The 72089-nt window shown below is 41.7% G+C and overlaps 2 protein-coding genes across 4 annotated transcripts in view; both read right to left on the reverse strand.

Moving 5' to 3' along the window:
* Window positions 1-5131: 5131 nt before the first annotated feature.
* Window positions 5132-36294, reverse strand: lman1 (lectin, mannose-binding, 1). 2 transcript variants are annotated; one of them, XM_014138846.2, is made up of 13 exons: window positions 36019-36294; window positions 34453-34607; window positions 32465-32572; window positions 32092-32153; window positions 31481-31580; window positions 30713-30836; window positions 30382-30440; window positions 30006-30138; window positions 27768-27961; window positions 27535-27605; window positions 6177-6336; window positions 5815-5942; window positions 5132-5683 (listed from the first exon to the last, which is right to left on the reverse strand). In XM_014138846.2, the coding sequence occupies exons 1-13, from the start codon at window positions 36251-36253 to the stop codon at window positions 5647-5649; spliced, it is 1566 nt and encodes a 521-aa protein (XP_013994321.1). In that variant the 5' UTR covers window positions 36254-36294; the 3' UTR covers window positions 5132-5646. The 2 variants fall into 2 exon arrangements, with proteins under 2 accessions (XP_013994321.1, XP_013994320.1); XM_014138845.2 differs by having other exon boundaries at window positions 30701-30836.
* A 35231-nt stretch (window positions 36295-71525) lies between these two features.
* The window catches only part of ccbe1 (collagen and calcium binding EGF domains 1), a 117627-nt gene continuing 117063 nt past the window's right edge, over window positions 71526-72089 (reverse strand). For both annotated transcript variants that reach the window (XM_014138844.2, XM_014138842.2), the window contains exon 11: window positions 71526-72089. This exon is cut by the window's right edge and continues 485 nt beyond it. The gene's annotated coding sequence lies outside the window, so the exon portion shown is untranslated.

Here is a 72089-nt window from a genome sequence, read left to right on the forward strand (position 1 = left end):
TATCCGTTTATATCCTGGATGAGTTGGGGGAGGGGGAGCTGGAGGAGCTGAGGGCTGGAGGAGCTGAGGGTGGGGGGGGGAGCTGAGGGCTGGAGGAGCAGAGGGTGGGGGGGGGGCTGAGGGCTGGAGGAGCAGAGGGTGGGGGTGCTGAGGGTTGGAGGAGCAGAGGGTGGGGGGGGGCTGAGGGCTGGAGGACCAGAGGGTGGGGGGGGCTGAGGGCTGGAGGAGCAGAGGGTGGGGGGGGTGGGGGGGTTAGGGCTGGAGGAGCAGAGGGTGGGGGGGGCTGAGGGCTGGAGGAGCAGAGGGTGGGGGGGCTGAGGGCTGGAGGAGCTGAGGGTGGAGGGAGGAGGGGGGAGCTGAGGGCTGGAGGAGCTGAGGGCTGGGGGGAGCTGAGGGTGGGGGGGAGCTGAGGCCTGAAGGAGCTGAGGGTGGAGGAAGGAGGGGGAACTGGGGGGGAGCTGATGGGGAGAGCTGAGGGCTGGAGGCGCTGAGGGTGGGGGGGAGCTGGAGGGGGGGCTGAGGGCTGGAGGAGCTGGAGGGGGAGCTGACGGCTGGAGGAGCTGGAGGGGGGGGCTGAGGGCTGGAGGAGCTGGAGGGGGAGCTGACGGCTGGAGGAGCTGGAGGGGGGGCTGAGGGCTGGAGGAGCTGGAGGGGGGCTGGAGGAGCTGGGGGGCTGAGGGCTGGAGGAGCTGGGGGGCTGAGGGCTGGAGGAACTGGAGGGGGGCTGAGGGCTGGAGGAGCTGGAGGGGGAGCTGGAGGAGCTGGGGGGCTGAGGGCTGGAGGAACTGGAGGGGGGCTGAGGGCTGGAGGAGCTGGAGGGACTGAGGGCTGGAGGAGCTGGGGGACTGAGGGCTGGAGGAGCTGGAGGGGGGGGCTGAGGGCTGGAGGAGCTGGAGGGGGGGCTGAGGGCTGGAGGAACTGAGGGCTGGAGGAACTGAGGGCTGGAGGAACTGGGGGAGGAACTGGGGGGGCTGAGGGCTGGAGGAACTGGGGGGAGGAACTGAGGGCTGGAGGAACTGGGGGGGAGCTGAGGGCTGGAGGAGCTGGAGGGGGGGCTGATGGCTGGAGGAACTGGGGGGGCTGAGGGCTGGAGGAGCTGGAGGGGGGGCTGAGGGCTGGAGGAACTGGAGGGGGGGGCTGAGGGCTGGAGGAACTGGAGGGGGGGCTGAGGGCTGGAGGAACTGGAGGGGGGGCTGAGGGCTGGAGGAACTGGGGGGAGGAACTGAGGGCTAAGAAACCTTTATATAACAGCATGAAGAATAACACAACGTACATTTGTGTACAGAGTGTGCAGAATGCAGGGTTGTATACTTTCATATTCTTATCATGAAACGCTGATGTTCTTTATAATTGGTATGAAATTACAGACAGACAAGCTGAATTGTATAACCATAGCATTTGCCTTTTTCTATAGCTACACTGTTGTTTGCAGTTAGCTGTACTGTGCTGTACTGTATTGTGCAGTACTGTACTGCGTTGTACTGTGCTATACTGTGCAATACTGTACTGTGCTATACTGTGCAATACTGTACTGTGCTGTACTGTGCAATACTGTACTGTGCTGTGGCTGGGAGGCGGGCGAAGGAGGCAGTTTCCTGTGATAGAAGTGTCATTATCTCTTATTTATGATGAGTGACACTGCAACAATGCAGTCTGACAATAACAGATTAAGGTGTGCATCTCAAATATACTCTATTCCCTTTGAGGGAGGAGAGAAAGAGAAAGAGAGCAAGAGAGAAAGAGAAAGAGAGCAAGAGAGAGAGAGGAAACTAATGGCAGAACGTAAAGTGCTTTCGGAAAGTTTTCAGACCTCTTGACTTTTTCCACATTTTGTTACGTTACAGCCTTATTCTAATAAATAGCTAACAAAATAGCTACATGAACCGCATTTATCTTTTATTTCAGTCTCTATGCACACTCACAGGGCCTTACACACTGTCACTCCATCATCTGATCACTCACACATAATATGCACAGACATTTATACTGACTCTACCCACCCACTCACATGCAAGCTGCTGCTACTCTGTTTATCTCATATCCTGTTGCCTCGTCACCTTAGCCCTATACATATCTACCTCCATCACTCAAGTATTCCTGCACATGTAAATATGGTATTGGAACTGACTTAAATATTTCCTGCATATAGTATGCTTACTTACGTATATTTCATATTTCTCGTGTGCTTTTTTCTAGTAATACATTGTTATTGATTATTGAATTGTTGGGTTTTGAGTTTGCAAGAAAGGCATTTCACTGTGACATTAAAACTTGAAACTTACTTCCACTCGGCCACAAGAGCATTAGTGAAGTCGGGCACTGACGTTGGGCGATTAGGCCTGGCTCGCAGTCTGCGTTCCAATTCATTCCTAAGGTGTTCGATGGGGTTCAGGTCAGGGCTCTGTGCAGGCCAGTCAAGTTCTTCCACACTGATCTCGACAAACCATTTCTGTATGGACCTCGCTTTGTGCACCGGGGCATTGTCATGTTGAAACAGGAAAGGGCCTAACCCAAACTGTGGCCACAAAGTTGGAAGCACAGAATCGTCTAGAAATTCATTGTATGTTGTAGCGTTCACTGGAATTAAGGGGCCTAGCCCGAACCATGAAAAACAGCCCCAGTCCATTATTCCTCCTCCACCAAACTTTACAGTTGGCACTATGGATTGGGGCAGGTAGCATTCTCCTGGCATCTGCAAACCAGATTTGTCTGTCGGACTGCCAGATGGTGAAGCGTGATTCCAGAGAACGCGTTTCCACTGCTCCAGAGTTCAATGGCAACGAGCTTTACACCACTCCAACTGACACTTGGCATTGTGCATGATCTTAGGCTTGTGTGCGGCTGCTCGGCTGTGGAAACCCATTCCATGAAGCTCCCGACGAACACTTCTTGTGCTGACCTTGGTTCCAGAGACAGTTTGGAACTTGGTAGTGAGTGTTGGAACCGAGGACAGACGATTTTTACGTACTACGCGATTCATCACTTGGCGGTCCTGTTCTGTGAGCTTGTGTGGCCTACCACTTAGCGGCTGAGCCGTTGTTGCTCCTAGATGTTTCCACGTCACAATAACAGCACTTACAATTGATTGGGGCAGCTCTAGCAGGGCAGATATTTGACAAACTGACTTGTTGGAAAGGTGGCATCCTGTGATGGTGCCACGTTGAAAGTCACTGAGCTCTTCAGTAAGGCCACTCTACTGACAATGTTTGTCTATGGAGATTGCATGGTGTTGTGCTCAATTTTATACACCGGTCAGCAAATGAGTGTGGCTGAATCCACTAATCTGAAGGGGTGTCCACATACTTTTGTATATATAGTGTATCTCTGAAAGACATGACATCATATACCAATGCTCCATAGTCAATACTCATTAACTGTATGGCATGCCTAGATTAATATATTCATTTGATCAAATATGAATGAACATTTTATTTAGGACACAGTGCCATTCATTTGTTGAAATATGCCTGCTGCTGAGGCACTCATGGGTTTCCATTTGTTGCTGTTGGTATGACTGGTATGCAAAAATTTGTTTGCCTACCTGTCAGTGTGGAGAGACCCATATGCAATCACTGACATAAAGCAACAGTTATTTCCAATATACACTGAACAAACAATATAACCGCAACATTCAACAATTTCAAGTATTTTACCGAGTTACAGTTCATATAATAGTAAATCAGTCAATTGAAATAATTTAATTCGGCCCTAATCTATGGATTTTACATGACTGGTAATACAGATATGCATTGATTGGTCAGATTTTTTAAATTTATTTTTTAAAGCTAAGGGGTAGGGTGGTGGATCAGAAAACCAGTCAGTATCTAGTGTGACCACCATTTGCCTCATGCAGCGTGACATCTCCTTCACAAAGTTGATCAGGCTGTTGATTGTGGAATGTTGTCCCACTCCTCTTCAATGGCTGTGTGAAGTCGCTGGATATTGACGAGAACTGGAACACGCTGTCATACATGTCGATCCAGAGCATCCCAAACATGCACAATGGGGGACATGTCTGGTGAGTATGCAGGCCATGGAAGAACTGGGAAATTTTCAGTTTCCAGGAATTGTGTACAAATCCTTGTGACATGTTGCTGTGCATTATCATGCTGAAACATGCGGTGATGGCGGTGGATGAATGGCACGACAACGGGCCTTAAGATCTCGTCACGGTATCTCTGTCCTTTCAAATTGCCATTGATAAATTGCAATTGTGTTTGTTGTCCGTAGCTTATGCCTGCCTATACCATGATCCCACCATAGGGCACTCTGTTCAAGTCAGCAAACCGCTCGCCCCCACGAAGCAATCTGTCCCGTACAGTTGAAACCGGGATTCATCCATAAACACATTTCTCCAGCGTGCCAGTGGCCATCAAAAGGTGAGCATTTGCCCACTGAAGTCAGTTACAACATACTGTATATGAAAACATTTTAAAAAGGTTATTCAAGTATTAATTACCAAAATTATGAAGATTCCCGGTAACTGTATTAAATTACCGGGAGCTTTGCAACCCTACCTATACCTCACCACTGACACACAGTTGTTCTCTCTCACATGAGGCCCAGCATAATGTCCTGTGGTCTGTCAGAGGCTATTATTGCTGGACACCAGTCTACCGTGCCGTAGACACACCAGCCTACCGTAGAGACACCAGCCTACCGTAGAGACACCAGCCTACCGTAGAGACACCAGCCTACCGTAGAGACACCAGCCTACCGTGCCAGAGACACCAGCCTACCGTGCCAGAGACACCAGCCTACCGTGCCAGAGACACCAGTCTACCGTGCCAGAGACACCAGTCTACCGTAGACACACCAGCCTACCGTAGACACACCAGCCTACCATGCCTCCCTTAGACCAAACCTTGACCAGACTAAGCACTAAGCCATGCATTAAGCTAACGTCTTTAAAATGGATCCTGATCAAAAGCGACAGGATGATAGTCTGGTCCCAGATCTGTTTGCGCTATCTTGCCAACTACTTTGATGAGTTACAAGGAGTTGGCAAGACAGCACAAACAGATCTGGGACCAGGCTAGAAGGTCAAATTTAACAACAATTAGGCTACTTTTTTAATACCTGAAAACCAAAATGTAAACAATAAGATGGCATACAGGAAAAGACAAAAATGTTGGTTTGTTTTTTGTTTATGTAAATTGCTTGAGAAGAAAAAAGAAAAATGCCAGATTGGCATGTTTCAACCATTCAAGAAGACACACATATTGGACATCCACTCTGGGTTTTCTTCAACACAGTTCAGAATTCATACAAAATTGCACATTTATTAAATCCACAGTTTTCAAAGCTATGTGAATGGGCATACGGTGTTTTTGTTTTCTGAGAGTGGGAACTTATCAAAAACCAGTCGAAAGATCAGAATATAACCCAACGACTTGTCAAAATACTGTATACAATATATTACATCATATTTGGAATCTTTTAACAAAATGTCCCACACGAGCATTCATTCACATACATAATATCAGATCAAATTAAAACTAAGAAATTAAAAAAGAAACTTCTCAAACAAAATCTAATTTTCAAGTACAATAATTTACAATTTTGAAAAACAAAACCAAACCAAAATAACCAGCAAAATGAACAGTCCCTCATTTACATATTGGCATGATATTGATGATTGTTTCATCAAAAGAATTTCTTTGCTGCTGCTTCTTGTTGACTTCTGTAGAGGGAGAAGAAAGAGATGAGAGAGAGGAGAGAGTTGAAATTGAGAGGAGAGAGAAAGAGATGAGTTATGACAAACAGATTTTTTAAAATGTATTAGTTATACTATTTATTTATTATTGGTCTTACTTGTACATAATGTAGCTGAAGAACAGGACTGATTGGATGACCACAAAGACCAGGAAGTGTGTGGTACCCAAACAGGAAGGCATTGGAGGAGGGTCAGGGCAGTTCATCACCTGCTTTTCACTGGGGTTCTACATGCAGCATAAGACACAAAAATATACTGTAAAAATCTAGATTCCTCATGTCCTCGTTCTTTCCAGACTTCTCAAAACACATTGGAGGAGAAGGTCTGAGGGAGAGGGACCATGGATCTTCTCTTCCAATGTGGTTGGCGAAGGAGGCGAAGCTCGAGGAATCAGGAAAAGACTTGAGAAAGACATGTGGAGAACCGCTGAGATTTACAGTCAAATAAGTTACTGACAAACCCCATTGCGCGTGATGAGGTGTTCGATGTTCCTCTTGACCACGTGTAGATGTTCCTTGATGTCGTTGAAGTGTTGGACCGTCTCATACGTCCCCATGCCTACTGCGTTGCCCTGATGCTGGCTGGCACCAATCTGTTTCAGAGACTCATAGAACGAGTTTCTGAGGAGAAAAGAAAACGAACAAAAGAGTCAGATCTCACTGTTGAACACGGCCCAAGCTGCAGTAGAAACATACATACGATAGGAAAAATTCTGACATTTTCTACATCAGCACACCAGAAAGGGTAGCGAAAAAAACCTCAGCCCATGGTAAACAACATCTGAAGTACGCGACAACATTAAACCAGGAATGAATTTCAGCTAATACAGAATGAAGATGATTAATTGAATGTCTTCCTATACCTAAATAAGGTATGTGAACTTGAAGTCTATGTATTTGGAAGATGATTGAATTAAGGTTGGTGGACATGTTTTCCCTATGACAGTGTGTCAAATCAAATCAAAAGTTTATTGGTTGTGTACACAGATGTTAATCACTGCTAGCTCCAACAGTGCAGTAATGCCTAGCAATAAAAACAGCACATATTATCTAGATACAAAACAATCTGTTATATAGGATGAGCCATGACTACAATACAGCATATACATCTAAAGTGGGTAAAACAGTAGGTAAACATTATTAAAGTGACCAGTGTTACATGACTATGTACATAGGGCAGCAGTCTCTAAGGTGCAGGGTAGAGTACCGGGTGGTAGCCGGCTAGTAACAGTGACTGAAGTTCAGGGCAGGGTACTGGGTAGTAGCTGGCTAGTAACAGTGACTGAAGTTCAGGGCAGGGTACTGGGTAGTAGCTGGCTAGTAACAGTGACTGAAGTTCAGGGCAGGGTACTGGGTGGTAGCTGGCTAGTAACAGTGACTGAAGTTCAGGGCAGGGTACTGGGTGGTAGCTGGCTAGTAACAGTGACTGAAGTTCAGGGCAGGGTACTGGGTAGTAGCTGGCTAGTAACAGTGATTGAAGTTCAGGGCAGGGTACTGGGTAGTAGCTGGCTAGTAACAGTGACTGAAGTTCAGGGCAGGGTACTGGGTAGCAGCTGGCTAGTAACTACTATTCAGCAGTACTGGGTAGCAGCTGGCTAGTAACAGTGACTGAAGTTCAGGGCAGGGTACAGGGTGGTAGCTGGCTAGTAACAGTGACTGAAGTTCAGGGCAGGGTACTGGGTGGTAGCTGGCTAGTAACAGTGACTGAAGTTCAGGGCAGGGTACTGGGTGGTAGCTGGCTAGTAACAGTGACTGAAGTTCAGGGCAGGGTACTGGGTGGTAGCTGGCTAGTAACAGTGACTGAAGTTCAGGGCAGGGTACTGGGTGGTAGCTGGCTAGTAACAGTGACTGAAGTTCAGGGCAGGGTACTGGGTAGTAGCTGGCTAGTAACAGTGACTGAAGTTCAGGGCAGGGTACTGGGTAGTAGCTGGCTAGTAACAGTGACTGAAGTTCAGGGCAGGGTACTGGGTAGTAGCTGGGTGAAAGGCCTGCTAATGGTGACAGTTTAACAGTCTGATGGCTTGGAGATAGAAGCTGTTTTTCAATCTCTCGGTCCCAGCTTTGACGCACCTGTACTGTCTACTCCCTCTAGACGAAGTGAGGGTGTGACTCAGACTGACAGACAGGTTTATCCATGTGGTAAAGCTATTGGACAGTTCTCTGGGAACAACACCCAGACCACTAATCCCGATTAAAAAGAAGGAGATGAGGCAGAGAAGGTGGGCCAGCACAGGTGACCCCACACACACACACACACACACACACACACACACACGTCCTTTAAATGGTGCACACCTTAGATTATATAATATATGTTATACAAACCGTATCCTTTTTTTTTTACCTGTTAGGGCTAGGGGGCAGTATTGACACGGCCGGATAAAAAAACGTACCCGATTTAATCTGGTTACTACTCCTGCCCAGTAACTAGAATATGCATATAATTATTTGCTTTGGATAGAAAACACCCTAAAGTTTCTAAAACTGTTTGAATGGTGTCTGTGAGTATAAGAGAACTCATATGGCAGGCCAAAACCTGAGAAGATTCCATGCAGGAAGTGGCCTGTCTGACAAGTTGTGTTTCATCTTGGCTCTATTTATTGAAGACTGAGGATCTTTGCTATAACGTGACACTTCCTACGGCTCCCATAGGCTCTCAGAGCCCGGGAAAAAGCTGAACGATATCGAGGCAGCCTCTGGCTGAAACACATTATCGCTTTTGGCAAGTGGCCGATCAGAGTACTATGGGCTTAGGCGCGTGCCCGAGTCGACCCCATGCTTTATTTTCTTTCGTCTGTTTACCTAAACGCAGATTCCCGGTCGGAATATTATCGCTTTTTTATGAGAAAAATGGCATAAAAATTGATTTTAAACAGCGGTTGACCTGCTTCGAAGTACGGTAATGGAATATTTAGAATTTCTTTGTCACGAATTGCGCCATGCTCGTCACCCTTATTAACCCTTTCGGATAGTGTCTTGAACGCACGAACAAAACGCCGCTATTTGGATATAACGATGGATTATTTGGGACCAAACCAACATTTGTTATTGAAGTAGAAGTCCTGGGAGTGCATTCTGACGAAGACAGCAAAGGTAATAACATTTTTCTTATAGTAAATCTGACTTTGGTGAGTGCTAAACTTGCTGGGTGTCTAAATAGCTAGCCCTGTGATGCCGGGCTATCTACTGAGAATATTGCAAAATGTGCTTTCACCGAAAAGCTATTTTAAAAATCGGACATATCGAGTGCATAGAGGAGTTCTGTATCTATAATTCTTAAAATAATTGTTATGCTTTTTGTGAACGTTTATCGTGAGTAATTTAGTAAATTCACCGGCAGTGTTCGGTGGGAATGCTAGTCACATGCCAATGCAAAAAGCTGGTTTTTTATATAAATATGAACTTGATTGAACAAAACATGCATGTATTGTATAACATAATGTCCTAGGGTTGTCATCTGATGAAGATCATCAAAGGTTAGTGCTACATTTAGCTGTGGTTTGGGTTTATGTGACATTATATGCTAGCTTGAAAAATGGGTGTCTGATTATTTCTGGCTGGGTACTCTGCTGACAATCTAATGTTTTACTTTCGTTGTAAAGCCTTTTTGAAATCGGACAGTGTGGTTAGATTAACGAGAGTCTTGTCTTTAAAATGGTGTAAAATAGTCATATGTTTGAGAAATTGAAGTAATAGCATTTCTAAGGTATTTGAATAACGCGCCACAGGATTCCTATAGTACGACCCTGCCTCACACAGGAAGCGGCGCAGGTCCTAATCCAGGCACTTGTCATCTCCCGTCTGGATTACTGCAACTCGCTGTTGGCTGGGCTCCCTGCCTGTGCCATTAAACCCCTACAACTCATCCAGAATGCCGCAGCCCGTCTGGTGTTCAACCTTCCCAAGTTCTCTCACGTCACCCCGCTCCTCCGCTCTCTCCACTGGCTTCCAGTTGAAGCTCGCATCCGCTACAAGACCATGGAGATTGCCTACGGAGCTGTGAAGGGAACGGCACCTCCATACCTTCAGGCTCTGATCAGGCCCTACACCCAAACAAGGGCACTGCGTTCATCCAACTCTGGCCTGCTGGCCCCCCTACCTGTGAGGAAGCACAGTTCCCGCTCAGCCCAGTCAAAACTGTTCGCTGCTCTGGCACCCCAATGGTGGAACAAGCTCCCTCACGACGCCAGGACAGCGGAGTCAATCACCACCTTCCGGAGACACCTGAAACCCCACCTCTAAGGAATACCTAGGATAGGATAAAGTAATCCTTCTAACCCCCCCCCTTAAAAGATTTAGATGCACTATTGTAAAGTGGTTGTTCCACTGGATATCATAAGGTGAATGCACCAATTTGTAAGTCGCTCTGGATAAGAGCGTCTGCTAAATGACTTAAATGTAATGTAAATGTAATTCCACTGGCTGTTACATAGGTGGGACGATGTGGTGCCACCTACCATAGAGAGGCTAATGATCCAAAATCATCCATTCCAAAATATATATACATACACATACATATTTTTGGTTCCCACCGTGAAGCATGGAGGAGGTGTGACTGTGCGTCGCTGGTGACACAGATTTATTTAGAATTCAAGGCACACTTAAACAGCATGATTACCACAGCATTCTTCAGTGATACGCCATCCCATTTGGTTTGAGCTTAGTGCGACTATCAATTGTTTTTCAACAGGACAATGACCCAACACACCTCCAGGCTGTGTAAGGGCTATTTGACCGAGAAGGAGAGTGATGGAGTGCTGCATCAGATGACCTGGCCTCCACAATCACCCGACCTCAACCCAATTGAGATGGTTGGGATGAGTTGGACTGCAGAGCAAAGGAAAAGCAGCCAACAAGTGCTCAGCATATGTGGGAACTCCGTCAAGAATGTTGGAAAAGCATTCCAGGTGAAGCTGGTTAAGAGAATGCCAAGAGTGTGCAAAGCTGTTATGGCAAAGGGTGGCTACTTTGAAGAAACTCAAATATATTTTGATGAAAACTTTTGGTTACTACATGAATCCATTTGTGGTATTTAATAATTTATGTATTTCCTATTATTCTACAATGTAGAAAAAAGTTTAAATAAAAATGAGTAGCTGTGTCCAAACGTTTGACTGGTACTGTGTATGTGAGATTATATATATATATATATATATACACACACACACACACACACACATATACCCATATATCTATCTACAGCTGAAGTCGGAAGTTTACATACACTTAGGTTGGAGTCATTAAAACTCATTTTTCAACCACTCCACAAATTTCTTGCTAACAAACTATAGTTTTGGCAAGTCGGTTAGGACATCTACTTTGTGCATGACACAAGTAATTCTTCCAACAATTGTTTACAGACACATTATTTCACAATTCCAGTGGGTCAGAAGTTTACATACACTAAGTTGACTGTGCCTTTAAACAGCTTGGAAAATTCCAGAAAAAGATGTCATGGCAAATTGACATAATTTGAGTCAATTGGAGGTGTACCTGTGGATGTATTTCAAATTGTAGACCTACACGTCTGGTTCATTCTTGGGAGCAATTTACAAACACCTGAAGGTACCACGTTCATCTGTACAAACAATAGTACACAAGTATAAACACCATGGGACCACGCAGCCGTCATACCGCTCAGGAAGGAGACACGTTCTGTTTCCTAGAGATGAACGTACTTTGGTGTGAAAAGTGCAAATCAATCTCAGAACAACAGCAAAGGACCTTGTGAAGATGCTGGAGGAAACAGGTACAAAAGTATCTATATCCACAGTAAAATAAGTCCTATGTCGACATAACTTGAAAGGCCGCACAGCAAGGAAGAAGCCACTGCTCCAAAACTGCCATAAAAAAGCCAGACTACGGTTTGCAACTGCACATGGGGACAAAGATCGTACTTTTTGGAGAAATGTCCTCTGGTCTGATGAAACAAAAATAAAAGTGTTTGGCTATAATGACCATCGTTATGTTTGGAGGGAAAAGGGGGATGCTCGCAAGCTGAAGAACACTATCCCAACCGTGAAGCACAGGGGTGGCAGCATCATGTTGTGGGGGTGCTTTGCTGCAGGAGGGACTGGTGCACTTCACAAAATAGATGGCATCATGAGGAGGAAAAGTATGTGGATATATTGAAGCAACATCAAGACATCAGTCAGGAAGTTAAGCTTGGTCGCAAATGGGTCTTCCAAATGGACAATGACCCCAAGCATTCTTCCAAAGTTGTGGCAAAATGGCTTAAGGACAACAAAGTCAAGGTATTGGAGAGGCCATCACAAAGCCCTGACCCCAATCCTATAGAACATTTGTGGGCAGAACTGAAAAAGCATGTGCGAGCAAGGAGGCCTACAAACCTGACTCAGTTACACCAGCTCCGTCAGGAGGAATGGACCAAAATTCACCCAACTTATTGTGGGAAGCTTGTGGAAGGCTACCAGAAACGTTTGACCCAAGTTAAACAATTTAAAGGCAACGCTACCAAATACTAATTGAGTGTATGTAAACTTCTGACCCACTGGGAATGTGATGAAAGAAATAAAAGCTGAAATTAATCACTCTCTCTACTATTATTCTGACATTTCACATTCTTAATAAAGTGGTGATCCTAACTGACCTAAGACAGGGATTTTTTACTAGGATTAAATGTCAGGAATTGTGAAAAACTGAGTTTAAATGTATTTGGCTAAGGTGCATGTAAACTTCCGACTTCAACTGTATGTATATCTCTATATCCAGTATCTATGTATGTATATATCAAGTATCCATCTATACACACACACAGTATCACAAAAGTGAGTACACCCCTCACGTTTTTGTAAATATGAGTATATCTTTTCACAGCCATTAATGTCTAAACCGCTGGCAACAAAAGTGAGTACTCACTTTTGTTGCCAGCGGTTTAGACATGAATGGCTTTGAGTTGTGTTATTTTGAGGGGACAGCAAATTTACACTGTTATACAAGCTGTACACTCACTACTTTACATTGTAGCAAAGTGTCATTTCTTCAGTGTTGTCACATGAAAAGATACACTCATATTTACAAAAATGTGAGGGGTGTACTCACTTTTGTGAGATACTGTACATACACACACACACACAGTATCTATTTCTACATCCAGTATCTATGAACATCCAGTATCTCAATCTCTATATCTTGTACCACCCATCCACCTCTAGACAATGTTGTGCAAAACAAAACAGTTTGTGAAAATGGCTGGATCACAGCGCCTCAACTCCAAAAGTTTGAAGAGAAATGACTGTAAACATACTCTAATTAACAATTTATCTTAATATTAATGAATCTTAATATTACAGTGAATAGACCAAATTCATCCTTAATTCTCATTTGCATTCAAAAGGCCATCCATCCTCCAACCCAAAAAGATCATGAATAAAGATTAATTTAGCAATCTCCTCTAAAAACACACTGTTAACCCAGATATACTGTATCATAATATAATGTATTCGCAATGTAGCAAAGTTACATTATAGACAACGTACTGACACTACTTATAACTAAGACCATAAGTATTAATTTTAGCCAAAGGCAAATTTAGGATATGTAATCTCTTACATTTACATCTAAGTCATTTAGCAGACGCTCTTATCCAGAGCGACTTACAAAATGGTGCATTCACCTTATGATATCCAGTGGAACAACCACTTTACAATAGTGCATCTAAATCTTTTAAGGGGGGGGGTTAGAAGGATTACTTTATCCTATCCTAGGTATTCCTTAAAGAGGTGGGGTTTCAGGTGTCTCCGGAAGGTGGTGATTGACTCCGCTGTCCTGGCGTCGTGAGGGAGCTTGTTCCACCATTGGGGTGCCAGAGCAGCGAACAGTTTTGACTGGGCTGAGCGGGAACTGTGCTTCCTCAGAGGTAGGGGGGCCAGCAGGCCAGTGGTGGATGAACGCAGTGCCCTTGTTTGGGTGTAGAGCCTGATCAGAGCCTGAAGGTATGGAGGTGCCGTTCCCTTCACAGCTCCGTAGGAAATCACCATGGTCTTGTAGCGGATGCGAGCTTCAACTGGAAGCCAGTGGAGAGAGCGGAGGAGCGGGGTGACGTGAGAGAACTTGGGAAGGTTGAACACCAGACGGGCTGCGGCATTCTGGATGAGTTGTAGGGGTTTAATGTTAAATGGATAGTGATGCATTTGTCAGTTTACTGAGTTTATAATATTCCTGGACAGGACCGGATTAAGAAATTATACGGGCTTTGTTAAAAAAAAGAAATTGTTAGCAGTAGTGTTGAGCGATTATCCGAAATTTCTGTTATTTGTCCGTTTTTAAACAACTAATTGACCAACATCGGTTAAATGATTTGAATTCCATTTCATTCCGTTTTCTTTCTTCTTCCTGTGAGCTCAATGAGCACATTACCACAGTTTCTCTAGAGATCAGATCCAGCCTGAACTGTGTAATGTAGTAGGGAGTTGTTTAAACACCACTTTAAATGTGTACATGACACTGCAACAAAATTTCCCCAAGGGGACAATAAAGTCAGTAAAGTAAAGTAGCCAATAATCTACATAGTGTAGCACATAAAACGTGGTAATTAACTATAATCCATTGCGCATCTACTTGTCCAGTCAGAGTTTTACGACTGCCACAGAAGAGGCAGAAGAATCCAATCGTGAGGGGATAGAGAGAGCAGCTGTTGCTTCGCAAGGTATCTCTACCTGAAAATACATGATCAGGTATTCCCAAACTGGAGGGGGTATGCGCAATGCCGCCGGGGGTATGCCAAATAATAATGTAATTCACTTTTTTTTTTTTAAATGTTAAATTTATATATATATATTTTTTTCCCATCTTCCCATAAAGTCCATTTAGAAAAGTCCCGCGTCCATAGAGACACATACTAGCTCTACTTTTAGTACTGCTACTACCAGCAGTACCTGCACCTGTCAACGACACAAGTTGTTCTGCTTCCACGAGCACATCCAATGCCAGCATTAGTACCGTAATTTCCGGACTATTAAGCGCACCTGAATATAAGCCGCACCCACTGAATTAAAAAATATATATATTATTTTGAACATAAATAAGCCGCACATGTCTATAAGCCGCAGGTGCCTACCGGTACATTGAAACATATTAACTTTAAACAGGCTTTAACGAAACACGGCTTGTAACAAAAAATAAAAAATTAGCAGTAAGCTTTAGTTGTCTTTTTGCACCGAGTCAATTCCTCACGCTGCTGTTTCCTACGTCTTATCATCGACTCATTAAGACCAAGCTCCCGTGCAGCAGCTCTATTTCCTTTTCCAACAGCCAGATCAATCGCCTTCAACTTGAAAGCTGCATCATATGCATTTCTCTGTGTCTTTGCCATGATGAGGGTGACAAAATGACTACCGTAATCAGAATGATGGGAAGTTTGAGAGCGCTCAATTTAATCTAAACAGTAAAAAAAGTTGTTTGACCTTAAACCGTTCGTCAATTTCATTGGTCTAATGAAAGCTTCATGCTGCCAAAAAACTGAGCACGTCACAGAATGTGTTTTTTGGAGAAAAAAAAAAGTAAAGCGGGAAAAATCCATATATTAGCCGTGTCATTGTTTAAGCCGCGAGGTTCAAAGCTGGGAAAAAAGTTGCGGCTTATAGTCCGGAATTTACGGTAATTCTACATTTGTTGTTAGCCAAGCTAGCATGGACACTGACAGTTGTGAATCTGATGCAGCCGAAGAGCTACTGCCCTCTTACCCGGGAAAGCACCGAACAACAGACAGGGACATAGAACCATCGAAGAGGTGCAAATATGATAACTAAATTGATTTGGGGTTCACTTATATTGGGAGTAGTGCCTTTCCTCAGCCACCGTGTGTTATATGTGCAAAAGGATATTTTTTAAGTACTGGACAGCTTTGTGACATCAAATGGACTTTGGTGGGCAAGATACATAGGTGTCTGTACTGATGGCGCAAAAGCCATGACAGGGTGACATTGTGGAGTGGTAACGAGCGTGAAAGCAGTTGCTCCCGACGCCACTTGGGTACACCGCAGCATCCACCGAGAGCCTCTTGCTGCCAAGGGAATGCCTGACAGCTTGAAAGACGTTTTGGACACGACAGTGAAAATGGTTACCTTTGTTAAAGCAAGGCCCCTGAACTCTCATGTATTTTCTGGACTATGCAAGGATAGGGACATCGACCATGTAATGCTTTTACAACATACAGAAGTGTGCTGGTTGTCAAGGGGCAAAGTATTGACAATTTATTTATTTTTTTAAATTGAGAGACGAGCTTAAAGTTCTTTACTGACCATAATTTTCACTTGTCTGACCGCTTGCATGATGACGAGTTTCTCACACGACTGGCCTATCTGGGTGATGTTTTTTCACACCTGAATGATCTGAATCTAGGATTACAGGGACTCTCCACAATTATATTCAATGTGCGGGACAAAATTGAGGCTATGATTAAGAAGTTGGAGCTCTTCTCTGTCTGCATTAACAAGGACAACACACAGGTCTTTCCATCATTGTATGATTTTTTATTTATGTGATAAAGCGAAGCACCGGAGTGAGTTGGGTGCACAATTACACAGATACTTTCCCGAAACGGACTACACAAACTGGATTCGTTATCCCTTTCATGCCCTGCCTCCAGTCCACTTACCAATATCTCAACAAAAGAGCCTCATCGAAATTGCAACAAGCTGTTCTGTGAAAATGTAATTTATATCAGAAGACACTGCCAGATTTCTGGATTGAGCTGCGCTCAGAGAATCCTGCCTTGGCAAAAGGCACGGATGTCCTTTGCAACCACGTACCTATGTGAGAGTGGATTCTCGGCCCTCACTAGCATGAAAACTAAATACAGGCACAGACTGTGTGTGGAAAATGATTTAAAACTGAGACTCTCTCTAATACAACCCAACATTGCAGAGTTATGTGCATCCTTTAAGCACACCCTTCTCATTAACCTGTGGTGAGTTATTCACAAATTTCAATGAACAAATAAGGTTTTATATGTAAGACGGTTAAATAAAGAGTAAATTATTGATTATTATTATATTATTTATGCCCTGGTACTATAAGAGCTCTCTGTCACTTCCCTCTAGCTGGGTTGTGACAAAAACTCACTCATTCTATTATTTAATACATTTATTGTATAAATGTGTGTGTGTGGCAGGCTTACAACGATGGCAAAAAAAACAACATTTGAGAGTGCGCTGACCCTGGTGCTAGAGGGGGTACGCAGCTGGAGGTTGAATGTTTGAAGGGGTACAGGACAATAAAAAATATTTGGGAACCACTGATCGTTAGATCTTTGGTATTCAGCCTTATTTACTTTGAAGAACTACTAAAATAGTGATTTTGTCAAGACAGCAGCTCTATAAAGATGAGATGATGACTTGGAATGAAATAATAGAGTCATCAAATAAAACCAATGCAATATACACATCTGAAATATTTTATTAAAGTAATGTGAATAAATGATGGTTAATAAGTGATGAGCAGTAATGGACAGTCACTGCCATCATGGGACTTGTATTAACTGTTTTAGTCTGTGTTGTTACAGCATTCAACCCAAATAATTGAAACAGAAATAAATAAGAAATATTTTTGAACAATCCAACCGAAATGCATTTTTCTGGCATGGTTTAGGTCCACTTGTAGAATCTAAGCCAGGGCGCATTGAAGCGGTTCTGGCAGCTCGTGGTGGGCCGAAACCCTGTGTTTTTTTATTAATCAGTAACCCAATCAAGGCAGGGCCCACCCGTTACCCACGTGGGCACCCTTACCACCTCCCCCCGATCTGACGATTAGCAGAGCGGCAGCAGGCTGTCTATACTCATTGAGAGCGGACTTCTGAATCCTCCTGTGGTTGGCGGAGATATATATATATATATATATCTTCAGAGCACCTATGTTTGGGTTTTATAAATAATACGCATTTTCTATTTATTTTTGCTGCTTCTTGGGCCCCCACGGACCTGGCGGCTTCAACCCCAGTAAGCCCCTGCATTAATCCAGCCCTGCTCCTGGACAGAGAGTGAGGGGGTGACAGGAAAGCTGGTACGAGAGAGAGAGAGAGTATGATGGAATGGTCTGGATTCTAACCCACGCGTAGGTGCTCTGAAGGCATTGGCACAAATCGGTAGAACACCCAAGGCAACCCAGAAACAATTTGAATGACAGTGCGGGTTTCCTACAGTTTGGGTTTTGTTTCCTACAGTTTGGGTTTTGTTTCCTACAGTTTGGGTTTTGTTAAATCCAGCCAAAAGTCCCCTCCAGAGCTAAGAAAAGACAGCAAACGTACTGTAATGAACAATATATAATCTTAATGTCACAGTGAACGGTCCAAAGTCAATCTCTAAATCCTCTTTAGGATCTTCCCAAAAGGCCATTTATCCTTAACATCAGAAACAAAATCTACCATTAACAAAAAAAGGGGCATGATTGCTGAATTAATCCCATGTTCTTAACCCAGATGTACAGTATCTTAATAAAAACAACTTAGCGAAATATTATAGATCATATTCAATTTTCCAAGGTTTAAAACAGAAAAAATGTATTCACACTATTTATAAATAATACCAAAAGTATTGACCTTAGCCAAGGGCAAATTTCAGATTGGGAATCTCTCAAATGTGTTGTGATGGTGGCCAAGCGGTGTAAGCCGCAGCCTCCAGCACACATCTATGGTGTCGGCATGGGTCTGAATCCTGCCTACTTCCCTTTGACACAAAGTTCTCTTTCCCCACTGTCATCATCTCTCTGTTCAATAAAAGTCAGAAAAAAAAATTGAATAAAAAAAAAACATCTACACAGTGCATTCGGAAAGTATCCATACCCCTCGAATTTTTCACGTTACAGCCCTATTCTAAAATTGATTCATTCACCTTCCAATAGGACAACGACACTAAGCACACAGCCAAGACAATGCAGGAGTGACTTCGGGACAAGTCTCTGAATGTCCTTGACTGGCCCAGCCAGAGCCTGGACTTGAACCCAATCTAACATCTCTGGAGTGACCTGAAAATAGCTGTGCAGAGACACTCCCCATCCAACCTGACAGAGCTTGAGAGGATCTGCAGAGAAGAATAGGAGAAACTCCCCAAATACAGGTGTGCCAAGTTTGTAGCATCATACCCAAGAAGACTCGAGGCTGTAATCATTACCAAAAGCTGCTTCAACAAATTACTGAGTAAAGGGTCTGAATACTTATGTAAATGTCATATTTCAGTTTTCCATTTGTAAGAAATTTGCAAAAAAAGAAAAAATGTTTCTAACTGTTTTTGCTTTGTGCTATGGGGTAATGTATTTGAATAACGCTGTAACGTAACAAAATCAGGAAAAAGTCAAGGAGTCTTGAAACTTTCCAAATGCACTGTACATGGGTTGTTATGGATTTGTCAGTTTACAATACTCCTTTCTCTGTGAAATTATTTGCTGGTTAGGGGTTAACCTTAACCAGTATAACACATGGTATTGTCTATTGAAATCATAATATATTTTTTTTAATTACATTGTGGCTTCTGTAAATGTGCAATCAAAGTGGCATGTATCAAAGGAGCAGAATAAAACTCAGTTGACATTTTAATAAAGAGAACAAGATACGTTTCTGATTAAATTACATTTTCTTATAATGTAATTTTACTAACAGGAGGGGTACGTCTTTTCCCATTAATATCGTCTTAAGATTTAAGATGATTACAAGCCAAAAACACTTGACAAATGAAAGCAATTGGAAGGCTGTAAGTATATAGGTCTAGGGGGGAACTGCGACATCAAGAAAGCAATCAGAAGGATCCCATGTTTTGTATCTGTGTATGAAGGATGTATTTAAAGACTGATGTCAAATCCTCCAAGGACAAATGGTGCCCGAGATGTATCCTTTTCTTGCAGCCAGCCCAGGGCCACATGGCACAAAGCACACAGCTGAGGGATGGTCAGACAGTAGAAGACATTTGTATAAACAAAATCCAATTTGTTTCTCAAAATTAAGAAGCAGGCAAATCTCCCTCGAGAAAGTAAGTGAACATTTATTAAAACTGTGAGTCTAATCTTTATCTTGTCCAAGTGACCCATTTATGAGAAAGCCCTTCTCAGATCAGAGAACATAATTTACCAGAGACTAACAGTAAGACGAGGTCAATCATATAATCATAATTCACATCTCTATAGACGGGGTCAAGACCTTAACGAGGGCATAATAATCTACTAGATTATAATCCCATACAGACCAATCACGTTACTGCATTAGAGTCAGATGTACAGTATGTCTGTACTGTTTGTATAGTCTTAATGTTGTGCCGGTGGCTCGGCTGTAGTACGCATTCTTTGAAGTTCAATGTTAAATTCAAAATCTCCCTACCATCATATCTGTCAACGAAAATGTGCAAATCAACTTGGGAGGTACACAACACACTCCCCGCCTCTCGTCATGATCCGTCCAGCCATTCCAGAGAATCAGTATATCTGATTTCTGATGGGTCGTTAGCACTAGGGTCGTCAGACAATTATTTTGCCCAAAACCTAGCTCAAATTCTAGACGTCGGATTAAAACAAATCTACAGCGTCCATAAGGTGAACATTAGACTTAGATCCATTTGGAATGATTAAGTTTGTAGGTGCAACAGTTTAAAAAAATATATCTAAATTTACCACTCTCACATGCACAAATCTGCCCAATGAAAACCAACGATGTGCTACCTTTTGGTAGCATTTCTGACAATACTAACATCTTTTCAGTCGAATCTCAGAGTTTTAAAACAGTCGAGCAACTCGGTTGCTGCCCAACAGTAGCAGCTTGCGAGTAGAAGGCTAGTTGGATGAGAAGCAAAAGGAAGGTAGCTAGCTAACTAGCTAGCTCTGTATATTTTGCTACGGAAGGTTTTTCCTATGGCTGAAGACAGTCATCTGTATAAACTGCTGACCTGGACACTTGGGTGTAAATCAGAGCACAAATAAGCTAGCAGACGTCCTTGGCTGCTATTATAGCTAGTTAGATGCACAATACTTTGGAAACTTTGGGAAAACTGCCACGCTGCTAATTCATTTATTGTAATGAAACAGCAGGGAGCAGGTATCGAACCCTCGACCTTCTAGCCCGAAGTCCAGCGCGCTATCGACTGTGCCGCAAAAGCATGCTCGAACGGCAGAGTCGATTTCTGCGATTATAAACCCAGGGTCGTCGATTTCCGCGTTTATAAACCCAGGGTCGTTACACTATAATACATGCACACACCAGACAGACACATTGCTGTTAGAAGATCCAGAGTATATTCTATCCCTTACCATATGTATTAATTCAGTACGCTCCCTCCTCTGTCAATTAAATTTTCTTCATGTTATTATAATCGAAATTTGCGCTGACTGATCAACACAGTTTAAAGTTACTTTTCAAAGTGTTCCTGAAAACCTGAAGTCGCCATCCACAAGTAAAAAGAGGCAGAGGTGCGGGTTGAACACAAAGCATCATAATGATCTTTTCTAGCGTGACCTGTGACTAGTCAAAAGAAAAACACCATGCTTGCTAACTTGGTTAGCTATGTGATAAAATGAAACTGTTTACAACTCTGACTTTTATAAAAAAAATTAAAAATAAAATACAGAGCAAGAATGAAATACATTTCTATCAGTACTGAGTGAATGCCGTTCTGCATATGACTGTTGTACTGCGCCGCTACTTGTCTGTTTGCGGTCCGCCCTTTTAGCTTGCACGATTCCTTCGACCTGTCTCTCATCAACAAGCAGTTTTTTCGCCCACAGAACTGTCGCTGACTGGATGTCGCACCATTCTCGGTAAACCCTAGACACTGTCGTGCGTGTAAAGCTCAGGAGGGTGGACATTTCTGATACACTGGATCTGGCGTGCCTGGTAACCGACGATCACACCACGCTCAAAGTCGCTGACGTCACTGGTTTTGCCCATTCTATCATTCAATAGAAAAGTAACTGAATGCCTCACTGTCTGTAGAAGCGATCCATTTTCATGAACGGGGGTGGTGTGCCTAATAAACATTAAACTCGACTGTTTTAAAGTGCCCATTGGCCTCACGGTAAAATCCCTGAGCGGTTTTCTTCCTCTCTGGCAACTGAATTAGAAAGGATGCCTGTATCTTTGTATTGACTGGGAGTATTGATACACCATCCAAAGTGTAATTAATAACTTCATGCTCAAAGTCTGAACAAAAATGGGAAACAGTGTTTAAACCCTTTACAGTGAAGATCTCTTTTTTCCAGTAGGTAAAAAAAAAAAAAAAAATGTATGAAATGTATGCATTCACTACTGTAAGTCGCTCTGGGTAAGAGCGTCTGCTAAATGACTAAAATGTAAAAATGTAAAAGTTATTTGGATTTTTACGAATTATCTTTGAAAGACAGGGTCCTGTATATATAAACTCAGCAAAAAAAAAGAAACGGCCCTTTTTCAGGACCCTGTCGACCCTGTCTTTCAAAGTTATTTGGATTTTTACGAATTAACTTCACAGATCACTGTAAAGGGTTTAAACACCGTTTCCCATGCTTGTTCAATGAACCATAAACAATGAATGAACATGCACGTGTGGAACGGTCATTAAGACACTAACAGCTTACAGACGGTAGGCAATTAAACTTAGGACACTAAAGAGGCCTTTCTACTGACTCTGAAAAATACCAAAAGAAAGATGCCCAGGGTCCCTGCTCATCTGCGTGAACGTGCCTTAGGCATGCTGCAAGGAGGCATGAGGACTGCAGATGTGGCCAGGGCAATAAATTGCAATGTCCGTACTGTGAGACGCCTAAGACAGCGCTACAGGGAGACAGGACGGACAGCTGATTTTCCTCGCAGTGGCAGACCACGTGTAACAACACCTGCACAGGATCGGTACATCCGAACATCACACCTGCGGGACAAGTACAGGATGGCAACAACAACTCCTGAACTTATGTGACGTGTTACTACTGAACTTATTTAGGTTTGCCATAACAAAGGGGTTGAAAACTTATGGCTTTTAATTTTTTTTATTAATTTGTTAAAATGTCTAAAAACTTAATTCCACTTTGACATTATGGGGTAATGTGTGTAGTAGGCCAGTGACAAAATTCAGGCTGTAACTTTGGTTGTTACGTGATCATATTACTGCCACACCGGTGGTCACAAGTCATGACGGCAGTCAAATTCCACGTGACCGTTTAGTCACGGTAATTAGGCTTCTCCAAGCTCTGATGCTGCTGATGGTCATTAGTAACCTACTAAACTTTCTAACTGCCTGGTACTCAGCACTCTACTGTCCCTCTAATCACACTGACATCAACGCAAATGTAATCAGAAATCTAATCAAACACTTCATGAGATCCCATGAGCTCATGTTGCTCAACGTTTCTACAGGCTATGCAATTTGAAAAGACTAAATAGTTTATCAACATTTTAAGCTAAACGTTCTGATCTGTTGCGTCAGCCTCATTGCTTTTAAAAGGTTTTTCGATGCTAGTGGTTGTATTCATTTGGGATCGGTCACATCCCACAACTGTCCCAGACTATGTTTGGAATATTTATTTCCCCCTCGCACAGAATAGGTCAACTTTTGTACTATGGGGGAAAGTAGATTGACATAGGCTAGTGCTTTTGCTCATGCAGCCTGAGCGTAAAACAAAGCAGAGCTCATAACTTATCCGACTCCTTTCAAATCATCATGTCGCATCACGCAGCCTTAGAATGTATTAAAAAAAATCAAAACATATAGCACAACATTTGTATCACAACTAAAGTTACATAAATAAATTAAACAAATAGGAGGATCTGTTTCTTTGTTAATCGCTAACACAATAGCTGCATGTGTGCACTCTCTCAATTTGGAGAAAACATCCTTTCTATTTTATTCAGCTATGTTCATTTGTATTCTTCATACTATTAAATATAAATAATGCCACGGATTTCTAAGCAAATATTGTCTGCTAAATGAACTAGCGTAGCCCACAGCCATGTGGCACAGCCAGATCAGGGCCTAACATGAGGACAACTCAGCGTATGCTATTCTGTTCTTCTGAAATATATGAAGAAAATGTCATCTGTTTCTTTAGACCCGTCTAAAAAAAATATATGTAGATGTTCCAAAGGTCTGCATCAGTGGCTTGTAGGCTGTGTGTGGAAGCCAGGAGATGTTAAATGTGTTTGTTAATTAACGGTTAATTACTGTGAGACCGGCAGTTATTTTCTTGACAATCACCAGCTGACAAAATGTTATATATGACTGCCAAAGCCCTAGCTGTAACGCAATAAAAATGTGGAAAAAGTAAAGGCGTGTGAATACTTTAACCGCATAATTCTACAGTTATGAAAAACTAGTCAAATAATAATAATAAATGAACACTAGTTAGCCTTAGTGATATATTCATCAATATTGATCATGTCAAATGATAATTTTGGTAAGACTATTTGGATAGTCTGTAGAGCATCTACAGACCATCAGTAACCTTAGCAAGCAGTTTCTTATCAACAAACTATCTGTAGAGCATCTACAGACCATCAGTAACCTTAGCAAGCAGTTTCTTATCAGACGGTCATACTATCAACAAACTATCTGTAGAGCATCTACAGACCATCAGTAACCTTAGCAAGCAGTTTCTTATCAACAAACTATCTGTAGAGCATCTACAGACCATCAGTAACCTTAGCAAGCAGTTTCTTATCAGACGGTCATACTATCAACAAACTATCTGTAGAGCATCTACAGACCATCAGTAACCTTAGCAAGCAGTTTCTTATCAGACGGTCATACTATCAACAAACTATCTGTAGAGCATCTACAGACCATCAGTAACCTTAGCAAGCAGTTTCTTATCAACAAACTATCTGTAGAGCATCTACAGACCATCAGTAACCTTAGCAAGCAGTTTCTTATCAGACGGTCATACTATCAACAAACTATCTGTAGAGCATCTACAGACCATCAGTAACCTTAGCAAGCAGTTTCTTATCAACAAACTATCTGTAGAGCATCTACAGACCATCAGTAACCTTAGCAAGCAGTTTCTTATCAGACGGTCATACTATCAACAAACTATCTGTAGAGCATCTACAGACGGAAAATCTGTACTATCCAAAATAAAGCGTCATCATTATTTTCTAATACCAAGAGACTTTCCTTGGAATATGGCTCTCTCCCCATAATGGTTGAATATTTTGTCTGTCTGTCTGTCTGTACCTTCGATATCATAATACCTAAGAACAAAATATGTTATTGTTATTCGTCAATGGAAAAGACAAACAATTGATGTAACTGATGTTGTTGACAAAAGAACGGAGATTGTCATCTTTCATCAGGATTAAGTTACACCATCAAACCTTTATTTGTATCGCTAGCCTCTAACAAAAAGACTAACACAGAGTCTTAATCTGCATGATCCTAAGATCATATGAAAAGCCTGAGAGGCTGACAGAAGTATCTAAAGAATATATGTACGGTGCATTTTGAAAGTATTCAGACCCCTTTGACTTTTTCCACATTTTGTTACGTTACACCCTTATTCTAAAATGGATGAATTTGCTTTCTTCCCTGCTCATAATTCTACACAAAATACCCAATAATGACAAAGTGATAACAGGTTTAGAACATTTTGCTAATTTATAAAAAATATCACATTTTACGTAACTATTCAGATCCTTTGCTATGAAACAAAAAAATTGAGCTCAAGCGCATCCTGCTTCCATTGATCATCCTTGAGATGTTTCTACAACTTGATTGGAGTCCATCTGTGGTAAATTCAATTGATTGGACATGATTTGGAAAGGCACACACGTGTCTATATAAAAGGTCCCACAGTTGACAGTGCATGTCAGAGCAAACACCAAGCCATGATGTCAAAGGAATTGTCCGTAGAGTGCCGAACCAGGTTTGTGTTGAGGCACAGATCTGAGGAAGGGTGCCAAAACATTTCTGCAGCATTGAAGGTCCTCAATAACATAATTCTTAAATGGAAGAAGTTTGGAACAACCAAGACTCTTCCTAGAGCTGGCTGCCTGTCCAAACTGTGCAATCGGGAGAGAAGGGCCTTGGTCAGGGAGGTGACCAAGAACCCGATGGTCACTCTGACAGAGCTCCAGATTTCCTCTGTGGAGATGTGAGAACATTCCAGAAGGACAACAATCTCTGCAGCACTCCACCAATCAGGCCTTTATGGTAGCGACCAGACGGAAAGGCACATGACAGCCCGCTTGGAGTTTTCCAAAAACACCTAAAGGACTCTCAGACCATGAGAAACAAGATTCTCTGGTCTGATGAAACCAAGATTGAACACTTTGGCCTGAATGTCAAGCGTCACATCTGGAGGAAACCTGGTACCATCCCTACGGTGAAGCACGGTGGTGGCAGCATCATGCTGTGGAGATGTTTTTCAGAGGCAGGGACTGGGAGACTAGTCAGGATCGAGGGAAAGATGAACAGAGCCAAGTACAGAGAAATCCTTGATGAAATCCTGAACGTTCTGGAGCAGGTTCTCAGACTGGGGTGAAGGTTCACCTTCCAACAGGACAACAACCCTAAGCACACAGCCCAGACAACGCAGGAGCGGCTTCAGGACAAGTCTCTGAATGTCCTTGAGCGGCCCAGCCAGAGCCCTGACTTGAACCCGATCAAACATCTCTGGAGAGAAGAATGGGAGAAACTCCCCAAATACAGGTGTGCCAAGCTTGTAGCGTCATACCCAAGAAGACTCAAGGCTGGAACCGCTGCCAAAAATGCTTCAACAAAGTACTGAGTAAAGGGTCTGAATACTTATGCAAAATGTGATATTTACGTTCTTTTTTTAATTTATACATTTGCAAAACAATTTTTTTGCTTTGTCATTTTGGGGCATTGCGTGTAGATTGACGAGGGGGAAAAAAACAATTGAATCAATTTTAGAATAAGGCTTTAATGTGACAAAATAAATGTGAAAAAGTCAAGGTGTTTGAATACTTTCCGAACACACTCATTTCTAGACTATGGACTAGGAATGACAGCAATATATGATTTGGTTTGTTTACCTGGCCACTGTTTCCACATGCTAACATTTTAGCATTTGTGGCACAAATGCAATTTATTGTAATTTTTCAAGTAAAAAGTAAGCATTTGGAATAGCCAGGTAATGAAACCAAAGAATGGAATGCTGTCAAACCTTGTCAATAGACTGCTTAAAAGGGTAAGGAAACCAATATGCAATTGTTAATTTGGGTGAACTATTGCTTTAATCTACTAGAACCTGAAAATATCGACATATTTAGGAAACAATGGTTACGTCAAGTAACGGAAATAAATAACGGTTAGGCTATACGTTATATCTTCTCAAAGCACTGACAAGGTCCATGTTAGAAAACAGTCATGATGTCATAAGAATTTTTTAAAATGTATTCGTCCTCTAGTCTAGAATGCAGCTCGGATGCTCTATAAAGGAAAGAACCGCCCACCAGACCCCCGAGCTCATATGCTCATGCACAAAACACAGCGAAAGTCAGCAAACATGGATTAGAGATGAGCTCCTGGGGAGATAAGGTGTCTATCCTACTAGGGGGGGGGTGTAGTGGAGGAGGTTTAAGGTATCATAGTCTTGGGGACTTGTAGTTAAGGTATCATAGTAAATCCTACAGACTTGCCAGGAGGGGGATTTCAGACTGGGAAGCAAGAGACAAAAAACAATTTTGCAGATTATTGAGTCTAGGCTGAGACACCTGCAGCAGTGGGGTATTGTGAGATTAAATATGAGATTTAATAAGGATTTCATTATGGCCTGGATTGAAAAACAATAGCTTGTTTGTCTGGAATATCAGATCTTACGTACCGTACTGTGTGTGTGATAAATACAGTTAAAGAATAATAACAAAACAACAATCGCTGTTACAGTACCCACCTCAACTCGTTCAGGTTCCTCAGTACTTCCTGTTGTGTTGCAACCACTGCACCCATCTCTTGACTCGGCGCCTGAAGAATTCAATAAACATAAAAATTACTGAAACATGTCATGATTCTTTTTAGTAAAATTATAAAAAACTTCAGTATGTGGTTCTATTGATATGAACAATATACTGTATGTGTGTGTGTGTTTGTATGCATGTGCGCTCGTGGTCTTCCTAGACTTCCTACCTGTCCCACCTGTCCTCCAGACTCCCCTTGGCGCTTGGAGATCTCGTCGGTAGCCACGGATACATAGCGCCGCTGTTCGTCCAGGATCACGGCCAGCTGATGGTGAAGCTGCTTGATCTCCAGATGGATCCGGTTCTGGCCCTCAAACACTTGGCGGATCTCTCTGTCGTTCACACTCTCATACATGTCCTCAACTACACAGATCAGACAGAAGGACGTCTTATTAGCATCTGGGCAGTCTAGCATCTATCGCTAGCATCTAGTATTAGCATCTGGGCAGTCTAGCATCTATCGTTAGCATCTAGTATTAGCATCTGGGCAGTCTGGCATCTATCATTAGCATCTAGTATTAGCATCTGGGCAGTCTGGCATTTAGTATTAGCATCTAGTATTAGAAGATGGACATATCCATTCGGGAAGTATTCAGACCTGTTTACTTTTTTCACATTTGGTTATGCCTTATTCGAAAATTGATTAAATTGTTCGCCCCTCATTAATTTACACACAATATCCCTTAAATGTAAAGCAAAAACAGGTTGACATTTTTGCAAATGTATAAAAAAAATAAAAATAGAAATATCATATTTACATAGGAAAATCTAGATGGCCAGGCTCTGAGATATATCTATCTATCTATCTACAAGGGCTTTTATCGTTACTATTTTCTACCTTGTAGAATTATAGTGAAGATAAGATACAACTATGAAATAACACATGGAATCATGAAGTAACCAAAAACGGTGTTAAACAAATCAAAATATATTTCATTTTTCAGATTCTTCAACCAGCTTCACCTGGAATGCTTTTCCAACTGTCTTGACGGAGTTCCCACATATGCTGAGCACTTGTTGGCTGCTTTTCCTTCACTCTGCGGTCCAACTCATCCCAACCATCTCAATTGGGTTGAGGTCGGGTGATTGTGGAGGTCATCTGACGCGGCACTCCATCACTCTCCTTCTTGGTCAAATAGCCCTTACACAGCCTGGAGGTGTGTTGGGTCATTGTCCTGTTGAAAAACAATTGATAGTCGCACTAAGCGCAAACCAGATGGGATGGAGTATCGCTGCACAATGCTGTGGTAGCCATGCTGGTTAACTGTGCCTTGAATTCGAAATAAAATCACTGACAGTGTCACCAGCACTGTCCTCCTCCATGCTTCACGGTGGAAACCACACATGCAGAGATCATCCATTCACCTATTCTGCGTCTCACAAAGACAACGGTTGGAACCAAAAATCTCAAATTTGGACTCATCAGACCAAAGGACCGATTTCCACTGGTCTAATGTCTGCGGCTCCTGTTTCTTAGCCCAAGCAAAGCTCTTCTTGTTATTGGTGTCCTTTAGTAGTGGTTTCTTTGCAGCAATTCGACCATGAAGGACTGATTCACAGTCTCCTCTGAACAGATGAGGTTGAAATGGGTCTGGTCTGTTACTTGAACTCTGAAGCATTTATTTTGGCTGCAATTTATAAGGCTGGTAACTCTAATGAACTTATCCTCTGCAGCAGAGGTAACTCTGGGTCTTCCTTTCCTGTGGCGGTCCTCATGAGAGCCAGTTTCATAACAGAGCTTGATGGTTTTGCGACTGCACTTGAAGAAACGTTCAAAGTCCTTGAAATTTTCTACATTGACTGACCTTCATGTCTTAATGATGGACTGTCGTTTCTCTCTGCTTATTTGAGCTGTTCTTCCCAAAATATGGACTTAATATTTTACCAAATAGGGGTGGTATACAGAATATAGCCCTACCTTGTCAAAACACAACTGATTGGCTCAAACGCATTAAGGAAATAAATTCCACAAATTAACAAGGCACACCTGCTAATTGAAACGCATTCCAGGGGACTTCCTCAAAGCTGGTTGAGAGAATGCCAAGATTGTGCAAAGCTGTCATCAAGGCAAAGGGTGGCTACTTTGAAGAATCTCAAATAGAAAATATATTTTGATTTGTTTAACCCTTTTTTTGCTTACCTCATGATTCCATGTGTTATTTCATAGTTTTGATGTCTTCACTATTATTCTACAATGTATAAAAATAGTTTAAAAAAAAATAAAAAATAGAAAAACCTTAAATGAGTAGGTGTCAACTTTTGACTGGTACAGTATGTAATTTTTTTAATGGGTCCGCAGCCTAATTAAAAAAATTGCCCATCCCTGATCTAGAATGTAAAAAGTAGCATATAACATGTATAGCAAAGACAGGATGAAGTGTGAGGAATATTATTGAGTGAAACTAACTGGGTTGTCCCTGAATGTCCGGATGCTCCTTCTGATAGTCCTCTTTCTTTTTGTCCAGATCCTGCTGAAAGTTCTCAAATTCCTCCTGGTACTTGTCCTTGTCCTGCTTGGGCATCTCTGCTTCAGGTGGGGGCTTCAAATGGGACAAAACAAGCCCTGTGAACCAGCACTGAAGAGACTGATGCACTGTACTCCTCTTACTTACATAATGCTTTCTCATACCTCTATCGAAGAAATAGGGCACACAATTCACTCTGATGTTCTTCCATTTAAAATTGTACTGAGTGGTACTGTAAGTGGTTTAACTTGTGGTAAGTGGAAACTGTACCAGTTACAGATATGACTATGAGTAGTATAACTAAGAAAATCTAGTTACCAGTTCTTGGCCAGGTTCTGATAGTCTGAACGTCAAGAAGGACAGGACATCATGATCATCTGGAAGACAAAAGTTACATTCAAAACACATTAAATATGATAAAAACAAAATAATTGGTTTCATGATTGACCATTACAACCTAACAATACCCACATTTTACATTTCAAGCAGTTTAATCTAAATAAATTAGGAAAAGTAAAAATCTAATTTGAAAGAAATGACATAAAAAGGGGGTCATAAAAAGGGGGTCTTAAGGCAAGTTTAATAATGCATTACAACCACAATGCATTATACCTGCAGGTCTCAATTAAACTGTTACCAAGATAACCACCTGCTAGACCACCAGTGGCAGCGGAGATGCCGAAGTAGCCCTCCTGTGGAATGACCATGTTGTCCACTTTTGTACAAAACTCATAGTCATCCTTATCTGGTGTGAACCCATTGTTGATCAGCACCTGACAGGACAGACAAGGTTTTTAGCACATTAACCAAGTGCAATCAATTAAAATGCATTATAATTGTGTACTGTTTTACCCTTTTTCCTCCCCAATTTCTTAATATCCAAATTGGGAGTAAGTCTTGGCCCATCGATGTGACTCACGTACGGACTCGGGAGAGGCGAAGGTCGAGAGCCATGCGTCCTCCGAAACACGACCCTGCCAAGCCGCACTGCTTCTTGACACACTGCTTGCTTAACCCGGAAGCCAGCCGCACCAATGTGTTGAAGGAAACACCGTACAACTGGCGACCGTGTCAGCGTGCATGCGCCCGGCCCACCACATGATTCACCCGAGCGCGATGGGACAACGACATCCCAGCCAGCCAAACCCTCCCCTAACCCGAACAACGCTGGGCCAATTGTGCACCGCCTCACGTGTCTCTACAGATCCAGGATCGAACCCAGATCTGTAGTGACACCTCAAGCACTGCGATGCAGTGCCTTAGACCGCTGCGCCACTTGGGAGGCGCGGCATATTTCTGTGTTTGATGCATTCGGGTGTTGATCATTTTATCGTGTTCTCAATAAATGGCCAATATAAAAACACCAGTCAAATTTGTCTAGGGTTTTTAAATTGGAGGGGATTGATAATTTACTTACTATTAGTGTTCTTTTATAGTATGTTATTTTGGCTCTGACGGGATAGGGTTTGTTACGGAAGTCTCTTAAACATGTCCCCAGGGCCTGAGTCGTGCCATCACTGAAAAGAAAACATCCTTTTTTTAGACACATTACATAGTAGTATTAGAAGTAGTAGTAGTACTACTTTATATATATATCACAAGAAGGGAAATTCATTCATCCCCACAAGCATCGACAATACAAAGTACAAAGGCAGACCTGGATTTATAACAAGTATAAAGGATACATGCACCATAGCAGCAAGAGAAACAAGTACAGAGAATATAGTGCTCCATAGATGGCCATACAAACAGAAAATACATGGTTTGGAGATTTCAGAAATTAAGGAAAACAGTTCCAATTAATGTGTAAACACAGAGTAGTGACGACACAGAAGACAGTGGTGTAAGCTCTAAGACATAGATGGCACAGAAAAGTGATTTCCAGCTTTCACTGCCCAGGGAGATTAGGATGAGAGAGAGGATTATAATCTCCAACCACAAATAAATAATTATATTTTCTAATCTTCTTTTAAGTTGTAAAAATGTTCAGTTGGTGATGTCAGTAAGGCGAAGGAAATGTTGACTTACTTTGGGTGATCATAAACAAGTTTGCCATTGTTTCCCACTACCAGCACAGCAGGGTTATTTTTCTAAAACAAACAGTAAAACAAACAACAATCTGTAATCTACCTAATCTAGGTTTTAAAGGTCATTGTGTTTCTTTCACAACGTCCAATACATGCTATCAGACCTAGGCTACAACTTGAAAATATGAGTATGTGTATTTGAATTTTAAAAGTATTAATGACATTATGAAAAAAAACGGTTAATTTACATTTTACCTGAATTAATTTGCAATATCCTTTTGACTTTTTTGCTTTAGCCATAATTAAATAAATAAATACATTTATTGTAAATTGATTAAATGAACGTAATAAAATCATAAAATTTGAGCACCAACCTTCCCATCGTTGTCAAAGGAATCGAAGAAGATGCCGATGCCGTTCCAGTTGTCAGCGGCTCCATAGACAGGACCATCCAGGCCTTGTGCACTGGTGAACCATATCGCCTGTTAGAGGGATGAGGACATGGAGACTGTGAATGTCCAAAAATACTTATTTTAACGGTCTGAATAACCATAGGTAACAGTAGCGCAGCCGAGGGACAGAGAGATAAATATAGAGACAGTAGATACAGTAAAATGTACAGTACAGTGAACGCATAATGTAGGACTTGAACCCACGACCTTGGCGTTACTAGTGCCACGCGTTTACCTATCTGAGCCACACAGGGACAGGACAGACATGCAGAGATAAACAAGGGGATTAACCTGTAGTCTGAGCTGAAAGGTCAGCACAACCCCACATTCACTACCAGCAGACTAGCTGCCGGGATATAGGCATAGGTAGCTCAATGGACATTAATAGGCATACCTATCACACTATTGAGCCGACACAAAACATACTGTACTGGCTCTAATATTTCATTTTCACATATCTTCCAGCACGGCTCCAGCAACTATGGTGGATGTGTGACCAGGCCAGTACAGCTTGGCTCAGCTCAGTAGGCTGACTAGGGCTAGAGCATAGAGAATTATAGAGGACTCTAGTGCCCATAAGGCCATTTTAGCATGGGGAGTGCCATTGAGGAGTTTTACCATAGGAGCCCCACAGTGGAGTTAAAATAATACCCATAAAACCTAGTGGTCGAACAAGGAAATGGTTCCAGTTGTTTTTCCATCATTCATTTTTCCCCATATGCGATTTTAGAAACACTTAAAATAAGGTCTGTGTTTCGTGTAGGCATACCAAGGCATGACGTTTTGATAACCATGTAAATCTCTCTCGGACAAGGTGACTTTTATCAATATATTTGTCTCTACTCATTTCTCAGATTCTAAAAAGCGTCATTAGTATCAATGTAGACATCATGCAAGACTACAAATCCCAGCAAGCTGCTGCACATCATATCTAGCTGACACCTTTACTAACAGGTATTGTGTCAGTTTAAAAACATGCACAAGACTGTTCACAGAATTGTCAATTTAAAGAAAATGCAGCCAATTTATTCATTACTACATTTAGCTAACATTAGATAGTTAATCCAGAGGTTCTTACCTTTGCCTCAATTTGGCTGTCTCTTCCAGATCATCATGGCATTTGTATTTCTTAATGATAGCCATGTTTGTTTGTTGGGGGGGGTAAATACAGGTAACTATATTGATAAAAATCACCTTCTCCTAAAGAAATTGACATGGTTATCAAAATGTCATGCCAGGGTAAGCCTACACGAAACACAGCCCTTATTTTAAAGTGTTTCTAAAATGGGAAAAATGAATGATGGAAAAAACAACTGGAAACATTTCCTTGTTCGACCACTAGCTTTTATGGGTATTATGACTCATACTGTGGTACTCTATTCTCAAGTAGTCAACTGGGTGGGACTTCCTATGGGGTTAAGGAAGGTTCACATAATTCCATCCAGGTCATCAGGAGGGATCAGCCAATGAATTATACTTGTGCGCAAAAACAGTAGCAGAAGAAGAAAACTGACTACTTCAAAATAGAGATGGCCTCAACGGAGCTGCCTGTGGGCTCACAGACGCCATAATGGGAGAGATACACATTCCCTATGGGCTAGAGTCGGAGTATATGGAAGCCATAGGAAGGAAAGTCTTCTTGCTCACTTGGCTAGCTTCACAATAACAAGACGCATACATATACTGTAGCCAGTGTTTTTAAAGCACACTACAGTTATCCCAGGGTTAAGTCATGCTTGTGTGAAAGGAGGGTAGGATAGCCCTGGGCTAAATTTAACCCATATTTAAGGATAGCCCTGTGCTAAGAAAATGCTGTGTGAAAAGGCCTAGTATTAAGCTAGACATGAGTGAATTTCCCTATCTTTATATAATAAAGGAAAATTGACTTGGCAACGTGGTGTTCCTCTTACCAGGCCATCCGCTCCCATCCTCCCTCGTCCAGACACACGGAATGTCACCTCTGCTTCCCAGTTGTCAAAGTTGACCGCGGTCTTGGTCCAGACCGAGCCCTTCTGACTCCTGAGAGAGGGGGTGATACGGACCTGATCGGCACTGGGGATGGCATCTGGAAAAGACACAAGACGTTAATGTTAGTTAGCAAGGTTGGGGTAAAGTCATACTGACCAAACCCTTACTGACAGAAGGCTAAGACAGCTCAGTTACCAGAAGCACTAGTGGTCCATTCCGTTATGACTGTAATGGACTGTACGGTACAGAAGCTTTGTGACTGACTGTGAATGTCCAGAAATACTTGTTTAACTGTTTGCATAGCGTAACTAAGTAAAGTAAGTAAGCCTTGTCCAAGCCATAATGGCCCATAGTGCAACTACAGGTGGAGAACCAGTATTGGTCCAGGGTAAACAATTGACCAGAAGTTATTTTCTTTACAAGCCTTGGGGTTAGTGTCTTAAGCCTACGTACACGTGTTACTGAGATTATTATTATTATTTCCAGGGTTCTTTGTGGACAACATTTACATGGATTAATTACATTCTGAAACCTTAAGTAAAGACAAAATAGGTAGCCTATACATAAACCCAATATTGTTAGCATTACAGTCAAGGGTTTGGTAGACAGCCAAGGTCCACAATAGTTTGTATATTTTGAGCCTACATTCAAAATGTCACAGTAGTTTAATCGTGTGTGTAAAACATGCCATATTCTGTACCCTGATAAGAAATGGACAACATGATCAAATTGACTCCTAAATCAGGGTGAGTCGACACCAGTCCGGGACCTTTGCACTGCTTCTAAAGACACTGATTTGTTAACCCTTTACATTACACAAAAACCATGCTAGTAGAGGGACAGATCAATTCAATAGGAAACAGAAATCAACCCATACAATACTCACCAACTTTAAAAAGGTTAAAGCGTTTTCTCTTATAATATTATAAAACCCAATGCTGGCTATTGCATGTGTGCAATGCTGTGGTAGTTTTCCAAAACCTGGAATGATCTGTATGTCCATATTTTGTTTCTATAGGCTGCAACGTTGTTAACAAGAACCCCCTCAACTTTTATACCGTGTCAGCTATAATGAAATGTAAGCTTGGCAACACCAGATGGTATACTTTGGGGTAGGGTGATTTAGGCAGCTGGCAGGCATGAACGTGACAAGGTAGTACTCAATGTAGCTAACGTTAGCTAGCTACTTGGTAACTTTACTGATGTCTGCATGTGTATTTCTTCTCTTCTCCTGCTTCTCTCCCCGTCTGATGTTGCTGCTCATTTCACTGCCATAACATGTTGAAACGAGTTTGATATCAGGCCCACTGACTAATCCTCAGTGGGTACAGGCAGTAGCCGGATAGCTACAACAAACGTGTCATAAAATGTCGTCCCCCCACCCACATGCAAAATAGCTAGCTACAATCGCTGGTTAGAATGGCAAGATATCTATCGCAGTGAATTCACCTTATTATAACGGTCAGCAATTGCCTAGCCACCGGCACCAGTCATAAACTGAAACTTACTTCCACTGTGTACCCAAAAGGGAATATTCCCGTCGGCTTGAGACAGGTGCGGTCCCTTGAAACTGTACTTGTATTCAAACCGGCGGTTTGGGGCGTCTGCAGTCGAAGCAGCGGCGGCGATATTATTGGCATTACTGTGGTGGAATATTAAAGTTAATATCAATAAACACGCATTAGCAGCCAGGCGGGTTACTATGGACACTGCCATCTTTTGGTACCACTGCTGACGTAGCATTGAATCAGAGAGGATGATGGGAATGCTTGTAGGGCCAACAGGGCGCTTTCTTATTGGTTGAATCCCTAGACATTGTAGGTTGAAAGTACACGTTGTAGGCTGACATATGCCTGCTTTTCTTTCACAATGTAAACAACCACCGTCACATTTTTGTTTTCACAATGTAGCCCAACCAGTCTTACTTTGTTGTATTTTCGTAAATCTTTGCCATATTTTACCAACATATTTTATCGAGTCCTGTGATGTGGCCACATCTTTCACCTCAAGTGACCTATTGGCTGTGCAAAAATAACAGCGTGACCACATCATACACGACTTGATTCATGATTTATAATGATTTGCTATTTGGTGGAGGTATATACCTACTCTATTGTTGTGAAGGATATATACATGTTTATTTACCATAACAGCCATAACATAATGATCCTGAATAACAACAACAATAAAAGTAGTGATGATAAGAAGGGCCCTGGAGGGAATGGCTGCCATTTTAACGCCTCTTAACCACCTGTGCTATTTTGTGTGTTTTTTCACATGGTTTGTAACTTATTTTGTACATACTGTTGATTCTACCGTCTCTTATGACCGAAAATAACTTCTAGATATCAGAACCGAGATTACTCACCTCGAACTGGACAAAGATTTTTTATTTAATGAGACTGAAGTGAAAGATATAGCGCTGCTCCCAGACAAGGCCCAAATCCCCATCATTCGCACGAAGAAAAAAAGGAAATACATGGGCCGGAGATCAGGGTGCCTTGTGAGAATTTGTCGGCGAGTGGGTAACCCACCTCCAGCATCCATTCTATTGGCCAACGTGCAATCACTGGAGAATAAACTGGATGAGCTCCATTTGAGACTATCTTACCAACGGGACATTAAAAACGGTAATATCTTATGTTTCACTGAGTCGTGGTTGAACTACAACACAGATAATATACAGTTGGCTGGGTTTTCCCTGCATCGGCAGGACAGGACAGCTACGTCCGTTAAGACGAGGGGTGGGGGTGTGTCTCTATTTGTCAATAACAGCTGGTGCACGATATCTAATATTAAGGTAGTCTCAAGGTATTTTGCTCGCCTGAGGTAGAGTACCTCATGATAAGCTTTAGACCACACTATCTACGAGGAGAGTTTTCATCTATATTTTTCATATCCGTCTATTTAACACCACAAACCGACGCTGGCACTAAGACACACTCAACGAGCTGTATAAGGCAATAAACAAACAAGAATATGCTCATCTAGAAGCCGCGCTCCTAGTGGCCGGGAACTTTAATGCACTTAAATCCTTTTTTCCTCATTTCTACCAGCATGTCATGTGCAACCAGAGGGGGAAAAAATGTATGCCACCTTTACTCCGCATGCAGAGAAGCGTACAAAGCTCTCCCTCACCCTCCATTTGGAATATCTGACCATAATTCTATCCTCCTGATTCCTGCTTACAAGAAAAAACTAAAGCAGAAAGTACCAGTGACTCGCTCAATACGGAAGTGGTCAGATGACGCGGATGCTACGCTACAGACTGGAATATGTTCCGGAATTCATCCAATGGCATTGAGGAGTAAGTCACCTCAGTCACTGGCTTCATTAATAAGTGCATCGACGACATTGTCCCCATTGGACCGTACGTATGTACCCCAACCAGAAGCTATGGATTACAGGCAACATCCGCACCGAGGTAAAGGCTAGAGCTGCCGCTTTCAAGGAGCGGGACTCTAACCCGGACGCTTATAAGAAATCCTGCTATGCCCTCAGACGAACCATCAAACAGCCAAAGCGTCAATACAGGACTAAGATTGAATCCTACTACATTGGCTCTGACCTTCGTAGTATGTGTCATGGCTTGCAAACTATTATGGACTACAAAGGGAAACCCAGCTGCAAGCTATTAAGTGATGTGAGCCTACCAGACGGGCTAAATGCCTTTATGCACCAGCTGTTCCAGACGACTGTGTGATCATGCTCTCCGTAGCCGATGTGAGTAAGACCTTTAAACAGGTCAACATTCACAAAGCCGCGGGGCCAGATGGATTACCAGGATGCGTACTCAGAGCATGCACGGACCAACTGGCAAGTGTCTTCATTTCCATTTTCAACCTTTCCCTGACGTAGTCTGTAATACCTACATGTTTCAAGCAGACCACCATAGTCCCTGTGCCCAAGAATGCGAAGGTAACCTGCCTAAATGACTACCGCCCTGTAGCACTCACGTCGGTAGCCATGAAGTGCTTTGAAAGGCTGGTCATGGCTCACATCAACATCCTCCTCCCGGAAACCCTAGACCCACTACAATTCGCATACCGCCCCAACAGACCCACAGATGACGCAATCTCAATTACACTCTACACTGCCCTTTCCCACCTGGACAAAATGAACACCTATGTGAGAAAACTGTTCATTGACTACAGCTCAGCGTTCAACACCATAGTGCCCACAAAGCTAAGAACCCTGGGACTAAACAACTCCCTCTGCAACTGGACCCTGGACTTCCTGACTGGCTGACCCAAGGTGGTAAGGGTAGGCAACAACACATCTGCCACGCTGATCCTCAACACGGGGCCCCTCAGGGGTGCGTGCTTAGTCCCCTCCTGTACTCCCTGTTCACCCACAACTGCGTGGCCAACCACAAATCCAACACCATCATTAAGTTTGCTGACGACACAATGGAGGTAGACCTGACCACCAACAGTGATGAGACAGCCTATAGGATGGAGATCAGAGACACAGGACAACAACCTCACCCTCAACTTGAGCGAGACAAAGGAGATGATTGTGGACTACAGGAAAAGGAGGGTCAAACACGCCCCCATTCACGTGGCTGTAGTGTAGTGAGTCGAGAGTTTCAAGTTCCTTGGTGTTCACATCACCAACAAACTATCATGGTCCAAACACAACAAGACAGTCGTGAAGAGGGCATGACAACGCCTTTTCCCCCTCAGGAGAGTGAAAAGATTTGGCATGGGTCCCCAGATCCTCAAAAGGTTCTATAGCTGCACCATCGAGACCATCCTGACCATTTACATCACTGCCTGGTATGGCAACTGCTTGGCATCTAACCATAAGGCACTACAGAGTGTAGTGCATACAGCCAAGTACATCACTGGGGCCAAGCTTCCTGCCATCCAGGACCTACAGTGACAAGAAAAAATATGTGAACCCTTTGGAATTTCCTGGATTTCTGGATAAATGGGTCATAAACTTTGATCTGACCTTCATCTAAGTCACAACAATAGACACACACAGCTTAAACTAACACCGTAGCCAAACCGTCCCCGCACATGCGCCATCGTGCGCAAATTGATTTTGTCCCCCCACACCAAACGCGATCATGACACATAGGCTGAAATATCAAAGCAAACTCTGAACCAATTATATTAATTTGGGGACAGGTCGAAAAGCATTAAACATTTATGGAAATGTAACTAGCTAGCTTGCAGTTGCCAGCTAATTTGTCCTATTTAGCTAGCTTGCTGTTGCTAGCTAATTTGTCCTTGGATATAAACGGTGAGTTGTTATTTTACCTGAAATGCACAAGCTCCTCTACTCCAACAATTAATCCACACATAAAACGGTCAACCGAATCGTTTCTAGTCATCTATCCTCCTTCCAGGCTTTTTCTTCTTTGTACTTTATATGGCGATTGGCATCTAACTTTCATAGTTACCACAATGACCGACCGAACTCGGTTCATCTTTCAATCGCCCACGTGGGTATAACCAATGAGGATATGGCATGTGGGTATCTGCTTCTATAAACAAATGAGGAGATGGGAGAAGCAGGACTTGCACCGCGTTCAGCGGCACAAATAGAACTGACTTCTATTTTAGCACTTGGCAACGCAGACGCTCGTTGGCGCGCGCAAGCAGTGGGGGTGCGATAATTGAATAACATGCATGTTTAAATTTATTTTGCACAGCTCGCGCACACGACACGAGCGATGTGGTCAGCATGTAATTGCATACAAACAATTATATGTTTTCCTGTCTTTATTGAACACACCGTGTAAACATTCACGGTGCAGGGTGGGAAAAGAATGTGAACCCTTGGATTTAATAACTGGTTGACCCTCAATTGGAAGCAATAACCTCAACCAAACGTTTTCTGTAGCTGCGGATCAGACCTGCACAACGATCAGGAGGAATTTTGAACCATTCCTCTTTACAAAACTGTTTCAGTTCAGCAATATTCTTGGGATGTCTGGTGTGAACCGCTCTCTTGAGGTCATGTCACTGCATCTCAATCGGGGTGAGGTCAGGACTCTGACTGGGCCACTCCAGAAGGCGTATTTTATTCTGTTGAAGCCATTCTGTTGTTGATTTACTTCTGTGTTTTGGGTCGTTGTCCTGTTGCATCACCCAACTTCTGTTGACCTTCAATTGGTGGACAGATAGCCTTACATTCTCCTGCAAAAATTCTTGATGAACTTGGAAGTTCATTTTTCCGTCGATGATAGCAAGCTGTCCAGGCCCTGAGGCAGCAAAGCAGACCCAAACCATGACGCTCCCTCCACCATACTTTACAGCTGGGATGAGGTTTTGATGTTGGTGTGCTGTGCCTTTTTTTTCTCCAGACATTTTTCTCCACACATGTGTTCCTTCCTTCCAAACAACTCAACTTTAGTTTAATCTGTCCAAAGAATATTTTGCCAGTAGCGCTGTTGTGAACTTCAGAAGTGCAGCAATGTTTTTTTTTTGGACAGCAGTGACTTCTTCCGTGGTGTCCTCCCATGAACACCATTCATGTTTAGTGTTTTACGTATCGTAGACTCGTCAACAGAGATGTTAGCATGTGCCATAGATTTCTGTAAGTTTAGCTGACACTCTAGGATTCTTCTTAACCTCATTGAGCATTCTGCTTTGTGTGCTTGCAGTCATCTTTGCAGGACAGCCAGTCCTAGGGAGAGTACCAACAGTGCTGAACTCTCTCCATTTATAGACAATTTGTTTTACAGTGGACTGATGAACATCAAGGCTTTTAGAGATACTTTTGTAACCTGTTGTATTTGGCGCATGTGACAAATAAAATTTGATTTGATACATGTGTTTTTACAGCTTTGAGTCTTTCTGGGTAAGTCTCTAAGAGCTGTCCACACCTGGATTGCACAACATTTGCCAATTATTATTATTTTCAGGTTTCTTCAAGCTATGTCAAATTGGTTGTTGATGAATGCTAGACAACCATGTGTTGTCATGTGTTGCTGCCATGCTATGTTGTTGTCTTAGGTCTCTCTTTATGTTGTCGTGATGTGTGTTTTGTCCTATATTTTTAATCCCAGCCCCCGTCCCTGCATGAAGCCTTTTGCCTTTTGGTAGGCCGTCATTGTAAATAAGAATTTGTTCTTAACTGACTTGCCTAGTTAAATAAAGGTTAAATAAAAATACAAATAAAAATGTTCAGGTTTTGCCATAGATTTTCAAGCAGATTTAAGTCCAAACTGTATCTCGGGCCACTCAGCAACATTCACTGTCTTTTTGGTAAGCAACTCCAGTGTTGATTTGGCTTTAAGGTGTTTTTAGGTTGTTGTCCTGTTGAAAGGTGAATTCATCTCCCAGTGTCTGGTGGAAAGCAGACTGAACCAGGTTTTCCCCTAGCATTTTGCCTGTGCTTATCTCCATTCCATTTATTTTTAATTCTGAAAAACTCCCCAGTCCTTAACGATTACAAGCATGCCCATAACATGACGCATGGCACCACTGTGCTTGAAAAAAATGGAGAGTTGTACTTAGAAATGTGTTGTGTTGGATTTGCCCCAAGCACAACACTTTGTATGTGACAAATAAAATTAGATTTGATTTGAAGAAGTTAATTGCTTTGCCACATTATTTGCAGTATTTCTTTAGTGCCTTATTGCAAACAGGATGCATGTTTTGGAATGTGTTTTATTATGTACAAGCTTCCTTCTTTTCACTGTCATTTAGGTTATTATTGTGGAATAACTACAATATTGTTGATCCATCCTCAGTTTTCTCCTATCACAGACATTAAACTCTGTAACTGTTATAAAGTCCCCATTGGCCTCATAGTAAAATCCCTGAGTGGTTTCTTTCCTCTCTGGCAACTGAATTAGGAAGGATGCCTGTATCTTTGTAGTGACTGAGTGTATTCATACACCATCCAAATTGTAATTAATAACTTCACCATGCTCAAAGTCTGCTTTTTTTATTTAAATTTTTTTCCCATCTACCAATAGGTGTCCTTCTTTGCGAGGCATTGGAAACCCTACCTGGTCTTTGTGGTTTAATCTGTGTTTGAAATTTACTGCTCGACTGTATGACCTTACAGATAATTGTTTGTGTGGGGTATAGAGATGAGGTAGTCATTAACAAAAATAATGTTAAAAACTATTATGAGGCCATGCAATCTATTATGTGACTTATTAAGCAAATCTTTACTCCTGAACTTATTTGGGCTTGCCATAACAAAGGGGTTGAATACTTATTGACTGAATACATTTCAGCTTTTCCTTTTTTATTAATTAGTAAACATTTCCAAAAATACAATTCCACTTTGACATTATGGGGTATTGTGTGTGTAGGCCAGTGACACATCTCAATATTATCCATTCTAAATTCAGGCTGTAACAACCAAATGTGCAATAATTCAAGAGCTGTGTATACAATCTGAAGGCATAGCTGGGCTTGTTTATGCTGTCGTTAAGTTGTGCACTAAAACTACATGTATCTGTAGCAAGTGAACAATAAATAATTTGACACAGCTCTGTAATTGGGAGGAGAACACAACACTTGCTGTGCCCATCTCCAACCCCCTGTATGCATCCATTATGAAGGTTAAACGAAGCAGCGAAGCGGATATGCTCTTGGAAAAGTGTTAAAAATGAACACTTGGTTCTGTATTACAACACTGCTTACTGACATTTTAATTTTCACCAGGCCTTGGCCTAAGACCAGAGTCATTAAAAAAGCTCAAGCAACTTTAAGTAATTGATGGACAGTCAGACAGGATGTTTAGTGTCCACTTTGCTTTTCTCTCTATCACCGTCTGGGGAACTTGGCTGCTTTCACATAAACCCATTGAGAGATTCTGGCTTAGCTTCTGTACTGTGTAGGCAAACCAGAAAAATCACTCCAACAAATTCACATACAAAAGCCCAACACCTTCCCAAGCTCTTATGCTTTTCTTTAAAAAAGTGATTCTGATTCTGAATGATGACTGAATCCAGCCAACTCAAAGATTGTCTGTAGCTCAGTTGGTAGAGCATGGTGTTTGCAACGCCAGGGTTGTGGGTTCGATTCCCACGGGGGGCCAGTACGGGGGGAAAAAAATACAAATGAATGAAATCTATGCATTCACTACTGTAAGTCGCTCTGGATAAGAGCGTCTGCTAAATGACAAAAAAAACAAAAAACAAAAAAACAATTGGGAATCCATCCCAAAAAATAATCAAGATTGTCCACGTAACAGGACAATAAGTAACAACAATAATCAAGGGTGCGGTGGATGCATTTGTAATATAAATTAAAGTCAGTAAGTAAACATATTGTACAATGCAAAATAATTATCAACAACAATGGTGCAGGTTGGTCAGATACTGTCCCTCGTCTTGCAAACCCACAGCTCTGCACCTTTCCTCAACAGGATGGGTAGCTTTTTCTCATCCATTAATGATGATTTCAAATTTGGGGAAATAAAACTCTCTAGTTGCTTTATATTTTTTGACATTGGCAACCCTGTCTCAGGTTCTGTGGTGGTGCAATGACAACACAGCCTTTCCTCTACAGGGAGCCAGGTTTTCCTGTTTCTACTCTTTTCAATAGCAAGGCTGTGCTCACTGAGCCTGTACTTTGTCAATGTTTTTCTAAGGTTTTGATCAGTAACCACGGTCAAATAGTTTACTGTGGTGTACTGGTGATTTAGGGCCAGATAGCACTGCATTTTGCTTTGTGCTTCTTGTGTTTGTGTTTGTGACCAGCTGGATGAGGGCACCGTTTTCTTTGCGCAGCTCTTGGCAATGCAGGACTTGGTAAGGATATGAGTGGGGGTCACGGCATTTCATTTTTTTGTGTATTTCTTATTAGTGGCAGTGGCCTAATTTTGCCCTGCATGCATTGTTTGTAGTTTTCATCTGCATGCAGTGCAGTGTTTCAGTGGGGTGTTTGTCCCATTGGTGAAATCTTGCTCTGCATGCAGCGTTTCAGTGGGGTGTTTGTCCCATTGGGTGAAATCTTGCTTTACAAGTGTACCCCACACCTCGCTGCCATAAAGTGTAATTGGTATAATGACATATTCAATTCATTTTTAATAGATATTTCAATTTGAATTTGTTTTTTAATGGTGTAGAATGCCCTGCTTGCTTTCTTTCACAGTTCATTCACTGTCTCATTTACATGTCCAGTTGAGCTTATTTTAAACCTAAATAATTTTAGTGTGCGGTACTCTATATGTTTTGGACTCTTTCCCTCAACATGGGTCAAAGTTATTATTTTCCTCCTGAGAACAAATAAACTATGTCCCAATTGATAAGGATTCAGCCCATTCCCACGATACCTACCGTTTAAAAGTCGGCATCAGCATCCATGCTTTCGCCAGGTATATCCCATACCCCTTGCGACACAACTTCTGGGAAATTGCGCATTTGAAGTCCCCGCTTTAAATATTATTTTTTTCTCCAGAAGAATGAAGAATAACTTATTGTAATGTGAATATTATGTTTGTTTATTTATCAATTTACGTTAAAATGTTAATCAAATTTCTGTCATATATATATATATATATATATATAGTCATATATACAGTATTTTAAATTGAATCATTTGTACATACGGTGCCTTCAGACCCCTTCACTTTTTCCACATTTTGTTACGTTACAGCCTTATTCTAAAATGGATTAAATACATGTTTTTCCTCAATCTACACACAATACCCCATAATGACATCACAATACCCCATAATGACATCACAATACCCCATAATGACATCACAATACCCCATAATGACATCACAATACCCCATTATCAAATATTAAAAACAGATTTTTAGAAATGTTTGTAAACGTATTAAAAATATTAAACAGAAATACCTTATTTACATAAGTATTCAGACCCTTTGCTATGAGACTAAAAATTGTGCTCAGATGCATCCTGTTTCCATTGATCATCCTTGAGATGTTTCTACAATTTGACTGAACTCCACCTGTGGTAAATTCAATTGATTGGACATGATTTGGATTGGTCAGGGAGGTGTCCAAGAACCCAATGGTCACTCTGATAGAGCTCCAGAGTTCCTCTGTGGATATGGGAGAACCTTCCAGAAGGACAACCATCTCTGCAGCACTCCACCAATCAGGCCTTTACGGTAGAGTGGCCAGACGGAAGCCCCTCCTCAGTAAAAGGCACATGACAGCCCACTTGGAGTTTGCCAAAAGACACCTAAAGGACTCTCAGACCATAAGAAACAAGATTCTCTGATCTGATGAAACCAAAATTGAACCATTTGGCCAGAATGCAATGGGTCACGTCTGGAGGAAACATGTTACCATCCGGTGAAGCTTGGTGGTGGCAGCATCATGCTGTAGGGATGTTTTTCAGTGGCAGGGACTGGGAGACTAGTCAGGATCGAGGGAAAGATGAATGGAGCAAAGTACAGATCCTTGATGAAAACCTGCTCCAGAGCACTCAGGACCTCAGACTGGGGCGAAGGTTCACCATCCAACAGGACAATGACCCTAAGCACACAGCCAAGACAATGCAGGAGTGGCTTCAGGACAAGTCTCTGAATATCCTTGAGCGGCCCATCCAAAGTCCGGACTTGAACCCGATCAAACATCTCTGGAGAGACCTGAAAATAGCTGTGCAGCGACGCTCCCCATCCAACCTGACAGAGCTTGAGAGGATCTGCCAAGCCTGTCTAGCTTGCTAACTATTGACTTGATCTAGCTAGCTAGTTGGCAAGCGATCTCGTCCGAATTTGCTGTTTAGACAAACAACGAAACTAACAAATTCAGTAATGTGTGCATTATGAAGAAAGTGACCGTTTTTAAATCCTGAAATGGCAATCTTGCTTGCCAGATAATGACAAAAGTTACAAATAATTATTTTCAAAACTGTTTTCAAGGACTAAAGAATGCAGGGGCTGAATATTCATTAAACACTATTACATTGTTTACATGTTGTTCATTTGTTCCACAATGAGGCCATGCTCAGAGAGAGAACAGTCAGTAGCATAATTTGCATTTGATTAAAGGGAGACCGAAATTAAAGGGCCTGAGCACATCCTTTTAACAAGCTTAGATGAAGAGGAGGGGAGGGAAGGGAGGGGGGGGGGGGAAATTTGGCAGGAATATTTCTACCAAATCCCATCTGGAAGTAATTAATCGAACAGTGTACGAGGGCCAGCCTTAAAAAGAAGTGCCCCTTGTTCCTAATTATATCTTTCCAATCATTATTTAGAACTTCCCACTAACAAAAATCTGAAAGTGAATGAACACCCCCCCTCCCTCCTACCCTCCTCTTCTCCCCCTTCATCATACAGCATTCAATTAATTTCCAATGGCAGAGAATGAATCAGTTACTGTGCTGAAATAAAGACATTAATGAGGTAATTTTATTAGCACAGCGGTCCGGCCGGTCCAATCTGGTTCCAAACAGAGAGGCGGAGCCATGGAGGAAATTAGGGTTACCCTGTGTAGACACTAATTATGTGTTTAAGATATTTAGTGGAGAGCAGCGAGCTCCAAATTAACTGCCCCAAAAAAACTGCTGCATTGATGATGAAACGAGAGAAAAAAGACATTGTTGCCCTCCTATATAATTACAGGACAGTGCAAATTTGTTTCTAATGAGGCGAAAGCCATGCACCCCTTTTAAACATAAAACTAGTCTCTCTAGAAACTGGTGAAAGCTGGCTCTTGGGGCTCTTGGGGCTTGTTGGGACCTAAGTTTAAGGAAGCATTGAGGCAGGGGGACAATGAGGGATTGTATTGTCAGGGTCCTGAGTGCTTTGTGTGCTGTAAACAGGTAAGTGGTGAATAGCTCCCCTTCTGAGACTCCTGGGGGGCCCGTCTTCCCAGCACAGCAAAATTTGGCCCTGAAAAAGAGGTCCAAAGGGGTCCGGTAAAGAGCAGGAGGGCTAGTGAATGGACCCGCAGCAACGAGCTGCTCTGAATGGGTCTAGTGGTTCTTAAGTGATTACACTGTGTTGTGCCGACTCCCTCTCATCGAGTTATCTTTACACAGGCTTTGTCTCCTCTGATTGGACCTGATGAGGGACTAATTGGTAGCTTTTTTACACAACGGCATACTTAAGCCAATGGCAATCTGTGGAACGTGGTACTTAAACCAATGGCAAGCTGGGGAAGACAGCATGAGCAGAGTTAATGAGAGGCTTTGCACAAATAAAGGCTTCAAAATGGGCCTGTTTTCACACAATGGAGAAAAAGGAAAGTTGAGGATATCCTTTGTTTTTTCTCCACATCTTTCACTATTTTACGTGCGGGTATCTGAAAAGAGAAAGAGGGGTGACGGGGACAGTGGGGGGGACACGGTACTCATAGAAAGTTTGAGGTACTTGAGGTCTGCATAAAGGAATCTATTCTATATTGTTTGGGGGCCCTTGGTTCAGTGTGTCTATAAATAATGAGAGAGGACTACTCCTCATAATGAATGTGCTTTAGTCTACAGACAATGACATGGCCGCTCTTCATTGAGGCACACTGGACTGTGTGGAACCACTTTGAGGTAAATGTTTTAGTCCCCCTAGCCTAAAGAATAATAACACCTTATGGGCCCACACACTACTCGGGTAATAGGGAGGGAATATGTGCAGGCTAGCAGACTTTGTCCAACTAATATATTGCACTGAAGATAGCATGGGATAAGTGGAGCCAAACGTTGAGTCATCAAACAGTTTATATTTAAGTGATAATGCCTGGGAAGCTGGTGTTTGGTGGATATATTGGCACGGGTGTTGTTAGGCCTGAGACGAAGTCGTATATTAGTATATTATATCAGTATATTAGTCAAAATATACTATATGTATTGTGTACTTGATAAGCATTAAGCACATAATTACACATCCAACCATAAGGCAAAAATAAATTGTTATTTCAGATAATTATTCATAGGGATTTACAGCAATCATGTCAATGTGAACCATTGTTCTAGTGGCTGAATCTTTTCTACAGGTTCTGGGACATTACGCTTTGGGAATGTAAGGCTATTTGCAGCAATCATTGAAAATGAAGCCAGTTTGAGTTGATATAGCCAGTGGTTATAGCCAGTGTGAGCAGTGGTGTAAAGTACTTTAGTAAAAATACTTTTAAGTCCTATTTAAGTATTTTTTTGGGGGGGTATCTGTACTTTACTTTACTATTTATATTTTTACAACTTTTACTTTTACTCCACTACATTCCTAAAGAAAATAACGTACTTTTTACTCCTTACATTTTCCCTGACACCCAAAAGTACTTTTGTTACATTTGACAGGAAAATGGTCTAATTCACACACTTATCAAGAGAGCATCCCTGTTCATCTCTAGTGCCTCTGATCTGGCAGACTCACTAAACACAAATGCTTCTTTTGTAAATTGTGTCTGAGTGTTGAACTGTGCCCCTGGCTATCCGTAAATGTAAAAAACAAGAACATTGTGTCGTCTGGTTTGCTTAATATAAGACATTTTAAATGATTTATACTTTTACTATTGATACTTAACTACATTTAAATCCAAAATACTTATAGACTTTTACTCAAGTAGTATTGTACTGGGTGACTTGTACTTTTATTTGAGTCATTTTCTTTTAAGGTATCTCTACTTTTACTCATGTATGAAAATTGGGTACTTTTTCTACCACTGAGTGTGAGTTGTTATAGCCAGTTGTTATAGCCAGTGTGAGTTGTTATAGCCAGTTGTTATAGCCAGTGTGAGTTGTTATAGCCAATTGTTATAGCCAGTGTGAGTTGTTATAGCCAGTTGTTATAGCTAGTGTGAGTTGTTATAGCCAGTTGTTATTGCTAGTGTGAGTTGTTATAGCCAGTTGTTATAGCTAGTGTGAGTTGTTATAGCCAGTTGTTATAGCTAGTGTGAGTTGTTATAGCCAGTTGTTGTAGCCAGTGTGAGTTGTTATAGCCAGTTGTTATCGCTAGTGTGAGTTGTTATAGCCAGTTGTTATAGCCAGTGTGAGTTGTTATAGCCAGTTGTTACAGCTAGTGTGAGTTGTTATAGCCAGTTGTTATAGCCAGTGTAAGTTGTTATAGCCAGTTGTTATAGCTAGTGTGAGTTGTTATAGCCAGTTGTTTTAGCTAGTGTGAGTTGTTAAAGCCAGTTGTTATAGCCAGTGTGAGTTGTTATAGCCAGTTGTTATAGCTAGTGTGAGTTGTTATAGCCAGTTGTTATAGCCAGTGTAAGTTGTTATAGCCAGTTGTTATAGCTAGTGTGAGTTGTTATAGCCAGTTGTTATAGCCAGTGTGAGTTGTTAAAGCCAGTTGTTATAGCCAGTGTGAGTTGTTATAGCCAGTTGTTATAGCTAGTGTGAGTTGTTAAAGCCAGTTGTTATAGCCAGTGTGAGTTGTTATAGCCAGTTATTTTAGCTAGTGTAAGTTGTTATAGCCAGTTGTTATAGCCAGTGTGAGTTGTTATAGCCAGTTGTTATAGCTAGTGTGAGTTGTTATAGCCAGTTGTTATAGCTAGTGTGAGTTGTTATAGCCAGTTGTTTTAGCTATAGCCAGTTGTTATAGCCAGTGTGAGTTGTTCTTGCTGCTGTTGAGTTGTTAAATGTTCACTGCAGGCTATTGGAAATTACATTTCCTACTTTACTTTCCTATAGCCTGTTGTCCTCTAAGCTGCTACTAGCTGCTGCTGTTTGTCCTTCTGTTGTTGTGGTAATGGCTGCTTGGGCTTGTGCTGCTGAGGCATGAATAAACGCTATATAGCAGCCTCATTGAGCTAAGCTTTGGACTCACACTGAGAGGTGAGAAGCCACACTCTCTCTCTCTCTCTCTCTCTCTCGCTCGCTCGCTCTCTCTCTCTCACTGTCCCTCTCGGTCTCTCTCTCTCTCTCTCTCTCTCTCTCTCTCTCTCTCTCTCTCTCGCTCGCTCACTCTCTCACTGTCCCTCTCGGTCTCTCTCTCTCTCTCTCTCTCTCTCTCTCTCTCTCGCTCGCTCGCTCTCTCACTGTCCCTCTCGGTCTCTCTCTCTCTCTCCCTCGCTCTCTCTCTGTCCCTCTCGGTCTCTCTCTCTCCCTTGCTCTCTCTCTCTCTCTCTCTCTCTCTCTCTCTCTCTCTCTCACTGTCCCTCTCGGTCCCTGTCTCTCTCTCTCTCTCTCTCTCTCTGTCTCTCTCTCTCTCTGTCTCTCTCTCTCTCACTGTCCCTCTTGGTCCCTGTCTCTCTCTCTCCCTCGCTGTCTCTCTCTCCCTCGCTGTCTCTCTCTCTCTCCCTGTCCCTCTCTCCCTGTCCCTCTCTCTAGCTCTCGCTCTCTCTCTCTCTCTCTCTCTCTCTCTCTCTCTCTCTCTCTCTCTCTCTCTTTCTATCCCCCTGTGGTTAAGGTATCTGCTCCACAACATGCAGACAAACTTGTAGACAAAAAAACCCTCAATCTCAATAGGCAGACCCAATCTCCATCTAACTTATTAGTATAGGTAGTGTCAATGCACTAGTGATCCATCGATCTGTCTTTCTCTGATATACTAAGCATACTGATCAACTGAGTGTCTACTGGTTTACTAGATCTACGGCTATCCTTCACTGAGGCATGCTCAATGTACCTTTTTCCTTTTCCTGATCCCCTGGTGTAAGCCTTGGTGTAATTGGCTGGCCAAATATTTGTGCTGACTAATTAGTCATGGTATTCAGAGTCTAAGTGACCCATTAGCTTACTACAGGTCTCTATTGTCTAACATCCAAAGAGACTATTTGCATGTCTATTGTCATGGAAATGCTACGTTTCCTCCAGAGAGAGAGAATTAACGTCCTAATGAAGTGAACCCTGGGCAAAGGAGAGGGACCTCAATTACTAACTCTCTCTCTTTACCACCCCCTGGGTCAATGACATGGATAAACTAAGACTGTCAGGTCATTCAGGAGAACCTCATGAATATACACAAGGAGAGTACCAATGAATTACAGGTTAGGTTGAATTAGGCAGTAGTGTTATGGTACTGATTTAAAGTGTAACAGAGTTGGTTATGTTTCCACTTGCCACTGCAGAAATAATGTATGTATTCAATATTGATGTATTTCTATTGGTTGGTAATAAGGTGATATGTCATTGGTTACGCTTGCAGATAGGTGGTGATCGCCAACGTCATTTCTCCCCAGTCTGATGTTGACCTGCAAGCGGTAGGTCACGTTCTGAAGCAGTGCATTCTATTTACGTAGCTTGCTAGCTCTTTACAATGTGTACGACTTCATATATGTGTGTGTGTGTGTACGCTACCTGTTAGATATTGCAGAGGTTCCTGGGATGTGCTTTTGTATGTGATTGCTGTAAGAGTGAGTTAGCTAGCAGGCTCTATTTGTAATGGTGGCATTAGCTCGCATTCACAGTTATTTCCATTCTAACAGACACATCACGAATCTACAGCCATCAACTTACTGTTGTCCTGCACATCTAACGTGTTTCCTTGTGTCTATCGTCAGGCACTTACAAAAGCACTGTCTAACTGATGATTTTGAGTATAATCATTACATTGCTGTGTAGTGGGGTTAGGTCAAGATGTCCACTGTTGTCCACTGTTAAGAAGTGACACAGCAAGTAATTGTAAGCCATACAGGGAAAGTACCTAGAACGATTTTGTGAGAGTCACCTGTGATCAGAGAAACAGAATAGGCCGACTACCTCAGTAAAGCAGCAAAAGTAATTTGTAAGAAAGATACCACTTCCTAAATTCCTATAGACGGAACACACAGCATTCTCTAAATGTTCCTAATAGCCATGGAGAGAGGAACACACAGCATTCCCTAAATGTTCCTAACAGCCATGGAGAGAGGAACACCCAGCATTCCCTAAATGTTCCTAACAGCCACGGAGAGAGGAACACCCAGCATTCCCTAAATGTTCCTAACAGCCACGGAGAGAGGAACACACAGCATTCCCTAAATGTTCCTAACAGCCATGGAGAGAGGAACACACAGCATTCCCTAAATGTTCCTAACAGCCACGGAGAGAGGAACACCCAGCATTCTCTAAATGTTCCTAACAGCCATGGCGAGAGGAACACCCAGCATTCTCTAAATGTTCCTAACAGCCACGGAGAGAGGAACACCCAGCATTCCCTAAATGTTCCTAACAGCCATGGCGAGAGGAACACCCAGCATTCTCTAAATGTTCCTAACAGCCACGGAGAGAGGAACACCCAGCATTCCCTAAATGTTCCTAACAGCCATGGAGAGAGGAACACACAGCATTCCCTAAATGTTCCTAACAGCCATGGAGAGAGGAACACCCAGCATTCTCTAAATGTTCCTAACAGCCACGGAGAGAGGAACACCCAGCATTCCCTAAATGTTCCTAACAGCCATGGCGAGAGGAACACCCAGCATTCTCTAAATGTTCCTAACAGCCACGGAGAGAGGAACACCCAGCATTCCCTAAATGTTCCTAACAGCCATGGAGAGAGGAACACACAGCATTCCCTAAATGTTCCTAACAGCCATGGAGAGAGGAACACCCAGCATTCTCTAAATGTTCCTAACAGCCACGGAGAGAGGAACACCCAGCATTCCCTAAATGTTCCTAACAGCCATGGCGAGAGGAACACCCAGCATTCTCTAAATGTTCCTAACAGCCACGGAGAGAGGAACACCCAGCATTCCCTAAATGTTCCTAACAGCCATGGAGAGAGGAACACACAGCATTCTCTAAATGTTCCTAACAGCCATGGAGAGAGGAACACCCAGCATTCCCTAAATGTTCCTAACAGCCATGGAGAGAGGAACACACAGCATTCCCTAAATGTTCCTAATAGCCAGCTGACAGACCCACGGAGAGAGGAACACACATCGTTCACAGATTAGCGACATGTTGACCCGCTGTCCAGCGAGGGGGCCGTGCAGTAGAGCGTCCTCATTATACAGACCTCCAGGAGCACAGAGAGTGAATAGCGGAGGTATGGTGTCAGTCCTTAATAGAACCCCCTACTGGGCTTTGGGTCCGTCCCCCCCCTGAAAGAATCTCTCTTCAGGGATCATGTTATCTGAACCCCTCATTAAATGGAGGATTTAAAGCTCTGTCGTTTTAGCTAGACCACCTCCACAGCAGTCCAGCATGTTAGTTAACCCCAGCTAATGGTTTCATATGTGTCAAGTAGATAGTAATTATCAGATCACATGCAGAATGATAAAGCAGCTAATTGGAAAGAGGCCTGAAGATAAATCACCTGCTAATGTATGATATTCATTTTGTTACTGCAAAATATTCACCTTGATATGATGATATTCAGACTTATGGCACTTACCTGTAACTTCTGGATCGTTTCAAAGTTTACAGATGAAACAGCATCAGCAGGAGCCTGAGACCAGAGTGTATGGATAATCACTGCCATCTAGTGGATTTAGCGGGGAGCACACGTTTCAGCCAAGACTCAGATCACCATCGACATCTAGTGGCTAGTAAGTGTTACTACAGCAGAAAGACGTATCTATCTGGCCTATTTTATACAGCGGTAGCATCCTATGAGGAGTCTGTACCTACAAGACTGCGGTCAGGGTACTATCTACAAAGTGTCTCAGAGTAGGAGTGCTGATCTAGGATCAGGACCCCACCAGTCCATATAATCTTATCAATTAGGATCTGAAAGGCCAAACTGATCCTATGTAGATCAGCGCTCTGCTCTGTGCAGATAAGACATCAGGCACACGGTAATCTCCATCTGCACAAATTCAGTAGACCTAGGTGAACAGGTATAGCAATACCACCAAATATGATGTAGTGGCGACAGCAATGGTCTCATAACAAAAGGTATTGTAATTCAAATCTAGTTCAAATGGTTCAAGTTTCAAGTTTTATTAGTCGTATGTACGGAACAAAATACTTACTTGCAGGTTCCTTCTGGACAATGCAACAACAATAATAAATAATTAAAGAAAAGAATAGGAACATAAAGTAAATGACATAATAGAATAAACAGTTTAGCATAAGTATAATACAGGATGACACAATTTAAAGTCCAATATTTATGTGTATTGGGGAAGGGCGGATTGTGGGGTAGGTGTTTTTAAATGGTGCAGTATTTAGCAATAACAACAAGAGTCTGGTAGCATGCTGTTGTGGTGTGTGTGTGTGTAGCATGATTTCAGAAAGTATTCACACCCCTTGACTTTTTAAACATTTTGTTATGTTACAAAGTGGAATTAACATTGATTTAATTGTATTTTTTTGGTCAACAATCCTTACACGATACTCTGTAATGTCGAAGTGGAAGAACAATTATAAGATCTGTAAAAAAGGAAAAAAAAGAAAGAACAATAAAATAAATATTATTTGATTAGATAAGTATTCAACCCCCTGAGTCAATACATGTTTAGAATCCCTTTTGGCAGTGATGACAGCTGTGAGTCTTTCTGGGTAAGTCTTTAAGAGCTTTGCACACCTGGATTGTACAATATTTTCCCACTATTATTTTGAAAATTCTTCAAGCTCTGTCAAGTTGGTTGGCGGTCATTGCCAGAAAGCCATTGCCATATATTTAAGTAAGTTTAAGTCAAAACTGTAACTAAGGTACATTCCACGTCATCTTGCGAAGCAACTCCAGTGTGGCTTTGCCCTTGTGTTTTAGGTTATTGTTCCGCTGAAAGGGGAATTCATCGTCCAGTGTCTGTTGGAAAGCAGACTGAACCAGGTGTTCCTCTATAATTTTGCCTGTGCTTAGCTCTTTTTATAAAAACTCCCTAGTCCTTACCGATGACAAGCATACCCATGGCAGCCACCACCATGTTAGCTCTCTTAGTACATCTAAGGGTCAGCTGTGCTGCCCTGTTCTGAGCCAATTGCAAGTCATTTTTTGTGGCACCTGACCACACGACTGAACAGTAGTCCAGGTGCGACAAAACTAGGGCCTGTAGGACCTGCCTTGTTGATAGTGTTGTTTAGGAGGTAGAGCAGCGCTTTATTGTGGACAGACTTCTCCCCATCTTAGTTATTGTTGTATGAATATGTTTTGATCATGACAGTTTACAATCCTTGATTACTCCAAGCAGCTTAGTCACTTCAACTGGTTCAATTTCCAAATGAATCATTACAAGATTTATTTGAGGTTTAGGGTTTAGTGAATGATTTGTCCCAAATACAATGCTTTTAGTTTTTTTTAAATATTCCTTTCCACCCATTCAGAAACTAACTGCAGCTCTTTGTTAAGTGTTGTAGTCATTTCAGTCGCTGTAGTAGCTGACGTGTATAGTGTCAATCAATTTATAACATTTTTGACATGCGTTTTTCTGGATTTTTTGTTGTTATTCTGTCTCTCACTGTTCAAATAAACCTACCATTAAAATGATACAAACATACAAAATCAGCAGGGGATCAAATACTTTTTTCCCTCACTGTATATAGCCCTGAAATATAGCACATATTTCATACCACAGTGGAATTCATGAGATAACAAACTTACACTCAATTTTGACAGAACAAGATATTCTGTTTGAGATAATATTTATGTAGTTTTTCCATAGTGTTTGGGGTTAAGAGCTACTCATTGTTGGCAGCTCTAGAAGGTTTTGAACACACCATTGTTTAATCTCTCAGGACAAATTATAACCTCAGTGTGAAATAAAAAAAAATGCAGAAACAGGCAAATATTTTTTTTTAAAATGTATTGTAAGATTAAATCTGCAATCTGGGATTAGGTTACATTTCCCGAGCCCAATCCCTCAAATTTTAGGGGTGATGTTTTGTTGTATTACGAATCCCAGAATGTAGCTTTAACCATTGTTCCAACGCCATGTGTTAGATGATATGTGCTTTCCTCAGTCTACTGGAGGTGAGGAATTGGGCCATTGGAGTTACTGTAGTTGATTTATGATCTTCAGATGGTGAAATTAGACTGCATTCTTCTACTAATGGACACACACACACACACACACACACACACACACACACACACACACACACACACACACACACACACACACACACCCCGACATGCAGTCTCCTAGTCACTCAGTATGTTCTGCCAGTGATTTAATATTACATCTTTGGAGTCTATGGATGATCTATGAAATGCTCGGGAGCCTCACCTGATGTGACGGGTTTAGAAGAAATAGTGTTAAAATTGGTATAAATGCCAGGGTTTATAGTAAAAGAGCATTTCGTGTGATGTATTGGATCACTATCATTCTCAGAAATGTATGACAATTGTACGAGGAGTTAGTTTCATGTGCGTCCCAAATGACACCCCATTTACCGTTTTCAACTCGTAGGACTCTGGTCAAAAGTAGTGCACTATGTAGGGAATAAGGTGTCATTAGGAATACAGTGTTGGCCTCTACCTGGTAGGTCTAATCATATGAACACACTGTCTATCTGCACTTCTAATGTAGGAACATTGTGTTTTAAGAGAATCTACCAACTCTGAACTTGTCTTTGATGTAAATTACTTTGCTCTCCTTGTGGCCTGAGGACATGCCATTACTATGGATAAAAACATTTTTTTTACTATAGTATACTACAGTCTAAATACTAGTATATTAATACTACAGTATTTACTGTATTGTGTTTATGCAGACATGACTAGTGTACTATAGTATTTCACTGTAGTGTTTTTGCAGACATGACTGGTTGTATTCATTAGTGTTTTGCAGATGACTGTAGTAATATATATATATATATATATATATATATTTTAATTAAACCTGCCGACCAGGTTTAGCTAAAATGGCACAACTACCAGACTACACCAGTTACTGTTTAATGAGGGGAACACCTCAACTAGGACAGGTTGTGACAATCCACCTATTGAGTTGGATCAACAGTTCTGAGCAATACAACAGGCCAAACACCTTAGCAAAAACATAAAAAAATATATTACAAGTCTGACATCTAAACATTAGACAGGTTCTAGGCCCATTAAGGTGAAACGTTATGAGGCAGATAAAAAACAAGCAAAGTTTATTAAAAGCTTAAAGGATTAGGTTTGCTTGTTTGACAAACATTAACAAGACTACACCAAAATGATTTCAATTTGTTACTTTCACTAGAAAGCTTTGTGAATTAGGGCTTTCACAGACTCAGCTGCCAAAGCTAACATGACTAAAAACAGTGGTTCCTAGCCTGTCTCACAATATTCTTCAGTTACAAGACTAACTGAGGTTTAGGTGAGCGTTATGGTGATGTCCATCTACTGTGGGACTCCAGTTAAAGAGCAGGTGGAGGCAGAGGTGCAGTTCAGTTTAAGAGACTTTATAGATTCAGTTCAGTTTAAAAGTCTATATAGATTCAGTTTAAGAGACTTTATAGGTTCAGTTCAGTTTAAGAGTCTTTATAGATTCAGTTCAGTTTAAAAGTCTATATAGATTCAGTTCAGTTTAAGAGACTTTATAGGTTCAGTTCAGTTTAAGAGACTTTATAGGTTCAGTTCAGTTTAAGAGACTTTATAGGTTCAGTTCAGTTTAAAAGTCTATATAGGTTCAGTTTAAGAGACTTTATAGGTTCAGTTCCGTTTAAAAGTCTATATAGGTTCAGTTTAAGAGATTTTATAGGTTCAGTTCAGTTTAAGAGACTTTATAGGTTCAGTTCAGTTAAAGAGACTTTATAGGTTCAGTTCAGTTTAAGAGTCTTTATAGATTCAGTTCAATTTAACAGGCACCGCATCGATTATATGCAACGCAGGACAAGCTAGATAAACTAGTAATATCATCAACCATGTGTAGTTAACTAGTGATTATGTTAAGATTGATTGTTTTTATAAGATACGTTTAATGCTAGCTAACACCTTACCTTGGGTCCTTGCTGCACTTGCATAACAGGTAGTCAGCCTGCCACGCAGTCTCCTCATGGAGTGCAATGTAATCGGCCACGATCGGTGTCCAAAAATGCCGATTACCGATTGTTATGAAAACTTGAAATCAGCCCTAATTAATCGGCCATTCCGATTAATCGGTCGACCTCTAATTCAGACCCCTTGACCTTTTCCACATTTTGTTATATTACAGTCTCATTCTAAAATTGATGAAATTGATTTTTTTCTCTTATCAATCTACACACAATATCCCATAATGACAAAGCAAAAACTGTTTTTTAGACATTTTTGCAAATGGTATAAAAACAAAAAACAACTGAAATATCACATTTACTTAAGTATTCAGATCCTTTACTCAGTACTTTGTTGAAGCACCTTTTTCAGCAATTACAGCCCCGGCCTAGCTTACTGGGCCACTCAAGGACATTCAGAGACTTGTCCCAAAGCCACTCCTACATTGTCTTGGCTGTGTGCTTAGGGTCGTTGTCCTGTTGGAAAGTGAACCTTCGCCCCAGTCTGCAGTCCTGAGCACTCTGGAGCAGGTTTTCATCAAGGATCTCTCTGTACTTTGCTCCGTTGATCTTTCCCTCTATCCTGACTTGTCTCCCAGTCCCTGCTGCTGAAAAACATCCTCACAGGATGATGCTGCCACCACCAAGCTTCACTGTAGGGAAGGTGCCAGGTTTCCTCCAGATGTGACGTTTGGCATTCAGACCAAAGAGTTCAATCTTGGTTTCATCAGACCAGAGAATCCTGTTTCTTATGGTCTGACAGTCCAAGCGAGGTTTCGTGACTTTTACTGAGGAGAGACTTCTGTCTGGCCACTCTACCATTAAGGCCTGATATTGTCATTGATTGTTGCCTTTAACAATGATTAATTATGTATGTTCATTGCTGTTATTATTGGCACCTTTGTCTCCTTTTAGATCAACCATACTCCATACAAAGCCAAGTCTCAATTCAAGATGAGTCTCAACAACTGTCAATCATTCCCTGCCATGTATCATCTCCATTACCTGAATCTATAAAGACTCTTAAACTGAACCTATAAAGACTCTTATTAGGGATAGGCATCCCGCTAGCGGGACACCTGTCGACAACATCCGGTGAAATTGGAGGATGCGAAATTCAATAAATAATCGTAATATTAAACATTCATGAACATCTTATATCATTTAAAAGCTTAAATTCTTGATAATCTAACTGCGTTGTCCGATTTACAATAGGCTTTACAGCGAAAGCTTTGCGATTGTCTGAGGACGGCGCCCCAGATCAACATATTTTTCAACCAGCACAGGCTTCACAAAATCCCAAATAGCGATTAAATAAATCACTTACTTTTGAAAATCTTCCTCTGTTTGCAATCCCAAGGGTTCCAGCTCCAACAAGAATGGTCGTTTGTTAGATAAAATCCTTCTTTATATCCAAAAAAGTCATTTTAGTTGGCGCCATCGATTTCAGTAATCTACTCGTTCAACATGCAGACAAAGGAATAATTATAAGCGCGCACCCTCTTCCTCACGCCCCAAAAGACTGATATTGTTCCGGTGGTCTCTTCACCAGAACTCCAAATTCTTGCTCGTCTTTGAAGAAACAAGCCTGAAACCTTGATTAAAGACTGTTGATATCTAGTGGAAGCCATAGGAATTGCAATCTGGGAGCCGGAATTACATAGGACCCATAGCTTTCCATTATAAGAGCCTGGGACCTAAAAAAAAAAAGATTACGGTTGGTTTTTCTTTGGATTTTCATCTGCCATATCAATTCTGTAATAGTCTCAGACATTATTTTAACATTTTTAGAAACTTCAAAGTGTTTTCTATCCAATTCTACCATTATATGCATATCCTGGCTTCTGGGCCTGAGTAACAGGCAGTTTACCTTGGGCACATCAGTCAGGCGGAAATTCTGAAAATAGGACCCTAGCCCTAACAAGTTTTAAACTGAAACTATAAAGACTCTTAAACTGAACTGAACCTATAAAGTATCTTAAACTGAACTGAAACTATAAATATTCTTAAACTGAACTGAATCTATAAAGACTCTTAATTTATCATTGAATCACAGCCTACTTCGCCAAACGGGTGATTTAACAAGCGCATTCGCAAAAAAAGCACTGTCTTTGCATCACTGTGTACCTAACCATAAACATCAATGCCTTTCTTAAAATCAACACACAAGTATATTTTTTTAAACCTGCATATTTAGTTAAAAGAAATTCATGTTAGCAGGCAATATTAAACTAGGGAAATTGTGTCACTTCTCGTGCGTTCATTGCACGCAGAGTCAGGGTATATGCAACAGTTTGGGCCGCCTGGCTCGTTGCGAACTAATTTGCCAGAATTTTACGTAATTATGACATAACATTGAAGGTTGTGCAATGTAACAGCAATATTTAGACTTATGGATGCCACCCGTTAGATAAAATACGGAATGGTTCTGTATTTCACTGAAATTCTAGTTTTCGGATTTGACCATATTAATGACCTAAGGCTCGTATTTCTGTGCGTTATTATATTATAATTAAGTCTATGATTTGTTAGAGCAGTCTGACTGAGCGGTGGTAGGCAGCAGCAGGCTCGTAAGCATTCATTCAAACAGCACTTTACTGCTTTGCCAGCAGCTCTTCACAATGCTTCAAGCATTGCGCTGTTTATGACTTCAAGCCTATCAACTCCCGAGATTAGGCTGGCAATACTAAAGTACCTATTAGAACATCCAATAGTCAAAGGTATATGAAATACAAATGGTATAGAGAGAAATAGTCCTACAATAACTACAACCTAAATCTTCTTACCAGGGAATATTGAATACTCATGTTAAAAGGAACCACCAGCTTTCATATGTTCTCATGTTCTGAGCAAGGAACTTAAACGTTAGCTTTTTTACATGGCAAATATTGTACTTTTACTTTCTTCTCCAACACTTTGTTTTTGCATTATTTAAACCAAATTGAACGTTTCATTATTTATTTGAGACTAAATAGATTTTATTGATGTATTATATTAAGTTAAAATAAAAGTGTTCATTCAGTATCGTGGTAATTGTCATTATTACAAATATATAAAAATCATCCGATTAATCGGTATCTGTATCGGCGTTGAAAAATCATAATCGGTCGACCTCTAGTCTGAATACTTTCCAAATGCACTGTACACTAGTAATTCCAAAATAAACTGCCAGGTGGTGGCAGGTGTGCCCTCTATATACAGTTGAAGTCGGAAGTGTACATACACCTTAGCCAAATACATTTAAACTCAGTTTTTCACAATTCCTGACATTTAATCAGAGTAAAAATTCCCTGTCTTAGGTCAGTTAGAATCACCACTTTATTTTAAGAATGTGAAATGTCACAATAATAGTAGAGAGAAGGATTTATTTCAGCTTTTATTTCTTTCATCACATTCCCAGTGGGTCAGAAGTTTACATACACTCAATTAGTATTTGGTAGAACTTGCCTTTAAATTGTTTAACTTGGGTCAAACGTTTCGGGTAGCCTTCCACGAGCTTCTCACGATAAGTTGGGTGAATTTTGGCCCATTCCTCCTGACAGAACCGGTGTAATTGAGTCAGGTTTGTAGGTCTCCTTGCTCGCACATGCTTTTTCAGTTCTGCCCACAAATTTTCTATAGGATTGAGATAAGGGCTTTGTGATGGCCACTCCAATACCTTGACTTTGTTGTCCTTAAGCCATTTTGCCACAACTTTGGAAGTATGCTTGGGGTCATTGCCCAGTTGGAAGACCCATTTGCGTCCAAGCTTTAAATTCCTGACTGATGTCTTGAGATGTTGCTTCAATATATCCACATAATTTTACCTCCTCATGATGCCATCTATTTTGTGAAGTGCACCAGTCCCTCCTGTAGCAAAGCACCACCACAACATGATGCTGCCACCCCTGTGCTTCACGGTTGGGATGGTGTTCTTCGGCTTGCAAGCCTCCCCCTTTTTCCTCCAAACATAACGATGGTCATTATGGCCAAACAGTTCTATTTTTGTTTCATCAGACCAGAGGACATTTCTCCAAAAAGTACGATCTTTGTCCCCACGTGCAATTGCACGAAAGGTTGCTGGTTTGAATCCCTGAGCCAACTTGGTGAAAAATGCGTTAATGTGCCCTTGAGTAAAGCACTTAACCCTAAATGCTCCTGTAAATCGCTCTGGATAAGAGCATATGTAGAATAGTATTCTGCAGTATACTACAAAATATTATAATAAGCACTACATGATTGAGGGATACTACACTGTGTAGTACAGTATTCTACACAATTCTAAATGAAGTACTACACATGATCAAGGGAGAGTAACAGTGTATAGGGAGCTCCTGAGTGGCACAGCGGTCTAAGGCTCTGCATTTCAGTGCTTGAGGTGTCACTACAGACACCCTGGTTCGAAACCAGGCTGCATCACAACCAGCTGGGATTGGGAGTCCCATAAGGCGGCGCACAATTGGCTCAGTGTCGTCTGGGTTTGGCCGGTGTAGGCTGTCATTGTAAATAAGAATTTGATCTTAACCTAGTTAAATAAATAAAACAATTATAAAATGTACTACAGAATTCTATAGTAAACTGTAGTCTTTCTTTATATTTGGGTAATACTCAAACCTCTGTTCTATCCTCCTAGTAAACCTCTGTTCTATCCTCCTAGTTAACCTCTGTTCTATCCTCCTAGTTAACCTCTGTTCTATCCTCCTACAGTAGTAAACCTCTGTTCTATCCTCCTAGTTAACCTCTGTTCTATCCTCCTAGTTAACCTCTGTTCTATCCTCCTAGTTAACCTCTGTTCTATCCTCCTAGTTAACCTCTGTTCTATCCTCCTAGTAAACCTCTATTCTATCCCCCTACAGTTGTAAACCTCTGTTCTATCCTCCTAGTTAACCTCTGTTCTATCCTCCTAGTTAACCTCTGTTCTATCCTCCTAGTTAACCTCTGTTCTATCCTCCTACAGTAGTTAACCTCTGTTCTATCCTCCTACAGTAGTTAACCTCTGTTCTATCCTCCTAGTTAACCTCTGTTCTATCCTCCTAGTTAACCTCTGTTCTATCCTCCTAGTAAACCTCTGTTCTATCCTCCTAGTTAACCTCTGTTCTATCCCCCTACAGTAGTAAACCTCTGTTCTATCCTCCTAGTAAACCTCTGTTCTATCCTCCTACAGTAGTTAACCTCTGTTCTATCCTCCTACAGTAGTAAAGCTCTGTTCTATCCTCCTAGTTAACCTCTGTTCTATCCTCCTACAGTAGTTAACCTCTGTTCTATCCTCCTAGTTAACCTCTGTTCTATCCTCCTAGTTAACCTCTGTTCTATCCTCCTAGTAAACCTCTGTTCTATCCTCCTAGTTAACCTCTGTTCTATCCTCCTAGTTAACCTCTGTTCTATCCTCCTAGTTAACCTCTGTTCTATCCTCCTAGTTAACCTCTGTTCTATCCTCCTAGTTAACCTCTGTTCTATCCTCCTACAGTAGTTAACCTCTGTTCTATCCTCCTACAGTAGTTAACCTCTGTTCTATCCTCCTAGTTAACCTCTGTTCTATCCTCCTAGTTAACCTCTGTTCTATCCTCCTAGTAAACCTCTGTTCTATCCTCCTAGTTAACCTCTGTTCTATCCCCCTACAGTAGTAAACCTCTGTTCTATCCTCCTAGTAAACCTCTGTTCTATCCTCCTACAGTAGTTAACCTCTGTTCTATCCTCCTACAGTAGTAAAGCTCTGTTCTATCCTCCTAGTTAACCTCTGTTCTATCCTCCTACAGTAGTTAACCTCTGTTCTATCCTCCTAGTTAACCTCTGTTCTATCCTCCTAGTTAACCTCTGTTCTATCCTCCTAGTAAACCTCTGTTCTATCCTCCTAGTTAACCTCTGTTCTATCCTCCTAGTTAACCTCTGTTCTATCCTCCCTAGTTAACCTCTGTTCTATCCTCCTAGTAAACCTCTGTTCTATCCTCCTAGTTAACCTCTGTTCTATCCTCCTACAGGTTAACCTCTGTTCTATCCTCCTACAGTAGTTAACCTCTGTTCTATCCTCCCTAGTTAACCTCTGTTCTATCCTCCTAGTTAACCTCTGTTCTATCCTCCTAGTTAACCTCTGTTCTATCCTCCTAGTAAACCTCTGTTCTATCCTCCTAGTTAACCTCTGTTCTATCCTCCTAGTTAACCTCTGTTCTATCCTCCTAGTAAACCTCTGTTCTATCCTCCTAGTTAACCTCTGTTCTGTCCTCCTAGTTAACCTCTGTTCTATCCTCCTAGTTAACCTCTGTTCTTTCCTCCTAGTAAACCTCTGTTCTATCCTCCTAGTTAACCTCTGTTCTATCCTCCTAGTTAACCTGTTCTATCCTCCTAGTTAACCTCTGTTCTGTCCTCCTAGTTAACCTCTGTTCTATCCTCCTAGTTAACCTCTGTTCTATCCTCCTAGTTAACCTCTGTTCTATCCTCCTACAGTAGTTAACCTCTGTTCTATCCTCCTACAGTAGTTAACCTCTGTTCTATCCTCCTACAGTAGTAAAGCTCTGTTCTATCCTCCTAGTTAACCTCTGTTCTATCCTCCTACAGTAGTTAACCTCTGTTCTATCCTCCTAGTTAACCTCTGTTCTATCCTCCTAGTTAACCTCTGTTCTATCCTCCTAGTAAACCTCTGTTCTATCCTCCTAGTTAACCTCTGTTCTATCCTCCTAGTTAACCTCTGTTCTATCCTCCTAGTTAACCTCTGTTCTATCCTCCTAGTAAACCTCTGTTCTATCCTCCTAGTAAACCTCTGTTCTATCCTCCTAGTTAACCTCTGTTCTATCCTCCTAGTTAACCTCTGTTCTATCCTCCTACTAGTTAACCTCTGTTCTATCCTCCTACAGTAGTTAACCTCTGTTCTATCCTCCTAGTTAACCTCTGTTCTATCCTCCTAGTTAACCTCTGTTCTATCCTCCTAGTTAAGCTCTGTTCTATCCTCCTAGTAAATCTCTGTTCTATCCTCCTAGTTAACCTCTGTTCTGTCCTCCTAGTTAACCTCTGTTCTATCCTCCTAGTTAACCTCTGTTCTATCCTCCTAGTAAACCTCTGTTCTATCCTCCTAGTTAACCTCTGTTCTATCCTCCTAGTTAACCTCTGTTCTGTCCTCCTAGTTAACCTCTGTTCTATCCTCCTAGTAAACCTCTGTTCTATCCTCCTAGTTAACCTCTGTTCTATCCTCCTAGTTAACCTCTGTTCTATCCTCCTAGTTAACCTCTGTTCTATCCTCCTAGTTAACCTCTGTTCTATCCTCCTACAGTAGTAAACCTCTGTTCTATCCTCCTAGTTAACCTCTGTTCTATCCTCCTACGGTAGTTAACCTCTGTTCTATCCTCCTAGTTAACCTCTGTTCTATCCTCCTAGTTAACCTCTGTTCTATCCTCCTAGTTAACCTCTGTTCTATCCTCCTAGTTAACCTCTGTTCTATCCCCCTACAGTAGTAAACCTCTGTTCTATCCTCCTAGTAAACCTCTGTTCTATCCTCCTACAGTAGTTAACCTCTGTTCTATCCTCCTACAGTAGTAAAGCTCTGTTCTATCCTCCTAGTTAACCTCTGTTCTATCCTCCTACAGTAGTTAACCTCTGTTCTATCCTCCTAGTTAACCTCTGTTCTATCCTCCTAGTTAACCTCTGTTCTATCCTCCTAGTAAACCTCTGTTCTATCCTCCTAGTTAACCTCTGTTCTATCCTCCTAGTTAACCTCTGTTCTATCCTCCTAGTTAACCTCTGTTCTATTCTCCTAGTAAACCTCTGTTCTATCCTCCTAGTAAACCTCTGTTCTATCCTCCTAGTTAACCTCTGTTCTATCCTCCTAGTTAACCTCTGTTCTATCCTCCTACAGTAGTTAACCTCTGTTCTATCCTCCTAGTTAACCTCTGTTCTATCCTCCTAGTTAACCTCTGTTCTATCCTCCTAGTTAACCTCTGTTCTTTCCTCCTAGTAAACCTCTGTTCTATCCTCCTAGTTAACCTCTGTTCTATCCTCCTAGTTAAGCTCTGTTCTATCCTCCTAGTAAATCTCTGTTCTATCCTCCTAGTTAACCTCTGTTCTGTCCTCCTAGTTAACCTCTGTTCTATCCTCCTAGTTAACCTCTGTTCTTTCCTCCTAGTAAACCTCTGTTCTATCCTCCTAGTTAACCTCTGTTCTATCCTCCTAGTTAACCTGTTCTATCCTCCTAGTTAACCTCTGTTCTGTCCTCCTAGTTAACCTCTGTTCTATCCTCCTAGTTAACCTCTGTTCTATCCTCCTAGTTAACCTCTGTTCTATCCTCCTACAGTAGTTAACCTCTGTTCTATCCTCCTAGTAAACCTCTGTTCTATCCTCCTACAGTAGTTAACCTCTGTTCTATCCTCCTACAGTAGTAAAGCTCTGTTCTATCCTCCTAGTTAACCTCTGTTCTATCCTCCTACAGTAGTTAACCTCTGTTCTATCCTCCTAGTTAACCTCTGTTCTATCCTCCTAGTTAACCTCTGTTCTATCCTCCTAGTAAACCTCTGTTTTATCCTCCTAGTTAACCTCTGTTCTATCCTCCTAGTTAACCTCTGTTCTATCCTCCTAGTTAACCTCTGTTCTATCCTCCTAGTAAACCTCTGTTCTATCCTCCTAGTAAACCTCTGTTCTATCCTCCTAGTTAACCTCTGTTCTATCCTCCTAGTTAACCTCTGTTCTATCCTCCTAGTTAACCTCTGTTCTATCCTCCTACAGTAGTTAACCTCTGTTCTATCCTCCTAGTTAACCTCTGTTCTATCCTCCTAGTTAACCTCTGTTCTATCCTCCTAGTTAACCTCTGTTCTATCCTCCTAGTTAAGCTCTGTTCTATCCTCCTAGTAAATCTCTGTTCTATCCTCCTAGTTAACCTCTGTTCTGTCCTCCTAGTTAACCTCTGTTCTATCCTCCTAGTTAACCTCTGTTCTTTCCTCCTAGTAAACCTCTGTTCTATCCTCCTAGTTAACCTCTGTTCTATCCTCCTAGTTAACCTGTTCTATCCTCCTAGTTAACCTCTGTTCTGTCCTCCTAGTTAACCTCTGTTCTATCCTCCTAGTAAACCTCTGTTCTATCCTCCTAGTTAACCTCTGTTCTATCCTCCTAGTTAACCTCTGTTCTATCCTCCTAGTTAACCTCTGTTCTATCCTCCTAGTTAACCTCTGTTCTATCCTCCTACAGTAGTAAACCTCTGTTCTATCCTCCTAGTTAACCTCTGTTCTATCCTCCTACGGTAGTTAACCTCTGTTCTATCCTCCTAGTTAACCTCTGTTCTATCCTCCTAGTTAACCTCTGTTCTATCCTCCTAGTTAACCTCTGTTCTATCCTCCTAGTGAACCTCTGTTCTATCCTCCTAGTTAACCTCTGTTCTATCCTCCTAGTTAACCTCTGTTCTATCCTCCCTAGTTAACCTCTGTTCTATCCTCCTAGTTAACCTTTGTTCTATCCTCCTACAGTAGTTAACCTCTGTTCTATCCTCCTAGTTAACCTTTGTTCTATCCTCCTACAGTAGTTAACCTCTGTTCTATCCTCCTAGTAAACCTCTGTTCTATCCTCCTAGTTAACCTCTGTTCTATCCTCCTACAGTAGTAAATCTCTGTTCTATCCTCCTAGTTAACCTCTGTTCTATCCTCCTACAGTAGTTAACCTCTGTTCTATCCTCCTAGTTAACCTCTGTTCTATCCTCCTAGTTAACCTCTGTTCTGTCCTCCTAGTTAACCTCTGTTCTATCCTCCTAGTTAACCTCTGTTCTTTCCTCCTAGTAAACCTCTGTTCTATCCTCCTAGTTAACCTCTGTTCTATCCTCCTAGTTAACCTGTTCTATCCTCCTAGTTAACCTCTGTTCTGTCCTCCTAGTTAACCTCTGTTCTATCCTCCTAGTAAACCTCTGTTCTATCCTCCTAGTTAACCTCTGTTCTATCCTCCTAGTTAACCTCTGTTCTATCCTCCTAGTTAACCTCTGTTCTATCCTCCTAGTTAACCTCTGTTCTATCCTCCTACAGTAGTAAACCTCTGTTCTATCCTCCTAGTTAACCTCTGTTCTATCCTCCTACAGTAGTTAACCTCTGTTCTATCCTCCTAGTTAACCTCTGTTCTATCCTCCTAGTTAACCTCTGTTCTATCCTCCTAGTTAACCTCTGTTCTATCCTCCTAGTGAACCTCTGTTCTATCCTCCTAGTTAACCTCTGTTCTATCCTCCTAGTTAACCTCTGTTCTATCCTCCTAGTTAACCTCTGTTCTATCCTCCTAGTTAACCTTTGTTCTATCCTCCTACAGTAGTTAACCTCTGTTCTATCCTCCTAGTTAACCTTTGTTCTATCCTCCTACAGTAGTTAACCTCTGTTCTATCCTCCTAGTTAACCTCTGTTCTATCCTCCTAGTTAACCTCTGTTCTATCCTCCTAGTTAACCTCTGTTCTATCCTCCTAGTTAAGCTCTGTTCTATCCTCCTAGTAAATCTCTGTTCTATCCTCCTAGTTAACCTCTGTTCTGTCCTCCTAGTTAACCTCTGTTCTATCCTCCTAGTTAACCTCTGTTCTTTCCTCCTAGTAAACCTCTGTTCTATCCTCCTAGTTAACCTCTGTTCTATCCTCCTAGTTAACCTGTTCTATCCTCCTAGTTAACCTCTGTTCTGTCCTCCTAGTTAACCTCTGTTCTATCCTCCTAGTAAACCTCTGTTCTATCCTCCTAGTTAACCTCTGTTCTATCCTCCTAGTTAACCTCTGTTCTATCCTCCTAGTTAACCTCTGTTCTATCCTCCTAGTTAACCTCTGTTCTATCCTCCTACAGTAGTAAACCTCTGTTCTATCCTCCTAGTTAACCTCTGTTCTATCCTCCTACAGTAGTTAACCTCTGTTCTATCCTCCTAGTTAACCTCTGTTCTATCCTCCTAGTTAACCTCTGTTCTATCCTCCTAGTTAACCTCTGTTCTATCCTCCTAGTGAACCTCTGTTCTATCCTCCTAGTTAACCTCTGTTCTATCCTCCCTAGTTAACCTCTGTTCTATCCTCCTAGTTAACCTCTGTTCTATCCTCCTAGTTAACCTTTGTTCTATCCTCCTACAGTAGTTAACCTCTGTTCTATCCTCCTAGTTAACCTTTGTTCTATCCTCCTACAGTAGTTAACCTCTGTTCTATCCTCCTAGTTAACCTCTGTTCTATCCTCCTAGTTAACCTCTGTTCTATCCTCCTAGTTAACCTCTGTTCTATCCTCCTAGTTAAGCTCTGTTCTATCCTCCTAGTAAATCTCTGTTCTATCCTCCTAGTTAACCTCTGTTCTGTCCTCCTAGTTAACCTCTGTTCTATCCTCCTAGTTAACCTCTGTTCTTTCCTCCTAGTAAACCTCTGTTCTATCCTCCTAGTTAACCTCTGTTCTATCCTCCTAGTTAACCTGTTCTATCCTCCTAGTTAACCTCTGTTCTGTCCTCCTAGTTAACCTCTGTTCTATCCTCCTAGTAAACCTCTGTTCTATCCTCCTAGTTAACCTCTGTTCTATCCTCCTAGTTAACCTCTGTTCTATCCTCCTAGTTAAGCTCTGTTCTATCCTCCTAGTTAACCTCTGTTCTATCCTCCTACAGTAGTAAACCTCTGTTCTATCCTCCTAGTTAACCTCTGTTCTATCCTCCTACAGTAGTTAACCTCTGTTCTATCCTCCTAGTTAACCTCTGTTCTATCCTCCCTAGTTAACCTCTGTTCTATCCTCCTAGTTAACCTCTGTTCTATCCTCCTAGTGAACCTCTGTTCTATCCTCCTAGTTAACCTCTGTTCTATCCTCCTAGTTAACCTCTGTTCTATCCTCCTAGTTAACCTCTGTTCTATCCTCCTAGTTAACCTTTGTTCTATCCTCCTACAGTAGTTAACCTCTGTTCTATCCTCCTAGTTAACCTTTGTTCTATCCTCCTACAGTAGTTAACCTCTGTTCTATCCTCCTAGTAAACCTCTGTTCTATCCTCCTAGTTAACCTCTGTTCTATCCTCCTACAGTAGTAAATCTCTGTTCTATCCTCCTAGTTAACCTCTGTTCTATCCTCCTACAGTAGTTAACCTCTGTTCTATCCTCCTAGTTAACCTCTGTTCTATCCTCCTAGTTAACCTCTGTTCTGTCCTCCTAGTTAACCTCTGTTCTATCCTCCTAGTTAACCTCTGTTCTTTCCTCCTAGTAAACCTCTGTTCTATCCTCCTAGTTAACCTCTGTTCTATCCTCCTAGTTAACCTGTTCTATCCTCCTAGTTAACCTCTGTTCTGTCCTCCTAGTTAACCTCTGTTCTATCCTCCTAGTAAACCTCTGTTCTATCCTCCTAGTTAACCTCTGTTCTATCCTCCTAGTTAACCTCTGTTCTATCCTCCTAGTTAACCTCTGTTCTATCCTCCTAGTTAACCTCTGTTCTATCCTCCTACAGTAGTAAACCTCTGTTCTATCCTCCTAGTTAACCTCTGTTCTATCCTCCTACAGTAGTTAACCTCTGTTCTATCCTCCTAGTTAACCTCTGTTCTATCCTCCTAGTTAACCTCTGTTCTATCCTCCTAGTTAACCTCTGTTCTATCCTCCTAGTGAACCTCTGTTCTATCCTCCTAGTTAACCTCTGTTCTATCCTCCTAGTTAACCTCTGTTCTATCCTCCTAGTTAACCTCTGTTCTATCCTCCTAGTTAACCTTTGTTCTATCCTCCTACAGTAGTTAACCTCTGTTCTATCCTCCTAGTTAACCTTTGTTCTATCCTCCTACAGTAGTTAACCTCTGTTCTATCCTCCTAGTAAACCTCTGTTCTATCCTCCTAGTTAACCTCTGTTCTATCCTCCTACAGTAGTAAATCTCTGTTCTATCCTCCTAGTTAACCTCTGTTCTACCCTCCTACAGTAGTTAACCTCTGTTCTATCCTCCTAGTTAACCTCTGTTCTATCCTCCTAGTTAACCTCTGTTCTATCCTCCTAGTTAACCTCTGTTCTCTCCTCCTATTTAACCTCTGTTCTGTCTACCTCCAGAAGAGAAGTCTGAAGAGAGAGGGAGAGAGAGACGAGGAAGAGTGGAGCAGGGATTCGAAGGTTATCCTCATCACACCCCATCTCTCCCCCTCTCTCGCTCCCCCTCCTCCCTTTCTCCGTCTCTCTCCCCCCTTTCTCCATCTCTCCACCCTCTCGCTTTTGTCTCTCTCGCTCTGTCTCTCTCTCTCCACCCTCTCTCTCTCTCTCTCTCTCTCTCTCTAGTTCAAGCCGAGCCAGTCTTATCTCTTACTGCTCCAGCCATGACATAAGTAAAAACAGATGGAATACATGTTTCTGTTATTACTGCATTTATTTTCCAGTTTCTTTACATGTCCGATTTATGTTTGCATTGTAAAATGCCCCCTTTTGACCACATAAGCCTAGACTTGGATCTGCTCACATATAATATGGTGCCACTTAAAAACACTGGAATATTCAATTTCTTGAAAAGTTGCTCAATCCATCTCCAGTGGTACTCTCCATGACCTTTCTTCTTCTTCTTTCTGTCAAGGACCATTCTCCTGGAGGCTCGGCAGCCATAGCAACCACTTGGCTTTGGCTGAGTGTTACACACTTACTTAGCAGCCATAGCAACCAGAAACAATCCTTGGCTAGTGTTGCTGAGGCACCGAACAAACAAAGCTGTGGTGATTAGGAGCAAAGAAATCGAATTACATATTCTGTGATTTATGGGTAGGACGAATTGGACTCTGAATTGGACTATTCTCATGTGTGCATGAGTCTATAACAATGTGGAAACCACATTTAAGTAAGAAAGTAGACATTTGAGACATTCAAATTTAAATAAAATGTATTAGGAGTTAAATTCTGTTGAGCTAAGAAGACATTCAAATCCATAACACAATTTTTTTAACTAAAATATACATTTACAATCCTATTTATAATATAAAAATAGAGATTTTATGAAAAAAACAAAAACAGAAATACATTCTGACTTTTGAGTGACTTTAAGCAGTT

This window comes from Salmo salar, chromosome ssa13, assembly GCF_905237065.1.
Source record: "Salmo salar chromosome ssa13, Ssal_v3.1, whole genome shotgun sequence".
Classification (NCBI taxonomy): Eukaryota; Metazoa; Chordata; class Actinopteri; order Salmoniformes; family Salmonidae; genus Salmo; species Salmo salar.

Bases quoted from the DNA above. Each gene is read 5' to 3' on its own strand.
- lman1 (XM_014138845.2), bottom strand. From the start codon at position 36,253: ATGCTACGTCAGCAGTGGTACCAAAAGATGGCAGTGTCCATAGTAACC. The intron at 32,154-32,464 runs GTTGGTGCTCAA...TGTTTGTTTTAG, and splicing joins CCTTTGACAACGATGGGAAG to AAAAATAACCCTGCTGTGCT. The intron at 31,581-32,091 runs GTAAGTCAACAT...TTTTCTTTTCAG, and splicing joins CTTGTTTATGATCACCCAAA to TGATGGCACGACTCAGGCCC.